At 36.2% G+C, this 72,089-nt stretch overlaps 1 pseudogene; it reads right to left on the reverse strand.

Moving 5' to 3' along the window:
• Positions 1-26,606: 26,606 nt before the first annotated feature.
• On the reverse strand, positions 26,607-47,393 carry LOC106847149 (high mobility group protein B1-like; annotated as a pseudogene).
• Positions 47,394-72,089: the final 24,696 nt, after the last annotated feature.

Here is a 72,089-nt window from a genome sequence, read left to right on the forward strand (position 1 = left end):
AAAGATCTAATTAAAAAGTACAGATTATAGGATGGATAAAAATGTCAATATCAAATATTATCTAAAAGAAATGCATTTTCAACACAATGATACATATAATTTAAAACTAAAAGGTTGTAAAATAATGTACCACACAAATACTAACAATAGGATAGCTGAAGTGCTATCTTAATATCAAACAAAAGAGACTTCATCAATGTGAATGTCATCAAAAGTAAAGAGGGTCACTTCATAAACGTAAAAATGTCAACTCATCAAGAAAACATAGCAATTATAAACAGGTATGTACCTAATAATAAAGCTTCAAAGTAAATGAAGCAAAAACTGGCAATACTAAAAGTAGAAGAGAGAAATCTACAATTATAATTTGATATTTTAAAATACTTTTCTTGTAAATGATAGAAAAAATAGACAGAAAATCAGTGCAGAAAATTTGAGAAACACTATCAAATAACGTGGCCTAACTGGCACTGATAGGACAATCTGCCCCCAAACAGCAGCATATGCCTTTTTTCAAGTGTACATGGAACATTTACTAATTTATGCCAAATAGTGAGCCACAAAACAAATCTAATAAATTTGAAAGCATTGAAATCAGAGTGTATTCTCTGATCCCAATGGAATTAACTTTGAAATAAAAAACAATAATTATCAGGAAAATCTTCAACCACTTGGAAATGAATAAACATTATTTTATAGATAACTCTGTGTCAAAGATGAAATCATATAAGAAATTAAACAAAATCCTGATCGGGGTTATAATATAAACAAAACAGTGTACCAGTGCTTTGAGGCTAGATCTGATTTAAAGCTGTACTTAGAGAGAAATTTATAGCTTCATGTGCATTTAGTAGAAAAGAAGAAACGTATAAGAGTAAATTAAACCCACTGTAAGTTGAAGATGGGAAATAAAATCAAGGCTTAGATAGTTTCACTATATTTGAAGAAAGAAATAATATATATTTAAAGAAGAATTTATACCAATTTTATGCAAACCTTTTTTTTCCAAAAATAGACCGGAATACTTCTTAATTCATTTCAAGAGGCCAATATTTCCCTGATGCTAAAACCAAAATATATAAGAAAAATTTCAGAGACTGATAGCTAACATGAGCATAGATGCAAAAAGTCCTAAAATGTTAGCAAATCAACTTTAATTATATATAATAAGGATAATACACCATTCCTAGTAGAGAATACTCCAGAAATGCAAGGTTGGTTTAAATTAAGAGGATCAAGAAAAAAAAATATGATCATCTCAATGGATGTAGAAAAAATATTTAACATAATTCAACATTCATCCATTATAAAAACTCTTAGTAAATTAGGAATAGAAAAATACTTCCTTAACTTTCTTAATGTAAAAGATTGAATCTTAATAGTGAAAGGCTGAATACTTTCTCTTAAGATTATGAACAAATCAAGGGTATCCACTCTCACCACATCTGTTAAAATTGCACTGGAGTTTCTTGCCAGTGCAATAAGGTAATTAGCAAATATATAAAAGTTATACAGATTGGAGGCAAATAACAAACTCTATTTATACATAACATGGTCAATGTATGATGAAAGTCTTAAGGAATCTACATGAAAAGTTACTAGAACAGATACGTGAATTTAGTAGGGTCACAGAATAAAGTGTCCATATGCAAAATCAATTGTAATTCCATATACTAGAAGAAAGCTACTGGAAATTTAAAATAAAAACATGAAAGCATTTACTATAGAATCAAAAGTTTGAAATAATTAGTAAAAAATATTTCCTAGTCAAGTTAAAGATCTAAATAAATACAGAGGTATATCTTGTTCATGTATTGAAAGACACACTATGGTTAAGATGTCATTCTTCTAAGTTGATATGTAGAGTCAATGTAGTTCCAGTGAAACCCCAACAATATTTTTTGTAGAAATTGACAAACTCTTTCTGAAATTTATATGGAAAGGCAAATGACCTAGATTAGCCAATATAATAAAAAATGGAGGATTGATATCTGATTGCAAGGCTTACCATAAAGCTACAGTAATCAAGATAGAATGGAGTTAATGTAAGTATCAACAAAGATCATGGAACAAAATAGAGAGTTCAGAAATAGCTGTACACATATATGGCAAATTATCTTTTGACAAAGCTGTCAAAATAATTGAATAGGAAAAATAGTCTTTTCAACAAATGGTTTTGGAATAATTGAATATTTGTGTGTGAAAAATAGTGATTTGCTATTCCTCAGAACACAAACAAAAGTTAACTCAAACTAGATCGTAGAACTAAATTTAAAAGCTGAAACAACATTTCTATAAGAAAAATGAGAGCACAACCTTGAGATAGGAAAAAAATGATTTTTAGACAATGTGCAAATGTAATAACCATTAAAAGTCAGAGCGAGAAATTGAACATCATCAGAATTTTAAAATTTTATCTATGCTTCAAGAGACACCTAGAATGCCATTATGATGCTAAGTACTCAGAGTTAGTTCAAATCTCGCAGGTTAAGGACACAGTCACCCACAAACCTGTCCTCACTTCAGACATCAGCTGCAAGCTTGGGTGTTCCCAGGCCAGAAAATTAGAAAATTCTGCCAAACTGGCTACAAATTCAGGATTTTCCCCTCTCCCCTTAGGTTCGCTCTTTCACCACAACCACTCACAGAGCTCAGGAAAGTGCTACATTTATAACTACAGTTTTATTATGATGGATACAAATCAGGATCAATCAAAAGAAGAGACCCGTAAAGCAAGGTCTGGAGGAGTCCCAAAAGCAAAGCTTCTGTGTTCTCAGGATTCATCACCCTTCTGGCACATAGCTGTGTATCACCAACTGTGGGAGCTCTCCCAAGCCTCGTGTCCAGAGTTTTTTTGGCATTTCATTAGGCTGGGTTGATTGACTCATTAGCCATGTGATTGAACTCAACCTCCAGCCCTCCTCTCCTCTCAGGAGGTCAGGTTGATATCCCCATTACATACTAAATAGTTGGTCTTTCTGGTATGACCAACCTCATCTTTTAGCATAAACTCTAGTGTGGTCACCAAGAATAACAAGGCATTGCTATCATTAAGGAAATTTCAAGGGTTTAGAGGCTCCCTCCCAGGAACTGGGGACAAAGGCTAGCTAAATTCTTTATTATATAACAATACTTCAAAAAACTAAAAAGATAAACCATCGACTGATGGTAATTATTTGCAACTTATATGACAAATAACTTGAATACAGAATATATAAATGACTTTTAACTTAAAAGATAAAATAAACTTCTCAACACAAATTACGCAAATGATTTGAACAGATCCTTCACAGAAAATATGTATGGTAAGTAAGTAAAGAAAGAACTTCAATATCATTAATCTATCATTAGTCATCAGGGAAATTTAAAAGTTATCATGAGATAAATGCTACTACACACCCAAATTCATTCTGATACCTTCAATTTCAATCCAATACCGCAAGCTACATTCCAACCATTCACATTGACTATTTACAACTACTGTCCCTACAGTGAGAAACCTAGCTCCTATTATCCTCAAATAGTTACTCATTTACTCAAGCCTACAATACACAGAAGGTGGCTCCAGAATTGCTAACTTGTACAACTAATTAAAGCAAATCTCCTAAATTGAGTTAATTACTTTTTACATTCTTTCTTCATTTTTTATGAGATAGAATTTATGTGATGTAAAATTCATGAATCTTAAGTGTATATTTGGACAGGTTTTGACAAAGGCATATGCCCATGTAATACAGACCTATATCCAGATATAGAACATTTTCATCACCCATGAAGTTCCCTTGTACTATACCTGCAAATTCCCATCAATGATATGATATGCTATGAACACACTACAATTTATCCTGCCATTTTGTTATTATAGACATCAACTCTTTTTTTCCCAGTTTTGCCACCACTAAGAGTGAAAGAAACTAAAAGATTCTTGTAAATATGTTTTTATATGCTGGTGCTGTTATTTCCAAAGGGTAGATTTCCAGAGTGGATTTTGGCATATTGAATTCCAAAAAGTATCTAATAATTCATATTTCCACCAGCATTGTTCTCTTTTCTGCTCATTACTATAAGCAATGGATGCTCTTTTTAATATTTGCCAAATGCATGTAAAGCAGCAGCTAACCACTAATTTATTTTACATTTTCTTGATGACCAGTGAGTATCATTATTTTGTATTTGCTCTACTCTTGCATTTATTGAATATCTACTTTTGTAGTTTACAAAGGGTATTTGTTTCCATCATCTCATTTGACTCACACAATAACACCACCTAATAGACATGGCAGACATGATTAGCCCTGTTTCACAAATGACGACAAAGAGACTTAAAGGTGAAATGACTTGTTTAAAACTCCCTGGAAATTATGCAGAAAAGCCAAGAAAGAACTTCAAGTTCAAAATTCTTTTCTCTATAATATTGTGCCTTTCAGTCATTATGATACTATATTAAGGAATAATACATCTGTACTTTACTGAAATCAGGGGATGTGCATGCCAAATTCAAACCAGGTAACAAATAGCCAAATTTGCTCATATATTCAAGTCCTTTTATGTCCTCTAGATCAGTTTTCCAGCCATTCTCAAAGTTGCTTTCTTCTTCCTAAGAAGACCCCAATTTGAGAAATTATCCCTTCTCCATCGTATGTTTTGGGAGATCATAACCAGGAGCCTCACCATTCCTAGCCGAGGGATATAATACAAATTAAGACAATTAGATGCTCTCTCCTAGAATTTGAATCTTGAACTGGGGGACAAAAAGAATGAAAATGAGTGTAGTTCAATTCCATCTCATTGACAGGGTCCTAAGGAGATTGTTCTTCTTCAGAAACCCCAACTTGCTACAGTTTCTGTTTCCTAGACCTTGGAATTACCTTTGTCTTGTTTCTTTTCTCTAGACTCTTATTGACCCGGTGCTATTTTATTTAACTGACAGCCAGTCAAAAGTGGAAGCCTGGAGTGCTTCTATAAATGCCTGTGGGCATTTTCGTTTGTCAAAAGAATTAGGGAGAGTTACTGGCAGTTAGTGAGTGGGGCATGACTGAGACTAGGGTTTAGGGGAGTGAAGCACTCACCTTGTATGCAAAATTTAAGGGGGCACAGACAAAATTCAGTAATCAAGATAAATACTATCTAAAGCAGCATTTTATTTTAAAAAAACATTAATGCCAAAAAAATCTGTGGAGAATAAAATATCAAATATTTGAATAAAGACAAGTGCTGACCCCGGACTTTTATGACTCATCTTGAAGGTTGACTCACCTCACTCTAACACTGGCCCTGTGATCACTTAATTTGTGCTCCCAATATGAGTGCCTCACACACCTCACTCTAGTCCTTATCCTCATGTGGAGGTTGACAGGACTTCTGAATGTTCTACAAAGCCTGAGAAAATCCTACATTGGGAAGTCCCCTCCTCCACAATGCCAGTATTATCCACAATGGAACACACTGGCTTAGAGCTATATTCTGTTCCATGGAAACAAAAAGCCATAACAGATATAAGTCCTTATTTCCTATAAAGTGAAATCCTGTGGGGGCTACCAGTTTAACTACATATATTTGATGAATAAAAAAGGGAAATATTCATAGTGAAATTAAAATTCCACTTCAAATAATTTTAAGTATCTTTTGCAATAATTCCAATTTTCTCATTTTATTAAAAAAGCAAATCATTCCAATAGCTATGATTTACAAAGAATCAACAACGATGAAATTGGTTATTTAAAAAGAAATCACTCTCTCCAATCACACTAAATATATATTACGTCATGCTCAAAGTTAGCAAATACTCACAATGTCTTTTGAATTTACCTACTACATTGTCCACTTATAGTCAATAGAATTATATTTTTAACTAATTGGATTAAATTATATAATCCCCTCAAAATATAAAGCCTATCTAAAGAATACCAGTATGGAGACATGTAATGTCTAGATTGATATTTTCTAAAAACTGCATTTGTACACATGACATACACACTGAGTAATGATTTTAACTCCTGTTTTGTCATCACCTCATGTTATTTTGAGAAGTTCCTTGTCTTTTATTGTACTGACTTGCGTTTTCAGAAGTATTATCAAGCATAGGAAATACATGAAAAGCACATCAGACTAAAAACAGAGACCTAAAATAGTACTTTGTTTCAATGATTCAAATTAAATTGCTACATTTACTTTTCTGGAGTACATACTAATTTGTATATAAGTTTCCAAAATGTCATGAATTGAGACTTTCCATGTATTTTAAGGCCAGGATAGTCATAACAATTCACATCCTAATATTAGAAGCACCACCTTGCTTCTTCAGCTTCTTTGAGGAAAAAAAGGAAAAGGAAGTGTTTGCTCCTGCCTTATATATATTTCTCAAGATTGTTTCTTTCAAAAAGAACATGGACCCACTAATACTGATTTTATGATTTGTAACCTTTTTATTAACAGTACCAGAATTTCATGATAAAAAAGATGACAGGGTGAATTTAAAGGTATCATTACATGTTGGCTTTTCAGTCATGATATTCCACTTAGAATATATTAATTTTCCTGTAGCAGCTCAAGTGTCACATATCTTTTTTCTCCTTACTAGGTGTTACCTTTTGCCAAATACATCACTCTGGGTCCATACGGAGAAATAGAAGCCACAATAATTTCAACAGAGAGAATTAGTAATATAACATAGGTAGTTGGTAAGTAGATTTTAAAGAACTAAAAGGACAAAAAGGGAACGCAAGTGTAGGAAGCAGCCATCACCTGTAGAGCTACAGGATAAAAAGAAGAGACTGGAGTTATGCAAATATAGAACATTAGAGGAGAGCTCAGAAAAAGAAGAACCTAAACCCTTGATGAGTGAGCACTGTCCAGATGGTGCTAGCATGTTAGGAATTTCACAGGGGCTCCATAGAGCTGAGACTCAGGCCTTTGAAGTGGGAGCTCTGTCTGGCTGACAAAACACAATGGGGTTGGAACTAACTACTGCTGCCAGGAGGAAGAATTATTGCTTGGAAATCATGAATCAGAACTTCACGCAGAGAGAACCAAGTCCTGTCTCTCTCCTCCTACATTACAGTATCCCTCTAATGTCTCCTATTGGTAGAATCTCATTGGAAGCCAGCTGGGAAAAGGAAAAATTCAGTTTGCAGAGTTTTAGCCCCTGCATCTCAGAACAGAATATGGAAGTTAGAGATTGAATCTGAGACACTATAGTTTAATAACAAGCTACTAAGCTATATGCTCCACTAATAGGAACTGTACAAAAAAGAAAATGACCATTCATCTAATGGTCTCTGTTCATTAAAAAAATAAATAAATAAAAAATCCTCTTAATCTGTACTATCACTGGCTTAGCTGTTATAATGAAGAAGTTATTTTCACATTTTTATGGATTAAAATGCTAAATAATCAAATTTATAGATTCAGTTTAGTGTACCTCTTACAGACCATTTCTTCCACTAGTGTCACATACATTGATGTCTAGACTGATTCTGTACTTCTCTTTGAATTAATCTGAAGTATGTTAATTTCTCACTTGTATGCAGGTTTCTTTCCATTTCCTATACTTTGGAATATTAATTTTTTTTTTCAGTTGCAATATTCTTCCTTTCGGTGAAGGTGTTTTTGTAATTTATAAGCCACTCAATAACATTCTCCTTGTAAATGAATTCACATAACATCTATAAATTAGAGAACTCTCTGATAATGTAGCAATTGTCAACAGGGATTCTTAGATTTTTCTCTGCCTTGATATTCAAGTAATGTTTTCTCAATTATTGCATGATAGCTGTATTTTGAATTCTTGCTGTAATTGAATTTATGTACCCTTATTTTTCTTAGCCTACATCAACCTATTTGCACCAAATGTCAAGGTGATATTTGAATGACCAAATGGAAGGGTTAAATAAAGGTATTTTCACCCTTGCAAATATTCCTAAAACATACTACCTACACACTCATTTATTTTCTCTAAATCAAGTACTCGAGGATGTAATCCAGCAGAAAAAAAACCCCACAAACAAACAAAAACAATTTCTAGAGAGAAAAGTTAAGATTTAAGAAGCAACTGGATAATAAAGAAGTCAATGCAACTTTTTTTTTAACTTTACATGAGGAATAGCTTTAGAAGTAATATTAAAAAATGAGAACTAGTGTTTAAAGTTTAGGTTACATTAACATGGCAGGTGCAGAAAGAGCTTTCTGAAGTAAATATGTACCAATGGTCTTTTCCTGGTCTAGGAGAGGATAAAGGTGTTGATAATCTCTATTCATTGTTAAAACAATATAAACGTAAATAAGTGTTGAAATTTAAGGAGTAGCATTGCTAGATTAAAATGACAGAGTGAAAGCTCCTAGTAGAATTTTTCTCCCAATACCTAAGAAAATGGAAAAAAAATAGTAAAAATAAGCAAAGTAATTCACCAACTGAAACAACACAAAGGAAGAGTATAATCTAGCACAATATTCTTTACAAACTGAGAAAGAGTGAAAACCAAACATTTCCGATAAGTGGTGGAGGATTGTAGCATCACTGCCCTCTATACTTCCCCCCAACTCCCAAAAGCCATAGAGGTGAGGGGATAAAATCCTGACAATTCTCATTAAGGCCCACAACTTGAAGGGTAACACATTGAATGTGTGTCTGTGTAGTAAAGAATTTGGTCTTGCCCACAGATAAGTCTTTGACCTCAGCTTGTGAGAGGTAATCTATTTTATACGAGGTAGAGCCATCCTTGTTTAGAGTGCGACTAGCTATGCTTGATACTCATAGTGTGTAGGCCGGCCACACCAGAAAGGCCAACCATTTGATTTAGGGTGGGAGCTTTGTGTCACGTGGTATCAGTTGACGTGGAGACTGAGTTCAACCACGTGGGTAATCAATCAATGAATCCTACCCACATAATGAAGCCCCAATAAAAAAAATTCTGGACACTGATCTCAAGTGAGCTTCCCTGATTGGCAATATTCCACACACATTGCACATATCAATATCAGGGGGGTAATGCATCCTGAGGACAATGAAAGCTTCACATTTGGAACCCTCCCTAACTCGGCCCTATGCTCTCTTCCTTTGGTTTATTTTAATCTGTATTCTTTCCTGTCATAAACCATAACCGTGAGTATAATAGCCTTTAGTGAGCTCTGTGGGACCTTCTAGTGAATTATTGAAACTGAGGGTGGTTTTGGGAACTCCCTGAACTTGTAGGTGAGGTTGTAAGTGAAGAGGTCTTGGGGAGGACTGTGCCCTCTGACTTTGCAGTTTGGCTAACTCTGGTTAGTGTTCTCATCCCTTGTTTCCATCTTCTGGTTGAGACATACTTGAAATCACACTTTCTTCTGAGGGAAGTGAAGAAAAATGAGCTAAAAACTGAATTAGAGGGAAAATATTCAAAGTCCAAGGGATCCCCTGATTGGAATTGTATATAACTTCAAAAGGGTGGCATGAACTCTGGTATAGAACAACTAACATCTGAGAAGAGAAAACAGAGTCCATGTATTCAATATGTTATCAACAACTTCACATATTTCAGCTGAGCACTTCACCACTCCCTTTTATTTTTTCAGGTTAGAGACAAGTAGATAGAAGAAAAAGTACTCAGCCATATAATTGTGGGTTAGAGGGGAAAATAAACCAGTCATTGTACAGTGGAAGAGAGTCACTCACTTTATAATAGATCCACTCTGGATAGAGCTCTCCAAGAATGAACAAAATGAAAAGAAATATTAACCCAATTAAAAAATGGGCAAATGATCTGAACAGACATTTTTCCAAAGATATACAGTTGGTAAACAGGTCCAAGATAAGATGTTCAGCATCACTAATGATTAGGGAAATGCAAGTCAAAACTGCAGTGAGATATCACCTCATGCCTGTCAGAATGGCTGTAATTAACAAGACAGGAAATAATAAGCATTGACAAGGATGTGGAGAAAATGGAACTCTCATACACCACTGGTGAGAATATAAACTGGAGCAGCCACCGTGGAAAACAGTAACACAATTCCTCAAAAAGTAAGAATAGTACTACCAGCCAGTCCACTTCTGGGTATTTATCCAAAGAACATGAAAACACAAATGCGTAAAGATATTTGCACCCCTATGTTCATTGCAGCATTATTCATAATAGCCAAGACTTGGAAACAACCCACCATTGGATGAATGGATAAAGAAGGTGTGCTATATATACACAATGGAAGACTGCTCAGCTATAAAAATAGATGAAATCTTGCCATTTGTGACAACATGGATGGACCTTGAGGGTATTATGCTAAGCAAAATAAGTCAGATGGAGAAAGTCAAATACCATATGATTTTACTTATAAGTAGAATATGAAAACAACCACTGCAACAAACAGATAGACATAGAGATTAGATTGGTGGTTATCAGAAGGGTGGAGGGAGGAGGGCGAAAGGGATGATAGAACACATGTGTACAACGATGGATGGCAATTTAGTCTTTGAGTGGTGAACATGATATAGTCTACACAGAAATCGAAATATAACAATGTACACATGAAATTTATATAATGTTATAAACCAATGCTACCTCACATAAAAAAAGAGAGACAGCAAAAAATAAGAAATAGTAAATCAGTTATACAAAGTTAATGGGAAAAACAAAATAAATCATACAGAAGTTAAAAAAAATTTCCAATAAAATTTCAAGGTCACATAATGTCCATTTTCTGTTATAAAACAGAAAATAATAGAAAATTTCCCAACTTACTTTAAAAGACTAGCATAACTGTGATATTAAACCAGACAATAATTTAATCAAAGAGATGAAAGACTAATACATTGAAAACTATAAAACATCACTTAAAGAAATTAAATTCCACTTAAATAAATGGAAAAGCATGCTATGTTCATTGATCGAAAGACTTAGTATTGTCAGGATGGCAATACCACCCTAAGCAATCTACAGATTCAGTGTAACCTCTATCAAAATCTCAATAGCCTTTTTTTGCAGAAATGGAAAAGCTGATACTCAAATTCATAAGGAATTGCAAGAGGCCCTGAGTAGGCAAAAAAATATGAAGTAAACAATGTTTGAGGAGTCACAATTGCCAATTTCAAAACTTACTACAAAGTTACAATGATGAAAGCAGTGTAGCGTTGGTATGAGGATAGATATACACAGCAATAGAGCAGAATTAAGAGGCTGGAAGTCCTCACAGTTGTGGTTACTTGAGTTTAACAAAGGTGCCAAGACTATTCAATGAGGGAAAGAATAGCCTTTGTAACAAATGGTGCTGAAACAAGTGGCTAGATAGCTACAGGCAAAAGACCAAAGTTAGACCCATAACTCACACTATATGCAAAAATCAACTTAAAATAGATATACAGCCTAAAAGAAAGAGATGGATAATATATATATATCAATATATATAAGTGTATATATATATATAGATATCCTATAGATATCTATATATATATAGGAAACTGACAAGTGTCAGGAAGGATGCGGAGAAATTAGAATCCTCGTGCGTTGCTGTTAGTAGTTTAAAATGGTGCAACCATTGTGGAAAATATTTTGGTGATTCTTCAAAAATTTAAACAGAATTACTTTATAACCCAGCAATTCTTCTACTGAGCATATATCCAAAAGGCTTGAAAAGAGGTACTCAAACAAATACTTGTACACAAATGTTCATAGCAGTACTATCACAGTAGCCAAAAGAAGTAAACAACCCAAAAGTCTATGAGCAAAATGTGGTATATGCATACAGGGAATATCATTCAGACATTCAAGGAATAAAGTACTGATAAATGCTACATTGTCAAACCTCAAAGGCATTATGCTAAGTGAAAGAAGCCAGGCACCAAAAGCAACATATTGTATGATTCCATTTTTATGAAATATCCAGAAAATGTAAATTCATAGAGTAGTAAAGCAGGTTAGAGGTTTCCAGGGACTAGGGGAAAGAGTAAATGGGGAGTGACTGTGTAACGGGTATAGGATTTTATTTTGGGTGATCAAAATGTTTTGAAACTTGCTATAGTTGGTTGCGCAACACTATGAATGTATTAAATGCCTCTGATTTGCACACTTTAAACTGGTTAATTTCATGTTATATGAATTTCACTTCAATTAAAAAAATGAAAAACAGTAAGGAAAAGAAGCTATTATCTTAGTAAATTATAAACTTGATTGCAAAAATTCAGTGATATATTGAGTCGAATCAAAAAAGTATTAAAAAATATATTATAACCAAATGAGATTTATCTGAAGAATATAAAGATGGCTTAAACTAAGAAAATGTTCCATGTGTTTGACTACAAAAAATTGTTTAATAAAAATCACAAATTCCTTTCAATAAATGGCTTCTTCCAAAGCGCATTTCATGAAATTCAACAGAAAATAATTCAAAATCACAAATTTAAAAAAAAACACTAAGAAAACTTGGAACAGGACTCTTTCTTAGCTTAGAAGGAGATCTAACAAAATTTTAGTTAGTAATAATATGCTAGAAAACTCCCATTAACGAGAGAAACAAGACCATGATACCTGCCATCACCACTATTATTTAACCTTTTGCCTGTGGCCCTGGCCAACTCAGTAAGACAAGGGAAAGAATGATAGATTTGAAAAATAAAAAGTATCTTTGTAAATGAAGAATCAACTGACAAACTTGAAAATAATAAAAAAGCAAGAAAATTTTATTCAAAAGCAACATAAAAAATGAGTAGCATTCATATATAAAATATAATAAAAATAGACATTAAACAACTAAAACAAAAATTTTAAATGATTAGGAAGCAAACTGACTAGAAACAAGCAAGAATTTTAGGTATGAAATTATAAAACTTTACTGATGAATGAAAACAAAATTCCCTGAAAAAGTGGATAAACACCATCAGCTTTGAATGAAATTTCCAGGATAGTAAAAATGTTGTCTACTTAAATTAATTAAGCAGAAAAGAGTGGTTATTCATGGTTATCTGTTTTGGAGACATGTTTGAGGGTCCTTTTTAAAGAGATTCATGACTAAGATATTTTCTTTTTTCAAATATAATGTATTAATCGTACAATTAAAATGTAATAGAAACTTTTTCCAGCATACACTCTTTTCTTCTGTGAAATTGCAATTATTTTTGCTTACAGTGTCACTTAGGGACTTTGATAATAAATCAGTTGGATGCATTTTGTTTTGTTAGGGTAAATTAAGGTTTAAATTAAGGGCATGGATGGTGGACCTCCAGAGACTGCTATGAGGTAGGGAACATTGAGCCAATCAAACTTCACCCACCCTTGCTCAGTTGCCTTTCTTCTTTGTGCTATTCCCCTTCTGTTAAACCTGAAGCGCAGTTAAGGATGAATTTTATAGAGCCTAAAATCAGAGACGATATGGGGGATGTTTTGAGTTGTGGGACTCATGAGCTTCAGAAATTCTTAGAACAATATTTGTCACTTCTTATTTCTGCCTGCATTTTGGAAACTAGCACAAGTAAATGTATTCTAGAACCCATACACTCTTACTTATTTTATTAGCTCAACTAATATGGAATAGAGAAAAATCTTGACTCGGTACTTTGGGAAGTGAACATGGATTGCCAATGACTGAAATTGTCTGCTCCCTCAGTTGTAATCCCTGACCCCTGCTAATGTCAATGAGAGTTCACCCTTGCTCAGGGGGAAAAGGATAGGGCATGAACATGATTTATAGATGCTATCTTACACTTATTATAAAAAAGGGTTTCTTACCCTCTGTCTTTTCTGCATACACTTTCCCAACAACTTCAAATTTTACTTCTTTGCTAGTTCTTTCCTCTCATCTCTGAGTGCCTCCCATCCTTACTCTTTTAAAAGAAACCTATCTTGACCACAAACTTTTCTATCTGAGAATACTCGTTTCCATTTTTCCCTTCTCATCTAAACTTCTTGAAAAAGTAACCTAACCCTGTATATATCTTCTTCCTCTCACTCACTCTTCTGCCCTCCCTCTGGCTCCAGTCATGAACCCTGCATGACAAGGTCTCTAGCTAAAGTCACCAGTCACCCCCAATATGCCAAAGATATTTATAAAGCCATTATATTAAAATGCTCACCCTGAAGCATTGGAAAATTTTGATCACTACCTCTTTCTTAAAATGAAATGATTTCTTAACTCCTACAGAACCACTCTGACTCTCCTTAGCCCCATTATCTTCCCCTTTCCTGTCATTTTATGTTCCATAGATTTCAGCCTCAAGTTCCCTTAGTGTTTCATTGTACAGATTCTACATAGCCAATATAGTTCCTATTTATGTTTTAACTAATACTTGTATGCTGAAAATAAACATCTATATCTCCATCTAACCAAACATTTAACTTCAAATATGTGTATGAAACTTATTGACAGATTACTAACACTGGATATCACACAGGTAACTGTAACACAAAACGTCAAAAACTAAGCTCTTCAACTTCATTATGGTTAATTCTGTCCCTCTTCTTCATTCTCTATGCCAGTTTTGATGCTATCACACACTAACTTGATCTAACGAGTTACCTGGGTGTAATATTTGATAAGTCAATGTTCAACATCCCCAAACCTATATTTTCTGTCATTGATTTATTCTGACTTTAATTCCTAAATATACTCAAATAATTTCCTTCACCTATTACTACAACTTATTCTGAAAACTGTCATCATCATTATTCTTTCCTTAAATATTAAAAAAATACTTCATGGGGTCAACCCCGTGGCCGAATGTTTAAGTTCGTGTACTCCGCTTCAGTGGCCCAGGGTTTCACCAGTTCGGATCCTGGGCACGGACCCATGGGCTCATTAGGCCATACTGAGGTGGCATCCCACATGCCACAACTAGAGGGACCCACAGCTAAAATGTACAACTGTGTACTTGGGGGATTTGTGGAGAAAAAGCAGAAAAAAAAAAAAAAAGAAGATTGGCATCAGTTGTTAGCTCAGGTGCTAATCCTAAAAAAAACATACTTCATTAATCTTCCTGATAATAGTTTTGAGGATCTACTCCCTCTCTCAAATTCATCCTCTATATTATTGCCTGATGAATCTATCTGAAACTTAGGATGGTCTTATCTCTATCTTGTTTATAACACTTTTGTGCCTCACCATGTCTGCATAATGTAATCCAAACTCTTCAGCATAATGTACCAAAAATACTATAGACAATATAAAGACTAGAAAATTGAGAAATTTAGAATTTTAGAAAAGTAGCACTTCTTTACTGAAAATGTTACCAACTCTGCCTAGAAACACTTATTTTTAGCTCTATCACTTTTTGATGGCATGCCATTTCAGATCCTCTGTGAACTGGGCCCTACCCAGCTTAATAGCTCCATTACTGTCATTCTCCATCTTCCATTTTATACTGAATAAGAAAAATAAAAATAAGGTCTCACTCAGTTCTTATAGGCTTTTAATCTGATGAGGGTCAACAAAAATTATGACTAATAAATGATAGTCTATGTGGAAAATCTAATGGAATATAAAAAATAGTTATTAAAAGTAGTAAATGAACATAACAAGTCTTCAGTATATAAGATAAATATAAAAATTGTATTTATATAAGCAACAAACAATTGGAATTTTAAATAAAAAATACCATTTTCAGTTTAAAAAATATATAGTATTTAGAGATAAATCTGACAATGGATGTGCAAGATCTATATACTGAAAACAAAAAGAATATTGATAAATTATATTAAAAGAGACCTGAGACCTAAATCAAAGGAGAGATTTACCATTTTCATGATTAAGGCATAATATTGTTAAGATGTCGATTCTCCCCAGTTTGCTCTATAGATTCAACACAATTCCAATCACAATGTCAGCAGAGTTCTTGCAGGAATTGTTGAGTTTATTTTAAAACCCATTTGGAAATGCAAAAGATCTATAATAGCCAAAACAACTTTGATGAAAGAAGAACAAATTTGGAGTCCTAGCATACCCTAATAAACAAACACATCAATGGATAAGAATAGAAAGTTCAGAAATAGACTCACATATATATTGACAACTGATTTTTGGTAATGTACAGAAACAATTCAGTGGGGAAAGGGGAAGGGATAGTCTTTACAACAAAGTGTGCTGGAGCAATTGAGTATCCGTATTAAAAAGCTACCTTCAACACATACTTGGCATCAGATACAAAAATTAATACAAAATGGATTATACATCTGAATTTAAAACCCAAAACTATAAAACTTGTAGAAGAAAAAATAGGAGAAAATATTTGTCACTTTGGTTTAGGCAAATGTTTCTTAGATAAAACACCAAAACATGGTCTACAAAAGAAAAAAAAGATAGTTGGTCTTCATTAAAATTAAAGCTTTATGCTTTTAATAAACATTAAGGCAATTAAAAGTCACTTTTCTAAAAAATACAGTGTATTTTTTCCTTGAGGAAGATTAACCCTGAGCTAACATCTGCCACCAATCCTCTTCTTTTTGCTGAGGAAGATTGGCCTTGAGGAAGAACATCTGTGCCCATCTTCTTTTATTTTATATGCGGGATGCCTGCTACAGCATGGCTTGATAATCGGTGCATATGTCTGCACCTCGGAGCTCATCTGGTGAACCCCAGGCCGTCGAAGAGGAGCATGCAAACTTAACTGCTATGCCACCAGGCCAGCCCAAAAATATAAAGTGTACTTTTAAAAAAAATTCAAGACATAGACTGGGGGAAAATATTTAGAAAGAACATATCTAATAAAAAACTTGAATTCAGAATAAATAAAAAATCTCACATCTAAGTAATAAGAAAACAAACAGTGCAACAACAACAACAATGGGTAAAATATTTGAACAGAAACTTCACCAAAGAAAATATACAGATGGCAAATAAGTACATAAGAAGATGCCCAACCTCATTAGAATTTAGGGAACTACAAATTGAAACCCACAACGAGATAACAACATATATCACGTAGGTGGATTAAATTATAAAGACTGATCATACCAAATGCTGTCAAAGACGTGAAGAAATTGGAACTTTTACCTACTGCTTATGGGAATGTAAAGTAGTATAATCACCTTGGAAAATAGGTTGACACTTTCTTAAAAAGTTAAACATATACCTACAATATTTATCTGTGTGAAAAAAAGCATGTCTGCACCATTATGATACCAGTTCTGTTGTGTGGGCTTTTTCCCTTCCCCCATAATTCTCCCTGCCCACTTCAGATGCTAACTGCAAGTCCCAGGTTGTTACCTATGCTTCTGACTAACCAGCTATAGATGGGAGATTCCAGCAGCCTCCTCGTTGGATTCAATTAATTTACTACAGCAGCTCACAGAAATCAGAGAAACATTTTACTTACTAGATTACTAGCTTCTTATAAAAGGATATTATTTGGGAACAGCCAGATGGAAGAGATGCATAGGGCAATGTATGGGGAAAGGGAACTGAGTTCCATGCTCTCTGAGTGCACACCTCTCCTCAAATCTCCACGTGCTCACCAACCCAGAAGCTCTCCAAACTCCATCCTCTTGGGTTTTTATTGAGGCTTCATTATGCAGGCATGATTGAGTAAATCATTGGCCATTGGTCATTGAAAGCAATTTTCAGCCCCTCTGCCCTACTCAGTGGTCTGGGGGTGGGACTGAAAATTCTAACCCTCTAATCACATGGTTGGCTCCACTGGCAACCAGCCCCCATCCTTAGGTTACCTAGGGGCTTACCAAAAGCCCCCATATGAATCTCTTATAGCAAAACAATCATAAAGGTCAAAAGACACCAGCACATTACAAGAATCCCATTTAGTCATTAATAACTATCATATCATATGAAAATGTCTTTCAGAGTAAGGCTGCTCAGGTTTGCAGGCTTCTGAGGGAGAGCAGAATATAGGATCTCAAAACATGCCACTTTGGCATGTGGATTATTTTGAGTTGAAGACACTCAAGGCCCAACAGACTCAGGAAGAGCTGTTTACCTTCCTCTTAACTGCCTAAAATAACTTAGATAGAGGGCCTCCACCAGGACAGAGCTAATACCAAAGATAAATTTTTATCAGAAAGGCTTATCTTCATGGCAAGACAAACATTTGTTTACCACACATTTGTTCCTCTCATATTTCTATGAATTGTCTTCCTCCTCTATGAGGCCCCAGACCCCTACCCTTTCTCCTTAGCTCAGTATGGCATATAAGCCTTAATTGCCTTACTGTCTTTGGGTCTCATGCCTTTGGGACTCCTGTATATACAAACTTTGTTTTTCTCCTGTTAGTCTGTCTTATGTCACCTTAATTATTAGACCAGCCACAGAACCTAGAAAGGAAGGAGGACAAAGTTTTCCACCCGTACACTTCTGAAACCAGTGGACAGTTAGCTATTAATGATTATATAGGTAGTAAGTGAAGCTTTTTTCAGACAGCTATTATTTGTAGCCTTTAGTCGTTCACCCACCCACTGTTAATCGTGTTGCTTGTTTTTAAAAGGCATGTAGACAGGCAATATATTATCTGACTCCCACTAGGTTCCTTATAGATAACATCTAAGACACTAGGGTCAACTTCATAGTGGGTACTTGAGTTGTTTTTCAGGAACTAAGGATCAAACCCTGTCCAGTTCAGCCTGGGTAAGACCACCAACCCACCAACTGGGCCTGTGTGAGTGTCTTATAGGTGACCTCCTGATGTCAGGGAGCCAAAAACTCCACGCTCAGATCATTCTAATGCCACCATTTTGTATACATGCATCTTATGAAGAGCCCTGAAGCTTGACTAAACTTGCAGAGATCATCAATTACCTCGTTTCTTCTTACCTCCAATCATCTATTCCCACACTTCGGATCACCCTACCTCTCTATCCCATAAGTATCTCTAATCCCCATTTTTGAGGAGGTGGATTTGAGATTTGTTCTCCCATCTCCTTGCTTGGCTGCCTTGTCAATAAACCCTTTCTCTTCTGCACACTTGCCATCTCAGTGATCGGCATATCGTGTGGTGGGCAAAACAAACCTATCTCAGTAACACTTCCTTCAGTTTTGTCAGTTTCCAAAGCAGGAGTGTCAGCAATATACATCTTCATCCTTTCAGGCATCTGATAAAATCAAGCTAAGAGACAATGTCATCCTTTGCTCTGAGCCTCTTTTGAGGTGTCCATGTAATATTGGATTTTCCTTATTACATAATGCATTTATTCATTCTTTTACCCACAGCTGCTATTTTTCTTTCTCTTCGTATATACCAAAACATTTCTACCTTTGGAAGGGACGTTACGTTTGGCCACTATGCTGGTCTAGATCGCAGGCAGAAATACTACTCTAGCAAGTCCACTTCTATTCAGATAAGGTAAAGGTATATGAGTATAAAACTATTAGACTATTTTTACCACTATGCAATATAGATCAATTCACTGTTAATACCAATTTTAAGAGATGGAGTGAAGGCACATCCTGCCCCATCAGGCCCCAAGAAATTCGGAGATAAAGGTTAAAGACATAGTTACAATTTCTTACTTATAAACCATCCCTGTTTCTAGCCTTGTAATTGCGTTTCTGGTCCTGTGATCACTGCATCAGGTGAGGAAAAATATTGAGATAATATGGGGGAGAAGGAAAGAAAATGTATAGTCATTATACCTCTATTCTCCCTTGGCTAAAATTGCAAAGTCATACCAGTATCCTTTCGCATTACCTCTTCCCAAGATCCACAAGAAAAACAGAAAAATCTATCCAGTGGGAACGTTCCTTTAGTTCCACTCATGTTAAGTGTGAGCACATACTGATGAGGGTGTGTAAGCCAGCCCTTCATGCGTTATGGCCCCCTATTTTAGACAACTAATGGTTCAATTGCCCATTTCAATTCTCTTTCAAACTAGTACTCTGAGGAGAATATTTCTCTGCCAATTGTTGGAGATTATGGGATGTAAAGTGCATTCTTTGATTTAAAGAAGTAACAATCAAAATTGATTCCTTGATTTAAAGAAGAAGCAATCAAAATTGGTACAATATCTTGTGCTCCAGTTCTTTTACAGTATTCTATTTGCATCTACATCTTTGTTTACAGGGTAAACAAAGCCCAGTCCAGAGTCAGTATCTATTTCTGTCAGGACCCATTTTCAGCTCCCCAGGGCTAGTAGCATCAGTCTTACTTGCCAGCTATGTTCAGGGTATTCCCCCCACAGAATCTGCCACAAAGCCTTCTTCAGTCTCTGTCTCTTTTGCAAACAGACAGAACAGCTCTTATTGACATATTGTGCCTCAGAGGGTGCAAGGGGAAAATGTTTAAATTCAGCCTATTTCTGCATTGCTACAGCATCCCCACATTCTATCATCTCATGGTCCCTGGTAGCCACCTTAAGTGACCACAGAGGGATATCTGCTTACTGATTTCAATCACCTTCTGAACCTGGGAGGAGGTTCTTCTTATGGGCGTCAACATGTCCTATTTTAATGCATCCCTCAAATTGTCCATAGTGATTTCCACAAGGCTGTGTCTCATATGGGTGTCCTTTTAACAGGACAGGTTTCCATTGTCCTTCTATATGAACATATGGCCAGGCCATTCACCACTGCCTATGAGTCAGTAAAAACCCAAACATAGGGGCTTTTTCCACTGTTCAATTCTTCCATCGCTGCTAGGAAAACAGCAGGCACTTCCGCCCACTGAGCTGTCTTGTTTTTATCTTCTTTGCTCAGAGTGGAGGCCTTCCAAGCAACATATTGTCCAGTCACCATGAAACTGCTGTCTACTGTAGGCGAGGAAGACATTTCCTCTATCCAATGTGAGTTCGTCTGGCCAGAGAATGAATTAAATTCACACGAGACAGAATAGCAGGAGAAAATTAAACAAAGCTTTATAACATGTATACATGGGAGATGTCAGGCAAGCTGAGCAACTCGCCAAAATGGCTGAAGCCCCCACCCTAAATATCTAAAGACAAAGGAAGATGTTGGGGTGGGGGGAGTCAGTTACAGGAGATTATCAGAAACAGGAATAAGATCATTATGCAGGTTTAAGTCCTTGCATTCTGTACTGATAGGAGTTTCTAGAGATAAGGCCATTCTAGTTCTTCCTGGCACAGAGAGGGAGATATCTTTACAGATGGAGATTTCCTTTACAATGTAAATGTCTCTTAACAAAAGGGTAAGCAAGTTCTACTTTTCAGTTGCTTTCCTGTCTGCAAAGAAACCAGCTTCAAATAATCCTCATGCCAAAGAGACATATCTTGGCGTGGCCAAGACCGGTTCCCCACACTACAAACCAAGCAGCAACTTGTTGGTCAGTTGAGAGCTGTTTATAGAGCATTGCCCATGTGACAATAGAATCCAGTAGATCCTCATGCAGCTCCAGAGTCAGTCCTAGGAGAAAAGAAGCTTGTGAGTAGCTCCTCCTCGCATTCTCCAAATAACAAGATCCCGTAAAAGTCATTTCATATTATTATGGAATTTTTCTGAGTACTGCCATCCCCATTAGAGCATTTCTCCAACAACCACTTAGACATTGTGGTTATTTCGGGTTTCAAGATCATTTTATGTCCTTCAGCCATAAGGATAGCTTCAATTAATGCCTGCTAGCAAGGTAGTAATTGGCCCTCACATGGATGTTCTCTAGTCTAAAGTCCCAGCAGTCATCACTGGGAGGTCCTCACAGGCTTTAACCATAAGCCCCAGTCTATGTTCCCCATAGGGCTTGCACACAGAGGATTTGTCCCTAACAGCACTCCAGCTTCTGTTCCACAGCGTGTGGGCTCAGGCAATTTTACTGATTCCCATTTAGCATTTCCAGTTAATATTGCTTGAAGGGTGGATTTACATGCCTTCTGTTTTATAATATTAGGTAGGGTAAATGTTCCCCTGTATGACATAATATCCATTTCCATAAAATATTAAGGTAAAAGATTCACAAGTTTTTTACATAAAGCCTGTTTAAACATTCCAATTTTCATAATCGTATTGGTTCTTACATTTTTATGTTTTCTCAATCTAATTGTAGCCTGAGTCAGGGCTTCACCATTGGGTTTGGGTACCACAGTGCGTGGGACTCCTCTATCAAAAGACCCTGGAAACTTCTCTTCTCCTCCTTCTGACTGTTTTACCCACTATTCTGCAAAAGGCTTTGGGTCTCCAGTGAGCTGTCAAGCCAAGGGACTGTGGCCCTTTGACAATATTTAGCTTAAAATGCTTTGGGTCTCCAGTGAGCAGTCAAGCCAAAGGACCGTGGACCTTTTGTCAATATTTAGCTTAATTGATCTGCTCAACCCCTGCCACAACTGATTGTTGGTCAGGTTTCTCACTGTAATTTCTGCCTCCTATCTTTTTACATTTCTCCAACCTGGGACAAGTAGAGCAGACTTGTTTGGGGCCCTTTAATGTTGGGGGACCAGCAGAGGGTCCCTTTGGCCTACTCAACCTTTGGTAGTGCTATAATAAAAGCTTTTTATTTAACCCCATCAATTTCCATTTTATTTATCCCATTTCTTAATAATCATCTGAAGATTTCTACCCTGCTGGAATGAGTCCCATGATGCTCCTCTGTTTTTTTATTCCATTCTTATCAATATTTTTTTATTTACCTTATTCCTTAATAACCATTTAAAAATATCCATCCTGCTAAGACCAGTCTTTTGATTCTCTTCTCAGTCTTTCTTCATTCTCTTGTTAATCAACCTAATACTTTTATTTGCATCTGTAAGACCCACAGACCAACGAGGGGAAGCTGAGGCAGCAAATTCAATAAGATTTCCCAAACTCTCCATTTATTTTGTAACAATAAAGTTATATGGGGCACCCATGTGAAAAGGGCCCCCCAGGTCACTAATGGGCATATTCATCAGGTGACTATCCCAGTCATCATAAAGCCAGTCCCACATGGCTTGCATATGAAGCATATCAGCTACTTCCTCTGGAGTGTTTCACTTGGCATATGTGGGGGGGAGTTGGACAGCCCCTCTTCTAACAGCAAACAGACCTTGCAGTAGCTGTTATCCAGTTCATCAAGCTGGCTGTTCTCTCCGGAGTAACCTCCCATGGGTCTGGATCCTATATATCCATTCATGATTATTCCAAAGTGAGCTGAGGGTCCTGTAGCAACCCAAACATGCTTTTTTACTCTGTAGCATTCAAAACCAAAGACACAACCCTCAAATTATTTACTCTCGTGACCCATATCAATAGGGGTCCTTCAGGAAGCTGATGACACTGATCTACAAAATGAAACTATTCTTTCATACTATGTCCCCTAGTTTCAATAGCTTTTTGGTTTTGCCCTCACCCAACACCAACTACCTTCTTGGTGACCAGAGGTCTTAGAGGTACTTCCTACTGTCCATGTATAATTTTTCCCTTGGGCATCAGCTTTAAGGCTAGTGACAGAAGCTCAGGCAGACCAAAATCTGAGCTTGGTCTAGCATCAAGGTCTGACTTAGCACTCTCTTTTAATTTAATTTTAGCTATTATAGATAACAATACACAAAGAATTGTATATTTTGCCTTTTTCTTATTAGTTTGTATTTTCTTATGCATGCGAGGAACCACCTTCCAGGGAGTTGGATCTGTCTCTAAATTCCTTTGCTAAATTTTATCTTTAGTAACTGGTAACAGCACTGCTGCTGCCCCACACCATGGGTGACCATAAGGCCACCCAGGAATCAAAGGTTTTTTATCCCCCACCTTTTCATTCTTTCTCTTCTCAAACCACATGTTTCCATGAGCCAGGGCCAGTCAGCAAATATCACTTCACTGACACCAACTGTAATGGAAAACCTCAGTCCTCCCACCTGTGTTTCTCCTGCATTTTTACACTACTACCACACTCACAACACTTCTGACAATTCTGGTCACCAGATGTATGGGATTTTTTCCCATACCAAGCAATTCTCTGTAATACCAACTGGGTATTCTACAATTTAACTCATTCATGACACTGTATACCTGGAGATAGTGTCAGGTCCCACAGGTTAGGGGCTCAGTCTCACGAGTCATTTACAAGCAAAGGAGAGAGGCCTCAGAAGAAAACAACCCTGCAGATACCTTGAGATCAGACTTTTAGCTTCAAAAATTGTGAGAAAATGAATTTCTCTTGTTTACACCAGCCAGTCTGTAGTAGCTTGTTACAGAAACCCTAGCAAACTAATACACCAGGTAAATTGATAAACTGTCATATATCCATGATAGATACTATTGTACAAAAGAATGACCTATTGATATATACCACAACATAAATGAACCTCGAAATAATCATGTTGAGTAAAAGAAGCCAATCATAAAAGTATACCCGCTCTATAATTCCATTTATATGAAGGTATAGAAAATGCAATTTTATCTATAATGACAGAAAGCATATTAGTGCCTGCCTAGGGATGAGGGGAATGGTCAAGGAGGGATGAGAAGGAAATATTACAAAAATGCAAGAAGAAATCTGTGGAAGTAATCAATATACTTACTATCTTGATTTTGGTGATAGTTGCGAGGATGTAAATCTAAGTCAAAACTTATCAAATTGTGCATTTGATACATATGTACAGCTTATAGTATGTCAACTGTATCTCAATAATGCCATTTGAAAATCACTTAATTATGAATGTTAACGCAATATTAAAACAAGATAATTGCATAAAGATTTTCTGCAGGAATACTTTGGGTTGGGTAATAAAAGAAGGCCTCACTGTGGCTTTTACTTTGAGACCTAAATGGTCAAAATAAGTCAGCTATAAGTAGATTGGGAGATGTCACTTTCCAGACAGAGGTATAGCTATTTTAAAGGTCTTAGACAGAACCACCTGTTGTGGTTGAAGAACACAAAAATGTGAGCATAGCTGGACCACATCAAGAAGGAGAGTGATAGTGTATGTTTAGAAAGGTACTGGTAAGATCTTATGAAGGGTATTGTAGGGGCCAGCCCTATGGCTGAGTGGTTAAGTTCGTGTGCTCTGCTTTGGCAGCCCAGGGTTTCTCCAGTTCAGATCCTGGGTGTGGACATGGCACCGCTCATCCAGCCATGCTGAGGTGGCATCCCACACAGCACAACCAGATACACTCACAACTGGAATTATACATTTATGTACTGGGGGACTTTGGGGAGAAGAAGAAGGAAAAAAAAAAGATTGGCAATAGCTGTTAGCTCAGGTGTCAATAAAAAAAAACAAAAAAAGGACATCGTAGGCCAAGGAAGGAGTTGTTTCACCCTTCCCCAAGTGCAATGGGAAGATGTTGGCTGGTTTAAAATAATTAATTGACATGTGATTCTTTTTTTATGAACCTCTATAATTATTGGTTTGTTAGTATCATCTAGGACTCCGATGTTCAGTATTTCTCCTGAAATTATACATAAACAATTCAAATGGATAGAAACCAGGTCAAAATTTATATAACAAAACAGCACTACATCACAAAAAACATGTACAATTACAAGAAGGCTATTTTAAAACACTGGTACTTAAAGAGAATGATAATCTTAAAACCCACAAAATTGACAAACCTTTTCCTAAACTGTTAAGCAGATAAACATATAATCTTAATAAATGGTAGTTGTAGTTTTGTAAAGAAAAATTGAATTTGAACAAATTAGATAATTGGCACTGAGATGCAAAGTTTAAGCTTCTGATTTCCTCATGTCTATTTAACTTATAAAGGGATAAATCACAATATAGGAAAATATGCCCTATTTTAAGTGTGGCATTATAATTGTAAAAGTCAGTCTAATTAATTAAAAAAACTTAATTGTAATGGAGAATCTCAAGTTTTCTCAGCAGTCCATATTTAGATAAATGAGAAAAGACATTTACAGCCAGCAGTTTTATAGAAACTTTCTAGGGATTGACGTCAACAAAAATTTTAATATGGCAGTCTTGTATTTATGCCCAAGCTTTCAAAGATACATTTTCAGGTCTTCTTTAATGTGGAAACTGCAAATATAACTGTCACTACATGTGGCATAGAACATACTTTTCTATTATTTCTTCAAAGTATACTTTTAAAATCTTTGATTCTAATAATCCAATGCTGTGAGTAGATTGGTTATTCTTTACTTTGTAAATGTAACTGGGGTATATGAAATTTGATACCAATTGATGAAGATTTTTGAGTTTCAGTTACGGATGAAAACTGTCACAAACCAATTTTTATTACTCTCATCCTGAGTATGTCGAGAATGTAGACAAAAGCTTTTTATCAGCTAGCTATATGAAAAGATAAACACTGTAATAGTTCATGTGATCTAACAGGTGCAAAAGCAGAAGACTACCCATCAATGAGAAAAGTTTCAGATCTATGAAATCGATAACACTAAAAGAAAGTATTTACTTTGAAGTTTTCAGAATGTTAAGAAAACGTTTGCTTTGTTTTTTTTCAATTACAGAGTGGTATTCAGTTAACAGAACAATAATTATTTCCTGTATGCTGCATCAGAGACAACTAAGGATGAAAAATTACCATCTCCATACGTAAGTAATTTGTGCTATGAGCCAACAAGAACCTGGATCCACGCCAAGTTATGGCCCTCCATATTTTAACAAGCAAGGTCAGTGGCTATTGAAAGTACCACCAGGACAGGGCTATCTAAAGACACATTTTGTAGCATGTTATATCAACTATACAAAAAAGACACTGTACAGTTTAAAGAGAAAACTTATACAGTCTCGCATATCAATATTTTTCTTTAAAAGAAATAAGTTCTGTATTTATAGACAAGAAAAAACTGTATTAGAACAAACTTATTCATCTTCTTCTTCCTCCTCTTCATCTTTTTTTTTTACTTTTTTCAGTCTTGATGACTCCTCTTTTTTTTTCTTTTGCCATATCAGGCTTTCCTTCAGCTTGGTATGCAGTAATATCCTTTTCCTATTTTTCTTTTACCTTAGCAACACTCCTTTCATAAGTCTGCTTGTCATCTGCATCAACATTATTCCACATCTCTCTCATTTTCTTTGTAACATTAGCAATGGACAAAATAGAATGTTCTTTTTTGATTTTTTGAGTGATACTCATAACAAAACAAGAAAAAGGCCAGAGGAAGCCTTTTGGCTATATTGAGATCCTTGAACTGGCTTTTTTGTTTGTTTGTTTCTTCTTTAACAGGAATACAAGTTTCCACTTCCCTTTTATAATGGGCCTTGTTCACCTTTGCTATGTCTTCAAATGTTCCTTTCTCTTTAGTAGAAATGGTCTTCCTCCTCTCTGAGCATTTCTTAGATGACTGAAGGATCTGGATGCCTCTTCTTGTGCTCCTCTAGGCAAGTTTGCACAAAGAATGCATATGATGATGTTTTTCCTCTCAGCTTCTTAGGATCTCCATTGCCCCTGCTTAGTTATTTTTCCTTAGCAAGGCACAGAGTCATCCAGTGTCTCCCCTACTCTCACTTGCCCTGGTGCCATCTCTATGGACCTCAGTGAACTGCAATGAATGTGAGAGCTCATTTATTTTTAAAGATGTTCACTTAGGGAGCTGTGAATATCTGGAGAATGAGATATCAGATATCACAAATGGAAACAGTGATGGGGCCGGTCCAGTGGTGCAGAAGTTAAGTTCACATGTTCCACTTCTTGGTGGCCCAGGGTTCACCAGTTCGGATCCTGGGTGGGGACATGACACTGCTTGGCAAAAGCCATGTGGTAGTAGGCATTCCATGTATAAAGTAGAGGCAGATGGGCACGGATGTTAACTCAGGGCCAGTCTTCCTTAGCAAAAAAGAAGAGGATTGGCAGTAGTTAGCTCAGAGCCAATCTTCCTCAAAAACAAAACAAAACAAACCCAAATGGAAACAGTGAGACCAGTTACGAATCCTAGTCTATGTGACAGATTATACTAGCTTAGATTAGAGTGTTAGGCATGGTAGTGGAGATGAGTGGACAGATCTGTGGGTATATCATGGAGGAAAGTCAATAATATTTCCTGGTTTATTGGATGTGAGGTTGTAAGAGAAAAGACATAATCAAGGATGTTTTATATTTTTCCTTTTCTTGGGAACCCAGTTGGATGGTGGTAACATTTATTGAGATGGTCAGACCTTGGATGGGGCGGGTTGGGCAAAGAAAGATCCTGCTATTTTTTTAACATGTTAAGATTTAGATTCCTATTAGATATCCACAGGAGATGTCAAATGCATGATTGGATATATAAGTCCAGAGATTAGAAGAGATGTCCGAGTTATAAATATAAAGATGGGAATCACAAGACTAAAAATGGTAATTAGAACCATGGGATGGGATGAGATTATGCAGGGGAAGGTGGAGGTACAAAAGAGAAGCCCTCGAACAAAGCCCTTGGAAACTCCAATATTTAAATTCAACCAGGAGAGAAGAATGCAGCAAAACAAACAAACACCTGATAAAGTATTGTGTGTAATGTATAAGTAAAACGAGGAGAGTCTGGTATCTGAGTAGCCAAAGGAAGAAAGTGTTTCCAAAATAAAAGTATAGTAACTCTCTCAAGTGCTGCTGAGTAATTAAGATGAGTATAAAAGTGTGAACATTGTATATGGTAATATGGATGTCATCAGTGAAACTAACGAGAAATTTGTTGAAAAGAGACAGTATGGAAGAACAATTGTAATGGGCTGAGGAGAGAACATAATGTGAGTAACTGGAGATTAGTACAATAAGCAGCTCTTTCAAGAAGTATTACTTTGAAGAACAACTTACAACTAAGACATACAACCATGTACTGGGGCTTTGGGGAGGAAAAAAAGAAAGCAGTGAAATCATGGTTTGTTATTAAAGAAGTGTGACTTTGAGAAGATAGAGAAATGGATAGCAGCTGAAAGTTGATGTGGGGTCAAGAGCAGTTTGTTTGTTTCATGGTGAAAACTACAACTTTACCCCTTACTCCAGATATTTCCATAGTCCACATTCTTTACTCTTTTATATATTTCCTCAAATATTTGCTTCTCAGTGAGGCCTGTATTAACAACACACTTGAAATCTGAACTCCTTTCCCAACATTTCCAAATTGTTACCGCCCAAGGGTGGTCCTCTGCTTGCCACAAGACATGACAATAGTCAGGAGGCAAGGTGGTAGGAGAGAAAGGGTTTCTTTATTACAGATTGCTAGCAAGAGGGAAGATGGCCAACCAATGACTGAAAGAACCATCTTACAGAAAAAAAGACTACAGGCCAGTTATATATAGGGCTGGGCTCCAGGTAGGGGAGGTGACTGGTCTCTTGGTGGGGCCTCCCTCTGATCTCTGGGTGGGAGCAGACATCTGGTCCCAGTTCCTGATAGCCCATTGTTTTGCTGGATATGCATCAGAGAATGGGGCAATGTCCTACACCCTGATCTTTCAGTTGTCATTCATGATGGCTATCAGCATAGGCTCTCTGCCCAGGGGTCAGCACATTCCTGGAGAACTCAAAAGAACAAAGTTAGCATCCTAAAGCAGCCTGGAGGGGCTACAAAATCTACAGAGCATATCTTGGCTAGTTAGTCAGAGGTCATTCAAAGTTACAGAATGATTTCTTTTCTACAGTATGGCTTGCCTTGTGTTGAGTTGATATCAAAATGTCTTACTATGCTCTATTTTTTTATTTAGCACTTATCTTCTAACTTATTGTATAAGCTATATCACACATACATACATTATATTTTACTCATAATATATATTTTGGATAGTATATATTTTGTTGTATATTATGTTCAGTTACATATTATGTCTATTATTTCCCCTGCTCCATTAAAGCAGAGATTTTTATTTTGTTTACTACTCTATCCTTGGCACCAGAAGAAAATCTGATACCCAGTAAATATTGTTGACCTAAAACAAATAAACAACCAGTTATTTTACCAGCAAAATGGGTATATTTGGTAATGGAAGGAACTGCAATTTGGGACATGCAGTCTATGGTGAACCTCATGCAAGTGTGGAGAACCAAAGGAAAGAAACATTCTTTTATGAAGTTGGGAGCAGCTGTTATAAATGAAGAGTCCATTGGAGGAGACGGGGAGCTTGAAGTGTAGTGGCTTTCCATTGGCTGAGTTACGATAGTCTCTCATTGACTGAGCCATTGCTCGGCAAGGAGAAATTTCTTCTTTCCTTCTGCTGGGGTAGTAAATGTGTCACTTCCTGTCAGAGATGCAAGAACATCTCTTGGTGTTGGGGTCAGTAATGTGCATTGAGCAGCATGTGCACCAGAGTTCTCACTTCTGGCCTCCCAACTCTATTTTAAATGAAGTTTCTGTTTATTAATTTTCACATTTTTCCCCCTTTGATAAAGATCTCTCTTTGAAAGCATGGCTGATCAAAAGTCAGTTTTTTTCTGAATTCAGTAGCCTTTTGTTCCTCAATGCCAGGAAGAACCTTTCCTGAGTGTTATGTCCCACATCAGAAGGAAAGTGCAGAGATTGAAAACCTATTCAGTTTACATTTGAGTAGCAAGGAGAGGTAGAAGGGAGATCTCAGGCATTTTCCATGTAAGTCTGAATCCTTCTAATAGACCTGTTTTTGACATCTTGGGAAAACTGTCTCATCAGATGTCATCTGCTTCAATTCCAGAAGATCTTTGCCTTCAGGTTACCAAATGGTGTGGAAGACCCATCAGGATTCGCTGCTTTCTTTAGATATGTTACATGAATACAAGAGTCTGCTCATTGGAATTTGGTGTCACAAATGTTGGATAGCAGTTTCAGATAGGGGTCTTTCTGGCAAGGTTGGAGAGAATCTTTCGTAAGGTGTCTTTTCCAATAGATGAAATCTCCAGGTTGCAAGGTGTGATGCTTAAGGTCTTCATCTCCCTGGAACACACTATGAAAGATTGCTCTACCAGAACATGGTTACCTTTGATACAAGCAATAAGGCCTTTACAATATTGAAGTACATCTCTGTTTACCAGCTGCAGGGCAAAAGAGGCAGGGGCCAGGTGCACTGGGCTTCCTGTGACTATCTCAAAGGGTGAGAGTTTATGAGTTCCAAAGAGAGTGAATTCAAGATTTAGAAGGACCAGCAATAATGTTTCTGGCCAAGATACTTGGAGGGTCTCTATAAATTTTGTCAATTGAGTCTTAATAATGCTGTTAGGGTGTTGGAGTAAATCAGAGGATTGAGGGTGATAAGCATAGTGAAGTGTTATAAAACTGGCCAAACAGCACAGACTTGTCAGAGCACCTGACCAGCAAAATTATCTCCTCAATCACCATGAAGTTTGAGAGGGGTTCCCCAGGGAGGAATTATTTTTTCCAAAAGGACTTTAGCCACAGAAGAGGCAGTAGCCTGTCTACAAAGGAAGGCTTCAGTCCAGTGAGAAAACATACAGACCATGACTAAAACATAGTTATATCCATGATATGGGAACAACCATATAAAATCAATTTGCCAAGCCTCAAATGTTCCACTAGGCAATTCAAAATGTCTTGGAGTAATGCAAACTGACTTCCCTGGATTGTATGTTTGCTACTGGACACAAACACAGGTTCTTTTAGCCACCACACCAGAGGGGCCAAAATAAAAACTGGAATGCTAGGCTTATGGCAAGAAAAGGGGTTTATTTCAGGTCACATCAGCCAGGAGAGGAGAGTAAACCCTCAAATTTGTCTTCTTGAAACATAGGAGGTGAGAGTTTTTAAGCGTTGTGAGGAATGTGGCTGCTTGTAGGGAAGGGAAGCATGTGGCCTTGCTCGTTGGTGGGGCAGCTTTCATGTGGCCTTGTGAGGTTGCTTGCAGGATGGGGGATGGCAAGATAAGAGAATTTGCAGATGAATGTCCTTGACTGTCTGCCTCCATGATGGATGGTAGATTCTGGCACCTGGAACCTGAGGAGTTGGGGTCTGGGAAGCTTCATTTTCTTACAAAGAACTATAATTAAGCAAAACTTCAGTATGAGGCCACTTGGGCTCTAATCTTAGCCCTAGTTTTCTGGAAGGGTGAAGTTTAGGGATACAAAGGTTAAAGAAACTGATATTTACATATGAATGTAACTAAAGAATCAGGGATAGGGGAGGGGGCTCAGGAGTGCCAGATTTTGGATGACCTCAGACCACTGGCCATCTCACTATAGAAAAAAGTTTCAGATCTGTTGAATATGACATTCTTGAGGAATCTAAGAAAACATTAGTTATTTTCTTATGGGGGGAGAAGGAACAGTTTGGGCAGAGGACTTAAATCTTCTGCTAACAAGTCATGATCTCTAGTCTAAGCATTTGTCCAAAGCACACTGTGAGAATAAGGCAGGGGAGGGGGACCTAATGAGTCAGGGTCATTTATACTTCCAGTGTGGCTTCCTTCTATAAGATGGCTTCCCCTATGCTAACTTTCGACTATGTCTATCTCAACTAGTTCAGCAGTGCTAAGATTTTGGGCAGTTGAGACAAGTGAGGTGGTACTTTTTGTGGCCTTATTAATATTTCCACTCCAACACTGATTCATAAATGCTGTCATTTTGTCAGTACACCAATGGTTTCATATATGCACAGTGGTTAGAAGTGGGAATTGTTGAGTCTCTGGTAGGACTGGGCTGCTATCTGGCTTGAACTAGAGCTTTCTCCTTTCATTCGACCAAAAATTGTTGAATTTCCAACCTTGCTTTTCCTTTTCTTAAGCTGATTTTTGGGTTTCTCCAGCCAATTTTTTAAAGTTATCATTTGGAGAAATATCCCTCTGGACCATGACAGAGGTTTGACTGCTGTTGGTTTCTTTCAGAGCAGCATTCCATACAGCAGTGTCAGCAAGGTGATTTCCTTTAGCTTCTAGAGAGTCAATTTTAGAATGCTCTGGGATCTTAGTAATAGCTAAAGCAGGAGGTAAAAGCATAGCATCCAATAATTCCTGAACATAGGGCTGGTTTTATTTCCACTTAAATTAAGGACGTGACATTTCTTCCACAACATTTCAAAATCATGAGCCACTATAAAAGTGTATCTACTATCTCTATAAATGTTGGCAGTTTTGCCTTTGGCTATGGAGCAGACCCATGTGAGTGTGTATAATTTGGCTTATTGGGCTGTAGCAGCCAAAGGCAAAGGTGCCACTTCAATTACCTCAGAGGGTGTTAATATTGCATATCCAGCACAATATTTGCCATTGTCACCTCTTAAATAAGCACTGTCAGTGAACCACGAGAAGTCAGCATTACTCACAGGAGTTTCCTGCAGATTATCATAAGGGGTCGAAGGTGATCCATCAGTGTTAAGCTGTCAAGAGGGGCTTCATAAGTAACAGAGGTGGAGAAGATTAGCATGTTTAAAGTGATTACAGTGTGAAAGAGTTATGTGAGGAGAAACTGACAAAAGGATTTTATAGGAGGTGAGGTGGCTGAAAAATGTTGAGTGTGATGAGAATTCAGGAGAGTTTCTACTGCATGAGGTACAAAGATGTTACAGGGGATCTCATAATTCCCTCAGTGGCCTTAATCAAAAGGGCAGTTGCAGTAATGGCTCTAAGGCAAGGAGGATAGTCCCATGCCTCAGGATCCAGTTGCTGGCTATAATATCCTATGGGTCAGTGGTGGTCCCCACATTTTGGGATGAGTACCATAAGGGCATTCCTTTCCTTTTCATATGCAAAAAGAAAACGAAATCTGATAATTGGGATTCCAAAGGGCAGGTGGGTTCATTAAACTCTCCTTTAAGATTTGAAAGACTATGTCATCCATTCTTCCCATAAAACTGGGTCAGAGTTGTTGTTCTTTAGTAAAACATACAAAGCTTTGGCCAAAGGAGAGAAATTTGGAATCTAACTTCAACAATAACTAGCTAGCCCAAGAAAATCTCACAGTTGATGCTTAGTTTTGAGTTTTGGAAAACTTAAGACAACATGAAGCCTAACTGGATCTAGATGTAGCCCAGATGCCCTAAATATTGAACCTGAGTTTAGACAAACTGCACTTTTTTCTTGGCAACCTTGTGTCCCTCTAAGACTAAAAGCTTTGGCAAATGGATTCTATCTTCCTGTGAGGAAACTTGAGAGGGAGAGCAAAAGATCAAATTGTCCATGTATTGCTAGAAAATAGAGCCCCTAGTAAAGTTTATATCGTCCATGTTAGCCTTCAAGATTTGTGAGAAATAAGAAGGACTCAGTAAAATCTTGAGGCATTACTATCCAGGTGAATTGTTTTCCTTTCCAAGTGAAGGCAAAAAAATATTGGCTAGCCTCTTCGACTGGAATACTAAAGAATGCACCACATAAATAAATTATTGTAAAGAATTTGCTTTCAGTTGGGACAAATATTCGTAGCTATGAGGAAGAACAGAGTGCTGAGAGAGGACAGTGTTGTTTACTGCTAGAAAGTCTTGAACAAACCTCCACCCTTGGCCCTTGGCTATTCTTATAGGTAAAATAGGAGTATTACAGGGACTATGGCAAGAGATAATGAGGCCATGAGACTTGTAATCTTCTATTATGGACTCTATAACTTGAAGGGCTTCTTTACTTATACAATATTGATTAATTCTGGGGAGAGGTTTTGAGGGATCTATTTGAGTCTTGATGGAAGGTGTACTGTAAATTTTGCTCATATCAGTTGGAGACTGCCTATCAGGAGAGTGGTAGCTGACTCAATAGGGACAAATGATCAGTGTCTTCAGAGTCAGCTGTAGTACCATCAGAGACAGAGCAAGTGAAAGACCTTGAAGTGTCATTTAATTCACTTGGTTGACTATTTTGATTGTTACTGTCAAATTCTAGAATTTGCATTATTCTAGAAATTAACTTAATTCTAGAACTAGAATTATTATTTAATTCTAATTATTTAATAATTAATTACTTCCCCCTTTTGGTGAAAGAGACCTTTCTTTCACCAAAATAATTTGATCTTTGAAAATAATCTTTCTTTCACCACGATAATTTTCTAAGACATTTTGAACTAATTAATAAATAGCGGTAGAGGAGCTAGGGAGAAAAGGGTAGGTATCTCTCAAAGCACCTAAACAAAAGGGAATAGGTTCAGAGAGAGGAACCTTTTGAGATTTATTAGAGATCCTCACTATTTCAACTGTTTTAGTACTCTGAGGCTGGGGCTACTTTATAGTAGTGGGGTTGAGTACCATGATTGTGTCTCTGGTGTCAATAAGGACAGAGAGAGACTCATTCCCATTCTGGAGAGTTGTTTCTCTAAGCTGATTAAGAGGAAGAATTGGGAAAAGCCTCTGTAGTTTCTTGAAGCCTCATCATTGGGAATTAGGAAAACATTGGAAAGGCTGGTTAGAAGGCTGAAGGCACTCAAAGTACTTAAATTTCTAACAATCTCTTTTCCAATGTCTTGGCTCTTTGCAATAATAGAAATTATGAGGTTTTTGGTTTCTTTAAGGACTTTCATTTACTAGAATTGAAATTTAAGAATTTTGACTATCTTTCTTTTACATGACTCATTTGGGTGTGAATGAGCTTCGTTGCCAAACTAACTAAATCTTGAGTGTACATACTTTTGCATTCCATCCTGATCTTTTTAATTAAAAGAAAAAGGTCCCAGTTCAGCCTGTTAATAAACAGAATTAAAAGTTACTTGAGTGGACTTAACATCTGAAGGGAGATGAGAATTTTCTTTGAAAACAAAGTGACGTTGATTATAAAGTCATGAACAGATTCATCAGATTTTTATGTGCAAGCCAAAATTTTGTTTCAATCAATAGGCTTAATAAAACTACTGAAATTGCTTGTTAGAGTTTTCCAGCAAGTACTGTAGCCTCTTGTGAAAAGTTAGGAGTTTATTTTTCTAAATCCTTTCCAGAATTTTCCCATTGGGCAAGTTTCATCCAACATTTGGCTTGGCCTTCACCAACAAGCATTTGGATTAATTGATATAGGTCTAAAAAACCAGGTTGGTAAGTTTGAGTAACTATGTTAAATTCTTCAACAAACCTATGGTGGTCCTCAGTTACTTTAGAAAACCTCTTCAACTATGGCTCATAATTTGTCCTTAGTCCAGGAAAGATAAGAGATTTGAAGTTTGTTTTGATCCTCAGAAGATTTAATTCTAAAAGGATAGGTTCTGATAGGTTCAGAGGTGGAGGGAGCAGAGAGAGGCTTAGGGGAAAATGGAAGTTCGGTGAGAGAATTAGTATGGGGAAATTGAGGGTATAGAGGAAGTGTAGGTGGGATAGAAGGGAAGGAGAAAGATGATGGAGTGGCAGTGCCTGAGCACAAGGTGGCTGCCACTGATCCAGAGACAACAGATATAGAGGGGAAAGAGAGACTTCTGTCGGTGTCACAATCCAATGTACACATCAGGATAGATGCGGAGAGGGCTGATGGCCACTCTGAGTTTATTATAACCAGCATTTCAATAGATACATAGCTTACATCTGTTAAACATACACAGGTGTTCTGGATGAAGTAATTAGCAAATGCCAAGAATTCTTAGTGATTTCTCAAGGAGCCCTCCCTTGGCCTCTGTTTTGATATTATCATGTTATTGCTGTGCTCGTATACTTTCTCTCAGAGCATGCAAGGCCTCCTAGGCAATGGCCCCTCCTGTTCCTGATATCGTGTCTCCATCTGTGCCCCTGGGCAGCCGATGCCTGTCTTAGGTTGCCTCCCCCTGGAGGTCTTACCCGTCATTGGCTAACCGGCCTTCTCACCTCCGGGTCACAGTTTGTTGGCAAGCTTTTTCCAGTGGTTATTAACCCTTCCTGTGTCAGGGGCAGCTACAACTTCAAAAACCTTTTGTCTTTCTTTAATTGTTTGTTCACCTCAGTTAATCTTAAAATTTTATTTTGTGAAAGAGACAATTGTAGACTCCTAGTAATGTCTGGAAGCCTCAAAATACCAATCAAAATAAATGTTCCATTCTGTTTCAGCAATTTCAGAGCTATGGATGTCCAACTCAGTTTTAAGAAAAGTAAGTTTGGAGAGTTCAAACGTTCCCCAAAATAACTGTTGGTGTTCTAAATTATTTTTGTTTAAGTTGGTCCATTTAGTTAGAAATGCACATGAGAAGAGACCATGGATTTTAAACATAAAACCAGCTGGAGTCTCTGAAGGGGGAATCCCTTAAAACATTTAGATGACTGAGATCCCATTTCTTAGAGGTTTTTTCTCTAAAGCAAAAGAAAAATTCCTAAACAGGCTACAGGCCACATACCAGCATAATTTCATTAGAAACATCCCAGATCCAAAAGGAATCAAACCAAAGGACAGCACAGCTTCATTAAGACCAGCTCAGTTCCAAAGGAATCAGACCAAAGGCTAGCTCCTTTCCAAAAGGAACAGCCAGGATCAGAAGTCAAGCCAAAGGCTGAATGGCACACCTCCTGTAGGAGCAGACCTATTCCAAAATGAATCCGACCAAAGGCCAAATGAGTACTCACAGAAAGGGCAAAAGCCTTTAACAGAAAAGACAGTTCTTGAAGAAGGCCTTAAAGGCTTCAAAATATGAGGAAAGCAGACCCTGAGATCCAAAAGAAAACTTACCCTTACACATCCAGAGATGGCAAGAAATCAGTGAACTCAATGGGCTTTGTGGGTGTTGCTTCTGTTTGTCCACCAGCCCCAGAGTTGTTTGGGGTCTTCTCCATATACCGGTACAACACACCAAATAATGTTAACATAAAACAAATAAACAACCAGTTATTTTACCAGCAGAATGGGTTTATTTGGGAGTGGCAAAGAATTTCAATTTGGGACATGTAGTCTATGGTTGACCACATGCAAGTGCAGAGGAACAAAGGAGAGGAATGTTCTTCTGAGTTGGGAGGGGCTGTTGTAAATGAAGAGTCCATTGGAGAACACTATGAGTTTGAAGTGTAGTGGCTATAATATCTTTTCCTATTTGTATTAAATTGCTTTTTCTATTTAAAATACCTGATTATTTTTTATTTCCTGCATTGAGACCTGACTGATATGCTTGCCATTGCATTCACCAAGTTCTATTTCTCCTGCCTTCTAAGTATTTCTTCTATCCATATCCATCACTAATATCAATGCCATAACTCACATCCTCACATTTTACCTGAATTCTTAGAATAGTCTATTTAGTAATCTCTCTGCTTGTTGTCTTGCATTCTTCATGCCTCAACAGGGTAACTTTTTTAAAACTGTTTTATTATAAAATATTTCTTGACTAGAAAAAATTTAAAAATGCATAAAATGTAAGAGTAATAAAACACATACACAGGAATTCATCAGTCAGGTTAAGAAACAGAATATTACCACTGCTTTTGAAGTTCTCTATAATCCCTCTTCCCATAGGTATCTCTTTTCGTTATACCAAAAGACAAACTTTTTGAATTTTTGGCTTGTAATTTCTTCTTTAAAAAATAAAATAGGTTTTTCTTTTTAGTTTACTACACATGTATATATTTCTAAAATCTCTTTCCATATATGAACTTTATATAAATACCATATATTTCTTGTATAATTGTTTGAAGTTCTTGTACATTATGAATAAAGCTATAGCTTGTTTATTTTCACAGCTACATATGGATACACCTTTCTAAAAATGTATCACAAATTATTTCACCATTCCCTTGTCATTGGATATTTTTATACATGTTTTCTAGATATGTCAAATAACATCGCTGGGGATATAATTTTTGTCCCTGTTATTATGTTTTGTGTATGGTATGAGATATAGAGAAAATTTTATTTGTTTCCTCCACTTGTATAACCAATTGTCCCAGTGCAATTTAGTGAATACTTGATTCTTTGTTATTGAGCTGTGGTGCCACTTCTGTCACATAGCAAGTTTTTATATATGCATGTGTCTGTTTCTGAGCTTTCTATTAAATTCTATTGGATTATTTATCAATCCCTGAGACAATACCACACTGGCTTAATCACTGCAAATTTATAATATGATTGATGGCTCATAAAGAATTAACCTCAACATTGTCATTCTTATGCAGTAGTGTCTTAAAAATTCTTGGCTTTTGCTTACCATATACATTATAACTTTTATTTTCCTGGGAAAGACTAGCCCTGAGCTAACATCTGATGCCAATCCTCCTCTTTTTTGCTGAGGAAGATTGGCCCTGAGCTAACATCTGCACCCATCTTCCTCTATTTTATATGTGGGATGCATACCACATCATGGCTTGATAAGTGGTGCTAGGTCCACGCCTGGGATCCAAACCAGCAAACCCCAGGATGCCAAAGCAGAGCACACAGACTTAACTCCTATGCCACCAGGAGGGCATTAACATTTTTATTTTATTATTTTTTTATTTTTTTGAGTAAGATTGGCCCTGAGCTAACATCTGTGCCCATTTCCTCTATTTTATATGTGGGATGCCTGCCACAGCCTACCCAATAAGTGGTGCATAGGTCCACGCCTGGGATCTGAAACAGCAAACTCCAGGCCACTGAAGCAGAACATGAGAACTTAACTCCTGTGCCAGCGGGCCAACCCCCATTTTAACATTTTTTAAAATCAGAATCCATGAAGTACTCTACTACAATTTAGACTTAATTTGTGCCCAATCTTTAGATTAATTTCAGAAAAACTGAAGCCTCTTTGATATTAAATATTTCTATTCATAAATATGGCTTTTCTGTCCACTTGTTTAAATGTTTATTTTAATAATTTTCAAAATTGTTTTATGATTTTCTGTAGAGAGTCTCTACATCTTTTAATGGACATATTTCCAGGCAACTTATTTTTTGTTGCTCTGAGAAAATATATCTTTTGATTTGCATTGTATATTGTTTAATGTTTTGTCCTAGTTTTAAATATTTTAATGCAATTTTATTTTATTTATTATGTTATTTTATTATTCTATTTTTATTTTATTTGTCTTTTATTATTTTATTTTAATATCTTTCATCCAGCTGTTTTGTTAAACTATATGATTACAATTTCCTCCTCTATCAGACTTTCTTCTAAGGCTTTTTTACTTCTTCATGAATGTTAAAAAACAAAATTCAACTGAGTATTTAAAATTTTTTAAAAACATAAAAAGAATTTAAAATTTTTAATTTAAAAATTTAATTGGCTTTATCCAACAATTCATGAATTGGGGAGCATCCCATCTACAAATAGAAGAGAGCTCCAAGGAGCTGTAGAAAATGGAAGGCTTTTATAGGCAGAAGGGAGAGGAGAAAAGGAAGTTGCTAGCACACAGTGGATTATTTCAGGCAAGGTCACCTACCTTTGGGGAAGGGTGGGGCTCTGTCAGGCAGATTACCTCACTAGTGCTGATCCGGTAATTCCAGATTGACTGGTTAAACGTCACATTCCTGGGAGAAGCTGAAACTGCAATTAGGTCTTGGTTTGCTAATTTGGGGTTTAGCACAAATGACTCCATTTTGAGCCCAATTTCTCTTTTTTAACATGAAGAACAGACTCTTTAGTATTTCCTTCAATGAGAGATTTTGATAGGTTTTTTTTTTTTTTGGTGAGGAATATCGGGCCAGAGCTAGCATCTGTGCCAATCTTCCTCTATTTTGTGTGTGGGTCACCATCAAAGCATGGCTGATGAGTGGTATAGGTCCGCACCTGGGATCCAAACCCATGAACTTAACCACTACACTATGGGGCCAGCCTGCAGTAAATGATTTTTTTTTGTTGTTTATATGATAAGGTCTTTATTTTGCCCTCATTTTTGAAATATAATTTTTCTGGGCATGAGATTCAAGTTGGAAAATTATTTGCCCTGGGGCTTTAAACATATCATTTTAATATCTCCTGGGTTCCCATATTTCTGTTGAAAATTCCACATTAAGCCTAATTGTTGTCTATTTGTAGACTTTCTTTTCTTTCTGATTTTTATTATTGTTAAAAAATCTGCTGTCAATATAATTCTCTTCTTTATGTAGGTGATTGGTTTTTATCTTGGACACTTTTAAAATATCTTTGTGTGGAATTCTACAATTTCACTACAATGTATCTAGACATGAATTTATTTTTAAATTATATTACGTATATATCGCCCCAAAATTCTTATGTTGAAATCTAATCCTGTTTGCAATGATATTTAGAGATGAGGCTTTTGGTAGATGATAAGCTTACGAAGGCAGAGCCTTCATGAATGGGATTAGTGCCCTTATTAAAGAGAACTCACAGAGCTCTCTTTCCCCTTCCACTGAAGGGGAGCATAACACACCACTGCAGAATATGCTTCTTTGGAGTAAGGATTATTTTGAGCTGAAGGCAATCAAGACTGAGCAGACTCAGGGAAAGCTTTTTACCTACTCCTTAATTACCCAAAGATTTTGTGAAGGGGGACTGTACCAGAAGAGAGCTGTTATCAGAGATAAATTTTTCATCTGAGAGACTTATCTACATGGCAAGGCAAACATCTGCTCTTCTCGTCTTCATGTGAATTGTCATCCTCCCCTTTGAAGTCCTAGACCCCTATCTCCTTTCTTAGTTCAGGATGGTATATAACCATCAAGTGCCTGACTGCCTTTGAATCTCATGTATGGGTGGGCTCCTGTATATACAAAATTAAATTTGTTTTTCTCCTATTAATCGGTCTTTTTATTATGACGGGGGTCTCAGCCAAGAACCTAGAAGGGTAGAGGGAAAATTATTTTTCCTCCCCTACACCACCATGTTGGGGCACAATGATAAGATGGATGTCTACGAGCTAGGAAGTGGGCTCTCATCAGACAGCAAATCTTCTTACACCTTGATCTTGAACTTCCCAGCCTCCAGAACTGTGAGAAATAAATTTCTGTTGTGTATAAGCTACCTAGTCTATGGTATTCTTATATAGCAACACAAATGGACTAAGAAATTGGTACCAAGAAGTTGGGATGCTATTGTAACAAATATCTAAAAATGGGGAAGTAGCTTTGTAATTGACTTGTGGTTAGAGTCTTTAAGAGTGTTGAGATGCATGCTAGAAAAAGCCTACATTGCACTTGTGAAGGTGGTGAAAATCTCCTTTCTTCCCTTCCTTTCTTGTGTTCTTACGCCTGGACTAATAATAAAATTGGCACAAGGCTAGATTAACAGAAGAAAGCTCCAGTTTAATACATACATATTTGAGATCATAAACAAATGATGCTCAGAGAGTGAACAAAGCAGGCAGCATATATATGTGTGTGTTTTTACACAAGGAAACAATAAATTTGTGAAGAATTGACAGGACAAAGAAACTTAGGTTTGGGGTACGTAATTAGTGAAGAATTTAAGCAGAGTTTAGGCTTGAGGTAGTACATTAGCAAGGTTTGTTTATTCAGGCTTCTCGGCCCTGAATCCCTGGCTCTGGTGATGAGGAGAACACCTTTCACACTGGAGATTTATTTCCTGCTTTCAGGGGAACAGAGACAGGAGGGTCAAAATGCCCTTTTTGCTTCTCAAGTAATTTTATTTTAAAATAATCAATATGCTATGGTGGGATATTGTGTGATGGCCTGCCCTGGGCCCCCAAACCATGAATGGACAATTCTGGTGAGAGCTCAGAAAGAGTTGAGCTGTAGAAAAAGCTCCAATCTTCTTAGATAATACCTAAATAATCCTGAACAGGATGTTTGTAGAAATATGGATGGTAAAGACCATTCTGATGTGGTCTCAGTTAGTAAGAAGAAACAAGTTATTAGAAACTGGAGGAAAGACAATCCTTTTTATGAAGTGGCAAATGCCTTGGCTGAATTGTGTTCATGTTATGGTGTTTTCTGAACAATAAAACTAGTGAGTGATAAAATTAGATATTTAGCTGAAGCTCATCTAAGCAAAGTGTTAAAGGAGTGGACTGGTTCCTCCTGACTACTTGTAAAATTCGAGAAGAGAGAAATGACTTAAAGATGGATTTCTTAAGCAAGTAGGAAACAGAATTTAAAGATGTGGAAAACTCTCAGCCTATTCATATTGCAACAAATAAGAAGACTAAGGTTTGGCCAAGGGATCACTTGATAAGGAGATTAGTATGGATTAGTCACCTCAAAAGAAGCCAGGAGCTATTCTCCAAAACAGTGGAAGAATGAGTCTCCTTCCTACCAAGGTGATTCAGAGATCATGAGGGCTACCAATCCCATCACAGACCCGTAGTACAAGTTGGGGAGATAGAGCAGTTTCAAAGGAAGAGCCACTGTCTGTGGGACTTCAGTGTATGCTGTCCCATATTGCCTGCTCTGTTCCCCACACTTCAGCTCTGTGCTCCTTGGCTGCAACCCAATGCATGTCTGGCAGGCCCAGGTGTGATGTATGCCACAGTGGTCATCCATCCAGGGAGCACAGGTAGCAAACTTTGGTGGCATTTGCACGACATCATCTCTGCTGGCACGCAGAGTGCATGAGCTCTGGAGGCACGGCTTCCTCCACCTAGATTTCAAAGAACGAGATCAATGTTTCACAGAGCTGTGGAGGTATGGCCCCAGGCAGAGGGAAACCTTGAGGGTAGGGCTGCCACAAGCCTCAAGGGCAGAGCCATCAGGAGCCTTAGGGTCCTGTGGGCAGGAGTCCTCTCCAGTGGGTCCAGAATGCAAGGCCACCACCCTGGTAGGTTCAGAAGGCAGGACCTCTGCTTCAGCGTGACTTGAAGGTGGGACTTCTACTCCAGTAGGCCTGGAGAGCAAAGTATCAAGCCAAAGAGAATTATTCTTTAGACTTAAGAACTAATGGAATTTTCCCCTAATGGAATTTTCATAAGAATACGAAAAGATGCTCTACATCATATAACATCAGGAAAAAGCAAATTAAAATAATAAGAGACCACTATGCACTGTCCACCCAAATAGCCAATAATCATTCTATGGATAAGGGAAATAAGGTGAGTTTTACTTGAGCCACAGTGAGGATTATGACCCAGGAAGGTCCTAGAAAGCCTTCTGGAGAAGCATGGTTTTCAGTACAGTCTTATATCTTTTTAGCACAAAGGATATACATTAAACACATCCAGGATACATTTTCATAAAATTTTCAAAGAGATATTTAGTGGCAAATTATCAAGTCAACATGACCCTAATGTCAGGAAAGGGACTAATACAGGCATTACCAACAGGGCATAGAAGGGAAAGCATGCATTCTTATCTAAGAGAATGCATTTTTTAACAGTAAATGCAGATGTACAGTGCATATTTGATAGGCCATAAGTCAGGCTCTTTAGTTCAAGCTGAATCAGGTTTTTTTTGGTCTTTTTTAAAAAATTTGAGTTCATAATAGTTTACATCATTGTGAAATTTCAGTTGTATGTTATTTCTTGTCTGTCACCACATGAGTGCTCCCCTTCACCCCCTGTGCCCACCTTCCACTCCCCTTCCCCCAGTAACCACTGAACGTTTCCTTTGTCCATATGTTTGTTAATATTCCACATATGAGTGAAATCACCTGGTGTTTGTCTTTCTCATTCTGGCTTATTTCACTTAGCATAATTCCTTCCAGGTCCATCCATGTTGTTGCAAATGGGATGATTTTGTCTTTCCTTATGGTTGAGTAGTAATCCTTTGTATATATATATACCACATCATCTTTATCCAATCATCAGTCGATGGACACTTGGATTGTTTCCATGTCTTGGCTATTGTGAATAGTGCTGCAATGAGCATAGGGGTGCATATGTTACTTTGGATTGTTGATTTCAAGTTGTTTGGGTAGATACCCAGTAATGGGATAGCTGGGTCATATGGTAGTTCTATTTTTTAGTTTTCTGTGGACTTTCCATACTGTTTTCCATAGTGGCTGCACCAGTTTGCATTCCTACCAGTAGTGTATGAGGGTTCCCTTTTCTCCAAATACCCTCTCCAACATTTGTTATTTTTAGTCTTAGTGATTATAGCCATTTTAACAGGTGTAAGGTGGTATCTTAGGGTAGTTTTGATTTGCATTTCCCTAATGATTAGTGATGTTTAACATCTTTTCATGTGTTCATTGGCCATCCATATATCTTCTTTGGAAAAATGTCTGTTCATATCCTCTGCCCATTGTTAGATCGGGCCGTTTGTTTCTTTGTTGTTCAGTTGTGTGAGTTCCTTATATATTATGGAGATTAACCCCTTATTGGATATATGATTTGCCAATATTTTCCCCCAATTAGTGGGTTGTCTTTTTGTTTAGATCCTAGTTTCTTCTGCCTAGCAGAAGCTCTTTAGTATGACAAACTCCCAGTTTATTCTTTCTTTTGTTTCCCTTATCTGACCATGGTATTCGAAAAGATCCCTTTAAGTTCAACGTCAACGTGTATACTACCTATATTATCTTCTAGGAGTTTTATGGTTTCAGGACTCATCTTCAAGTCTTTGGTCCACTTTGAGTTCATTTTTGTTTATGGCATGAGATAATGGTCTACTTTCATTCTTTTGCTAGTGGTTGTCCAGATTTCCCAACACCATTTACTGAATAGACTATCTTTTCTCCATTGTATGTTCTTGGCACCTTTGTTGAAGATTAGCTGTCCGTATATGTGCAGTTTTATTTCTGGGCTTTCAGTTCTGTTCCATTGATCTGTGTGTCTGTTTTTGTACCAGTACAATGTGGTTTTGATCACTATGGCTTTGTAGTACATTTTGAAGTCAGGCATTGTGATGCCTCCAGCTTTGCTCTTTTTTCTCAGTATTGCTTTAGCAATTAGGGGTCTTTCATTGCCCCATATGAATTTTAGGATACTTTGCTCTATTTCCATGAAGAATGTCTTTGGAATTCTGATTGGGATTGGATTGAATCTGTAGATTGCTTTGGATAGTATGTACATTTTAACTATGTTTATTCTTCCAATCCATGTGCATGGAATCTCTTTCCATCTCTTTATGTCATTATCTATTGCTTTCAATAATGTCTTATAGTTTTCATTGTATAAGTCCTTCACCTCCTTAGTTAAATTTATTCCTAGGTACTGTGTTCTTTTTGTTGCAATTGTAAATGGAATTGTATTCTTGAGTTCTCTTTCTGTAAGTTCATTATTAGAATACAGAAATGCAACTGATTTTTGTAAGTTGATTTTGTACGCCCCAATGTTGCTGTAGTTCTTATTTCTAATAGTTTTCCGATGGATTCTTTAGGGTGTTCTATATGTAAGATCATGTCATCTGCAAGCAGTGAGAGTTTTACTTCTTCACTCCCTATTTGGATTCATTTTATTCCTGTTTCTTGCCTAATTGCTCTGGCCAAAACCTCCAGTACTATGTTGAATAAGAGTGGTGAGAGTGGGCACCTTTGTCTCGTTCCTCTTCTCAGAAGGATGGCATTCAGTTTTTCCCCATTGACTATGATGTTGGCTGTGGGGTTGTCATATATGACCTTTACTATGTTGAGGTAATTTCCTTCTATCTTCATTTTGTTAAGAGTTTTTATCATAAATGGCTGTTGGATCCTGTCAAATGCTTTCTCTTCATTTATTGAGATGATCATGTGGTTTTTATTCCTCATTTTTTTTAATGTGCTGTGTCACATTGATTGATTTGTGGATGTTGAACCATCCCTGTGTCCCTGATATAAATCGCACTTGATCATGATGTATGATCTTTCTGATGTTTTGCTGTATTTGGATTGCCAATATTTTGTTTAGGATTTTTGCATCTATGTTCATCAACGGTATTGGACTATAGTTTTCCTTTTTTGTGTTGTCCTTGTGATATTTTGGTATCAGAGTGATATTGGCCTCATAGACTGAGTTAGGAAGTGTTCCATCTTCCCTAATTTTTTTAAATAGCTTGAGAAGGATAAGTATTAAATCCTCTTTGAAAGTTTGGTAGAATTCCCCAGGCAAGCCATCTGGTCCTGGGCTTTTATTCTTTGGGATGCTTTTGATTACTGTTTCAATCTCTTTACTTGTGTTTGATCTAGTCAGATTATCTGTTTCTTCTTGATTCAGCATTGAGAGGTAGTAAGAGTCTAAGAATTTATCCATTTCCTCTAGATTGTCCATTCTGTTGCAATATAGGTTTTCATACTATGCTCTTAAAATCCATAGTATTTCTGTGGTATCTGTTTTTATTTATCTTTCATTTCTAGTTTTATTTATCTCAGCTTTCTCTCTTTTTTCTTTGTAAGTCTGGCTAGAGGTTTGTTAATTTTATTTATCTACTCAAAGAACCAGCTCTTTCTTTCATTGATCATTTCTACTGCCTTTTTGTTTCAATTGCATTTATTTCTGCTCTAATTTTTATTATCTCTCTCCTTCTGCTGACTTTGGGCTTTGTTTGGTCTTTTTCTAATTCAGTAAGGTGTGGTCTGGGGTTGCTTATTTTGAATTTTTCTTGTTTGTTAAGGTGAGCCTGTATTGCAATGAATTTCCCTCTTAATACAGCTTTTGGTGCATCCCATATGAGTTGGTATGGTATGTTGCCATTTTCATTTGTCTTCAGATATTTTTTGATTTCTCCTTTAATTTCTTCAGTGATCCATTGGTTGTTCAAAAGCCTGTTGTTTAGTCTCCACATCTTTGTCCCTTTCTCAGCTTTTTTCTTGTAATTAATTTCTAGCTTTATAGCATTGTAATCAGAAAAGGTGATTGTTATTATTTGAATGTTCTTAAATTTATAGAGCCTTGCCTTGTTTCCCAACATATGGTCTATCCTTGAGAATGTTCCATGCGCACTTGAGAAGAATGTGTATTCTGCTGTTTTTGGATGGAGTGTTCTATGTATGTCTGTTAAGTCCTACTGGTCTAGCTTTTCATTTAATTCCACTGTTTCCTTGTCGATTTTCTGTCTGGATGATCTATCCGTTGATGTGAGTGGAGAGTTGAGATCTCCAACCATTGTTGTGTTATTATTAATATCTTCTTTTAGTTTTGTTAATGGTTGATTTGTGTACTTTTCTGCTTCTCTGTTGGGTGAATAGATAGTTATGTGTTATTTCTCCTTGAAGGAGTGTCCCTTTCATCATTATATACTACCCTTCTTTGTCTTTCATTACCTGTTTTATCTTGAAGTCTACTTTGTCTGATATAAGTATTGCAACACCTACTTTCTTTGGTTTGCCATTAGCTTGGAATATCGTCGTCTATCCATTCACCCTGAGCCTGTGTTTGTCATTGGAGCTGAGATGTGTTTCCTGGAAGGATCATATTGTTGGGTCTTGTTCTTTAATCCATCTGGCTACTCTTTGTATTTTTATTGGAGAATTCAATCTATTTACATTTGGGGTGATTATCAATATATGAGGGCTTAATGCTGCCATTTTATCACTCATTTTCCGATTCTCCTGCGTTTCCTTTGTTTCTCGTCCTGTGTATTTTGGTCTACCAATTGAGTTATGTAGTTTTTTATGTTGTGTTTCTTTGTTTTCTCTTTATTTATTGTTCATGTCTCTGTTCTGCCTTTTTGTTTAGCTGTTACCATGAAGTTTGCATTCAAGCTCTCGTGTATCTGATAGTCCCTTTTCTGATGTCCTCTTATTTCATTAGACTCAACCAAGTCAGTTCCTTTCCTTTTCCCCTCCTAAATTGTCTTTCTCACATCTTATTCCATCTTGTGTTATGAGTTTGTGGTTAAAATGACAAGATTATCTTTGTTTTTGGTGTTTTCCTTTCCTTTGTCTTTAATGCTGTACTTGAGTATTTGCTATCCTGCTCTGATTCTGTCTATCTATCTGTCTCCTTACTTTGTGCTTTGTAGCACCTTTCTCCTTTTTTTTCATGTATGAGGGCCTTCTTGAGGATTTCTTGTGGGAGGGGGGGTCTCGTGGCCACAAACTCCCTTACCTTATGTTTGTCTTGGAAAGTTTTTATTTCTCCATCATATCTGAAGGATATTTTCACTAGAGTATTCTTGGCTGAAAGTTATTGTCCTTCAAAGACTTTAGTATGTAGTTCCAGTCTCTCCAAGCCTGTAAGGTTTCTGCAGATAAATCTGCTAAAAACCTGATAGGAGTTCCTTTGTAGGTTGTTTTCTTCTGCCTTTCTGCCCTTAGTATTCTTTCTTTGTCATTCACTTTTGCCAGTTTCAGTACTATATGCCTTGCAGTAGGTCTTTTTACATTGACATATTTAGGAGATCTGATAGTTGCTTCCACATTGATTTCCATCTTCTTCCCTGGGTTTGGGAAGTTCTCTGCTATTATTTCTTTGAACAAGCTTTCTGCTCCATTCTCCTCTTCTCCTTCTTGAATACCTATAATTCTTATGTTGCATTTCCTAATTGAGTCAGATAGCTCTCAGAGACTTTCTTCATTTATTTGTAGTCTTACTTCTCTCTCCTCCTCTATTTGGAGCATTTCAACATGTCTATCTTTGATTATGTTGATGAGCTCCTCTACAATGTTTGCTTGAGCATTCAGGGAATCCATATTTTGTTTTATTTCTTCATTGTGCCTTTCAACTCTAATATTTCTGATTGATTCTTCTTATATTTTCAATTTCTGTTGTGAAGTAGCTCCTGAACTCATTGAATTGTTTCTCTACATTCTCTTTTAACTCATCGAGTTTTTTGATGATAGCTATTTTGAATTCTTTGTCATTTAGATTACATATTTCTGTGTTCTCAGGACTGATTTCTGGGTACTTGCCATTTTCTTTGTGGTCTGGAGAGCTCATATAATGTTTGATATTGCCAGAGGAAATGGCTCTGTTTTTTTGCATGCTGGTGTTATTTGGTCACAGTTACTGCCTATTGCCACTCGGTGGGGGGGGGGGGGGGTCAAGAGCTTTTTATTCTGATCCCTTTGCCTTCTGCCAAGATCGCAGGTGCTGGAGCCAGTGCTGGGTGGGTGGGGGCAGGAATGCTTTCTCCTGTGTGCTTTTGGAATTTTTCTCCCTGTGCTCTTGCTATCTGCTCTCCTGGGGTGTTGGCTTGATAAGGTCACTCCCTGTGAAAGCTTTTGCCCCAGTAGAGGGCTTTCCTCTAGGCTGCAAGGGCCCTCAGAGATTCTCGCTGTTCCTGTGAATGAATATCCCCTCCCCCATTCCTTCCCTCTAGGAGGCCTCCCGTATCCCAGTTTTCAGTCTTTAGGTGAGGGAGCAGTGTTTTCTCTTACCCCATTCCACCTCTTCTGAGTGGGGCTCCAGCCTCTCCATCTTCTGTTGTATGGCTGTGTGGGTCTCTCTGACATTTTTCGTGATGTGTTTGGAGGTCCTCTGTTGGAGTATGAATGTCTTTTTCATTTTATATTGGAAGAGATAGATTACTGGGAAAGCCCACTCTGCCATGATGCTCCAAGCTGGATCAGTTTTTTCACCGCATATACCTCAATATGTGAAAATCTCTTGACAGCACCTATTAAAATGGCCAAAACATTGACAACAGCAAATGTAGACAAGGATGTGGACCAACAGGAACTCTTACATTGCTTATGGGAATGCAAAATGGTACAGCCACTTTGGAAGGGAGCTTAGTGGTTTCCTAAAAACTAAACTTACACTTACCATATGATCCAACAAGAGCACAATTTGATATTTACTCAAATCAGTGGAAAACTTATGTCCACACAAAAACTGCACACTAATGTTTATAATAACTTTATTCACAATTGCAAACTTGGAAGCAAGCAGGATGTCCTTCAGTAGGGGAATGGATATGTAACCTGTGGCACTTCTGGACAAAGTGGAATATTATTCAATCCTAAATAGAAATGAGCTATCAATCTATGAAGATGTAAAGGAAACTTAAATGCACATCTCTTAATAAAATAAGTCAATTTGAAAAGTCTATATTCTGTGTGATTTTAACTACATGACATTCTGAAAAAGGCAAAACTCTGGAGATGTTGAAAAGATCAATGATTGCCAGGGCTTTTGGGGAGGGGGGGAAATAAGGAGAACACAGGGGGGTTTTTTATGGTTTTATTGAGAAATAATTGACATATATTACTGTATAAGTGTAAGGTGTACAGCATGATGGTTTGATTTACATATATTGTGAAAAGAACAAAAGTTCTCCCTGTGATGAGAACTCTTAGGATCTACTCTTAACAATTTTCCTATATATCATGCAGCAATGTTATCTATAATCATCATGTTGTACAATACAGAGGATTTTTAGGGCAGTGAAAATACTATGTCTAATACCATAATGTGGATACATCTCACTTTACACTTGTCCAAACCCATAGAATGTCCAACATGAAGAGTGAACTGTAATGTAAACTATGGACTTTGGATGAAGTTAATGTGTCAATGTAGGTTCATCAATTGTGACAAATGTATCTATCTGGTGGGAGATGTTAATAATAGGCGAGGCTATGCATGTATGGGGGCAGAGTGTACGTGGAAAATCTCTGTACCTTCTGAATTTTGCTTGAACCTAAAACTCTCTAAAAAATAAAGCATTTAAAAAACTAGTGACATTTGCCCTTCTAGGTTTCAGAATTGCTTGGGACCTGACCAGTGATACCCTTTTTGTTTTTTCTAATGTCTCCCTTTCAGAATAGAAATGTTCATGCAGTACCTGTCCTGCTACTGTATTTTAGAAGCAAATAACTTGTTTTCTGATTTCACAGGTTTATACCTGTAGAGGAATTTTGCTTGCAGATGAATTATAACTTGAGTCTCATTCATACCTGATATAGGTGACATTTTGATGAGATTTTGGACTTTGAGTTGACTCTGGAGTGGGTTAAATCTTTTGGGGATGTTTGATAGGGTGAATATATTTTACATATCAGAAGGACATGAATTTTGGGGGACAAGTTGGTGCACTGTTATAGGTTGAATTTTCCTCAAAAATTATATATATTGAAGGCCTAACACCCAATATCTTATAATATGACCTTATTTTTGGATATAAGGTCATTACAGAGGTAATCAAGCTAAAATGAGGTCATTTTAAAATGAGGCACTAATCAAATCTGACTTTTTTTTTAATAAAAAGGAGAAATTTGAATACAAAGGCATATACAGAGGAAAGACAATGTGAAGACATAGGGAGAAGACAGCTATCTATAATCTCAAGAGAGAGGCCTGGAATAGATCCTTTCCTTATGACTCTCAGAAGGAACCAACTCTTGATTTTAGGCTTCTGGCCTCCAGAACAGTGACACAATATATTTCTGTTTTTTAAGCCACTGAGTTTGTAGCTCTTTATTGTGGCAGCCCTAGCAAACTGATGGACCATGCAATACTACTCAGAAATCGAAAGGAAAAAACTATTGTTACATCTAACAACTTAGATGAATCTCCAAGGAATTTTGTTAAGTTAAAAAGCCAACCACAAAGGTTACATATTGCTTGATTCCACTTATGTAAGAATTTTGAAATGCCAAATTTTTAGAAATGTAGGACAGATTAGTGGTTGCCAGAGTTTTACAATGAAGGCTGGACAGTTGGGAGGTGTGTGTGCTTATAAATGGAATCATGAAGGAGACTTGTGTTGATGGAACTCTTCCATATCTTGACTTGTGGTGGATACATGAACCTACTCATGTGATAATTGTTTAGAACTAAATTCACACCACACACACATGAATACAAGTAAAACTCAAAAAATCCGCAGACAAGTATATTGTATCAATGTCAATATCCTAGTCATGATATCGTTGCTATGGCTTTGCAAGATACTACTACCACTGCAAACTGGGTAAAGCAAAGGATCTCTCCGTGTTGTTTCTTACAATCAAATGTGAATCTATAATTATCTAAATAAAATGTTCAATTGAAAAAAAGAAAAGATTATTGATAATACAACCTTATAGAGTTATCTCAGAAGCATTATGTTAAGTGCAAAAACCCTGAGAAAAGAGTATATATATGATTACATTATATGAAGTTCTAGAAAAGGCTAAACAATAATGGTAGAAATATTAGTCATTGCCTTGTATCAGAGATGTAGGGAAGAGGAGATTCTATATCTTGATTTTAGTAATTGTAAATTCTGCATTTTTCAAAACTCATTAATTATATGTTTAAAATAGATAATGTTTATTGCACATAAATTATAATTCTTTAATAATTAATAATTTAGAATGTTATTTAAAGACTAATTAAAAATAAACTCCATATTGAAATCATACTCTTTTCAATTTGGAAAGGATAATTTTACATTTAAATATATGTATACTCCCATAAAAATTACCACCCACTCTATTTAAAATCCTTTTGTTTGATATCACATTAATGAACATAACTACTAAAGTTTTCTCTCATTTTATATTAACCAAACGTCTATAAAAGCAAGTACGTAAGTGGTTTCCTTTTAAGAATGTACTACTTGCAAAAATTTATTTCCAACTTGGATAATAATCTTTTGCATCGGTTTTATGAGTAAGTTTGAGTGTGTGTACCTTATAATCTAATTTTCTTTAATCACTAGGATGTTTTCCTGATTCCATAATCTCCTTCATCTTCATTTTCAAGGATATATTAATTTTCTTATCATGCATTTGAAAAGATTTTATATTGACTAATGCAAGTTGTGCAGCATTAAGAAATCATGGTATATGGGCCAGGCCCTGTTGCTGAGTGGTTAAGCTTCTGTGTGCTCCATTTCAGTAGCCCAGGTTTGTGGGCTCGGATTCCAGGCACAGACCTACTCCACTCACCAGCCATGCTGTGGTGGTGTCCCACACACAAAAAAATAGAGGAAGATTGGCACAGATGCTAGCTCAGGGTTAATCTTCCTCAAGCAAAAAAGAGGATGATGATTGGCAATGAATGTTAGCTCATGGCAGATCTTCCTCAGGAAAAAAAAGAGAAGAAATCATGGTATAACTTTTTGAAGAATTATACAGCAGTCACACTGCATTTAGCAAATTCCCTTTGCTTATGTTAGTGTTCAAAAAAAGGGCATGCAAAAACTAATACTGTTTCCTGGAATGCTGCAGTGTAAGCTATTCAGCATGGGGAGCAAAAGCTCAGAGGAAATTAGAAATTCATACAATTTCTAAGAGAGGCCAAGTCATAGTTTGAATTGATGTATATACTATTGATTAAAGAGAGATAATTTTCTCATTTGAGAGAATAGAATTAAAGAATGAATATTGAAGTTGTTTGAACAATAAAACCTCATTGAACCTTTCAGTACATGTGTCAATCTATGTCTTTAAAATTGTCTTGTGACAAAGAAATAATCAGATTTTCTGAACTTGCTTCTTACTACATTAAAAATAATTTAGAACTCTTGCCCTTTAATAGTTATATTTTAATCTTTGGTCTGTCATTTAATAATGCATTTGTTCTAATCTATAGCTTATAAGAGTAAAAGTATGAAAACCTAAATTAAAATATGTTTACCATGCTAAAACTGGTAGTTACATTCATCACTATATGTACACAGGCTTACATTTCAAATTATGTAGACATTTTAACCAATACTTTTTGAACTTTTTTCTCCCAGATTGTCCAAGCCAAAGTTCTATTCAAAAACATTTCATTGATAGTTTTAGAGATATAGAGATTCATTAATCACAAAATACGCACTGACAATAAAATTTCCATGTAATGCTTTGCTTTGCTTTGTTATTGTCATTATATGAGAGAACAAAAAGGTGTTCTTGGAAATTTATACACAAATGCCACAGAGCATTTCAGGTGGCTTTGATCTTGTAGCTGTTTCATCTAAATATGAAGTTTCCTATGATCACGATAGCCGGCATAAATAACTCAAACACTCTTTTCTATGCCTCAGTCTGTGACTGACAGTTGATTTATGTTTACACTCTCTTGGCCAGAACCTGTTATTAGCTTCCGCTTACTCCAGGCGGGCTGTGAATAGAGGTGAGCAAATAACATATTTGCAAAATATTACCATCTCCTGCTTTCTGGGAGACTTTTATATTATCTTCCACTCTATCTAAATGTTTTACAAATTTTTTTATTAAAAAACATGTTTTAGTTTCTTAGAGCCTCCTTTTTAATTCTCTGATTGTTCCTCTTTAAAGTGATTTATTCTTGTCATATAGAGACTTATTGGATGAGTGGATGGGGAACTTAAAAACTTATAAATATCAGAACAGTTAACTTTTTGTTTTCTGCTTTCATGGAAGGCTATTTCCTAAAATACCAGTCCTGGACTTTCTAACAGAATAATTCCGTTTATTTAAGAATAAAAAGAACAAAATATGTACAAATTCTATATAAGGTAAAGCATAAAACTTTTCTGTATATAAAAGGACACTTAGCGGCCAGCTCGGTCATGCAGTGGTTAAGTTTGCATGTTTCACTTCAGTGGCCTGGGGTTCACCATTCTGGATCCCAGGTGTGGACCTACACACAGCTTGGCAAGCCATGCTGTGGCAGGCGTCCCACATATAAAGTAGAGGAGGATGGGCACAGATATTAAAACTCAGGGCCAGTCTTGCTCAGCAAAAAGAGGAGGATTGATGGTGGGTGTTAGCTCAGGGATAATCTTCCTCAAAAAAAAAAAAGAAAAGGACACAACTAAATGGTAAGACCATTTTTCTGGACTGGCAGATTTGATATAGCCAATGTGTCAATTCTCTCAAAATGAAAATAAATGACTCAATACAATTCAAATCTAAATTCTGCCCTGTTTCTGAATAAAACCTGAAAGCACAATTTTAATATATATTTCAAAGAGGAAATCACAATATGAGCCAAGAAAATTAAGAAGCAAAACAATTGGAGTGATTTCTGTGTGAAATAGTATCTCATTTTGGTTTTGATTTGCAATTCTCTAATAAGTGAAGTTAATTCTATTTCATATATTCACTGAATATTGGATTTTCCTCTACTTTGATTTTCATTATTCATTTGCCTTTAGTGATTTCCTGCATTGTATATTTATTTACTTAATTTTATTATATCCTGCTCTCACTTTTTTTTAAAATCTGTTTTCTTTCAATGTAATTACTACTCTTTTGGCAAGGTCGTTTGTTTGTTTGTTTGTTTATTTAATTTCTTATTGAGGTAACATTGATTTATAACATTATATAAATTTATGGTGTACATCATATTGCTATTTCTATGTAGGCTACATCGTGTTCACTGCCCAAAGTGTAATTGCCATCCATCACCCTATACATGTGCCCTTCTTCACATTTTACCCTCCCTCCTCCTCCCTTCCCCTCTGGTAATCACCAATCTATTCTCTGTTGTCTATGTGTTTATTTGTTGTTGCTGTTGTTTTTATCTTCCACATATAAGTGAAATCATATGGTATTTGGCTTTCTCTGTGTGACTTATTTTGCTTAGCATAATACTTCAAGGTCCATCCATGTTGTTGCAAATAGCAAGATTTCATCTTTTTTATGGCTGAGTAGTATTCCATTGTGTATATATACCATATCTTCTTTACCCATTCATCCACTGAAGGGTACTTAGCTTGCCTCCAAGTCTTGGCTATTGTTAATAACGCTGCGATGAACATAGGAGTGCATATGTCTTTTTGAATTAGTGTTTCTATGGTCTTTGGATTAATCCCCAGAAATGGAATAGCTGAATCATATGGTAGTCCTGTTCTTAATTTTTTCAGGAATCTCCATTCTGTGTTTCATACAGACTGCACCAGTTTACATTCCCACCAGCAGTGTATGAGGGTTCCCTTTTATCCATATCCTCTTCAACATTTGTTATTTTTTGTCTTGGTAATTATAGCCACAGTGACAGGTGTAAGTTGATATCTCATTATAGTTTTGATTTGCATTTCCCTAATAATTAGTGATGTTGAACACCTTTTCACGTGCCTGCAGGTCATCTGTATATCTTTTTTTGAAAAATGTTCAAATATTCTGATCATTTTTTGATCGAGTAGCTTGTTTGTTGTTGAGTTATATGAGTTCTTTATATATGTTGGAAATTAACCCCTTGTTGGATATATGGTTCACAAATATTTTCTCCCAGTTGTTGTATTGTCTTTTCATTTTGTCATGATTTCCTTTGCCTCGCAGAAGCTTTTTTAGTCTGATGTAGTCCCATATGTTTATTTTTCCTTTTGTTTCCCGTGCCTGAGTAGATATGGTATTTGAAAAGATACTGCTAAGACTGATGACAAAGAGGGTACTGTCTACATTTTCTTCTGGGAGTTTTATGGTTTCAGGTCTTACATTCAAGCCTTTGTTCCACTTTGAGTTAATTCTTCTTTATGATGCAAGATAATGGTCTACTTTCATTCTTTTGCATGTGCCTGTCCAGTTTTTCCAACATCATTTATTGAAGAGACTTTATTTTCTCCATTTTATGTTCTTGACTACTTTGTTGAAGATTGTGCATAAGTGTGTGGTTTTATTTCTGGGCTTTCAATTCTGTTCCATCAATCTGTGTGTCTATTTTTGTGCCAGAACCATCCTGTTTTGATTACTATCATGTTGTAATACATTTTAAAGTCAGAGATTGTGATGCCTCCAAAGTTGTCCTTTTTTTCTCAGGATTTTTTTTTTTGACTATTTGAGGTCTTTTCTTGTTCCATATAAATTTTAGGATTCTTTGTTCTATTTCTGTGAAGAATGTCATTGGGATTCTGACTGGGATTGTATTGAATCTGTAGATTGCCTTAGGTAATATGGACATTTTAACTATGTTTATTCTTCCAATCCATGAGCATGGAATATATTTCCACTTCTTTATATCTTCTTCAGTTTCTTTCCATAATGTCTTATAGTTTTCAGTGTATAGGTCTTTCACTTCTTTGGTCAAATTAGTTGCTAGAAATTTTATTCCTTCGCAATTGCATTGTGATTGTAAATGGAATTGTATGCTTGACTTCTCTTTCTGCTAGTTCATCATTAGTATATAGAAATGCAACTGACTTTTGTAAGTTGATTTTGTACCCTCAACTTTGCTGTAGTTGTTGCTTATTTCTATTAGTTTTCTGAGGGATTCTTTAGGCTTTTCTATATATAGAATCATGTCACTGGCAAACAGCAAGAGTTTCGTATCTTGTTTTCCAATTTGGATTCCTTTTATTCCTTTTTCTTGCTACAAAACCTCCAGTCCTGTGTTGAATAGGAGTCATAAGAGTGGACACCCTCATCTTATTACTCTTCTCAGAGGGATAGCTTTTAGTTTTTCCCCATTGAATATGATGTTGGCTGTGGGTTTGTCATATATGGCCTTTATTATATTGAGATACTTTCCTTCTATATCCATTTTATTGAGAGTTTTTATAAATGGATGTTAGATCTTGTCAAATGCTTTCTCAGCATCTATTGAGATGATCATGTGGTTTTTATTCCTCATTTTGTTAATGTGCTGTACTACATTGATTGACTTGTGGATGTTGAATCATCCCCGCATCCTTGATATAAATTCTATTTCATCATGGTGTATGATCCTTTTAATATATTGCTGTATATGGTTTTGCAATATTATGTTGTGGATTTTTGCATCTATGTTCACTAGCAATATTGGCTTGTAATTTTTATTCTTTGTGCTACACTTTTCTGTTTTTTGTTTCAGGATGATGTTAGTCTCACAGAATGACTTAGGAAGCATTCTATCTTCTTCAACTTTTTGGAATAATTTGAGAAGGATAGGTATTAGGTCTTCTTTGAAAGTTTGGTCAAATTCTCCACAGAAGCATCTGTCCTGTACTTTTGTTTATTGGGAGGGTTTTGATTTTCTTTTTTTGATCTCTTTACTTGTGATTGGTCTACTTAGATTCTCCATTTCTTCTTGATTCAATTTTTAGAGGTTGCACGAGTCTAAGAATTTATCCATTTCTTCCAGGTTATCCAATTTGTGGGTATATAATTTTTCATAGTATTCTCTATAATCTTTTGTATTTCTAGTATTTGTTGTAATTACTCCTCTTTCGTTTCTAATTTTATTTGTTTGAGCCTTCTCTCTTTTTTTCTCAGTGAGTCTGGCTAAGGGTCTGTCAATTTTCTTTATCTTCTCAAAGAACAAGCTCTTACTATCATTGATGCTTTCTACTGTTTTTTTAAGTCTCTATTTCATTTCTTTCTGCTCTAATTTTTATTATTTCCCTCCTTCTGCTGACTTTGGTCTTTGTTCTTCTTTGTGCAATTCTGTTAGGTGTAGTTTTAGATTTTTCATTTTTGTTGAGGTGGGCATTTTTTGCTATGAATTTCCCTCTTATAACCAGTTTTGCTGCATTCCATAAGAGTTGGTATGTTGCATTTTCATTTTCATCTGTCTCCAGTTATTTTTTAATTTCTCCTTTGATTTCTTCATTGATTCAATGGTCATTCAGTAGCATGTTGTTTAGTCTCCATATATTTGTTACTTTCCAAGTTTTTTTCTTGTGCTTGATTTCTATTTTCATAGCATTGTGGGCAGAAAAGGTGCTTGAAATGATTCAATTTATTGAGGCTTGCTTTGTTTCCCAATAAATGGTCTATCATTGAGAATGTTCCATGTGCACTCAAGAAGAATGTGTATCCTGCTATTTTTAGATGGAATGCTATATATAAATCTATTAAATCCATCTCATCAAGTGTTTCATTTAAATCCACTGTTTCTGTGTTGACTTTCTATCTGGATGATCTATCCACTGATGTAATTGGGGTGTTGAAGTCCCCTATTATTATTGTATTGCTGTTAATTTCTCCTTTTAGGTCTGTTAATAGTTGCTCTATATACTTTGGTGCTCCTGTGTTAACTGCATATATGCTTATAAGTGTTATGTTCTCTTGGTGGAAAGTCCTTTTTATTATTATAAACTGCCCCTCTTTGTCTCTCATTGTCTTTTTTAGCTTGATGTCTTCTTTGTCTCATATAAGTATGGAAATACCTGCTTTCTTTTGTTTGCCATTTGCTTGCAGTATTGTCTTTCCTCCCTTCACTCTGAGCACATGTTTCTCTTTAGAGCTGAGATGTGTTTCCTAGATGCAGCATATTGTTGGATCTTGTTTTTCAATCCATCCTGTGACTCTGTCTTTTGATTGGAGAATTCAATCCATTTACATTTAGAGTGATTATTGATATATAAGGGCTTAATACTGCCATTTTATCTCTTCTTTTCTAATTCTATATTTCCGTTGTTTCTCTTCCTTTGTTTTTCTGACTGCCATTTCATTTTGGTGATTTTCTGTGGTGGTTTTCTCAGTTTTCTCTTTTTTTATGAATTGTGTCTCTGTTCTGATTTTTTGTTTAGTGGATACTGTGAAATTTCTAAAATATCTCATAGATGAGATAGTCAATTTTCTGATAGCCTCTTGTCTCCATTAGTCTAAGCAGTTTCCGTGCCTTTCTTCTTCCTCTTCTGAGTTATTGTTACCACAAATTATTTTGTTTTGTGTTGTGAGTTTGTGATTAAGTTGAAGTGTTTATACTAACTTTTGGTGCTTTCCTTCCCTTTATCTTATGTTAGAATTATTTGCTACTCTGTTTTGAAAGAGAGCTGCAGTTTTCTGTTTTCTGTCTATGTTCTTACTCATAGCTTTGTAGTCCTTTGTCTTTTTGTTTCCAGTATGAGGGTATCCTCGATCATTTCTTGTAGGGGAGATTCTAGTGGCAATGAACTCCCACTAGCTTTTGCTTATCTGGGAAAGCTTTTATTTCTCCTATTTCTCTATCATATCTGAAGGGTAATTGCACTGGATAGAGTATTCTTGGCTGAAAGTTTTTGTCTTTTAACATTTTGAATATATCATTCCATTGTCTCCTAGTCTGTAAGTTTTCTGACAAGAAATTTGTTGTAGGGGTTCCTTTATAGGTTATTTTCTTCTGCCTTGCATGCCCTTAATATTTTTTCTGTGTTGTTGACTATGGCCAATTTTACTATTATATGCCTTGTAGAAGGTCTTTTAGCATTGATCTAATTGGACTTCTATTGGCTTCATGTATTTGTAAGTCCCGTTTCTTCCCCAGGGTTGGGAAATTCTTAGCTATAATTTCTTTAAACAAGCTCTCTGCTCCTTTCTCCCTCTCCTCTCTCTCTCTCTGGAATACCTGTAATCCTTATGTTGCTTTTCCCAATTGAGTCAGATATTTCTCTAACAATTCCTTCTTTTTTTAAATTCTTAGTTCTATCTCCTCCTCCACCTGAAGGATTTCTGTAGTTTATATCCTCTGAATCACTAATTCTTTCATCCATAACATTAGCCCTGTTTTTTAAGGATTCTAGATTATTTATCTCATTAATTTTTTTCTTCATATCTGGAATTTCTGCTTGTTTTATTTAGTTTCAGTCTCTTTGGTGAAGTATTCCTTCTTCTCATTAATTTTATTCCTGAGCTCACTGAACTGTCTTTCTTAGTTTTCTTGTAACTCACTGAGTTTCTTTATGACAGCTGTTTTGAATTCTCTGTCATTTGGATTGTACATTTCTGTGACTTCACTGTAGGTTTCTGGAGACATCATTTTCCTTCTAGTCTGAATTGTTGCTGTAGTTTCTCATTGTGTTTGATGACCTAATCCTTTGCTGGCACATTTGTGGCAGTATCAGGTCCCAGATTCCACCTGCTACCACTTGGGGAAGCAGGAGCTGTGTTGCTGATCACATCTCATCTGCTGGAAGTTGTTGGGGCATGGTGGGAGCTCCCACTGGCTGGGAAAAGCATTCATGCACAGGCTCAAGGTTGCTGCTACTTCTCATTATAGTCACAGTGAGGTGCATTCCCACTTGTGGGGTTGCAGCAGTACTACGGGCACTCTGGCCAGCCAGGATGGTGTTCACACACATGCGTAGATCTGCCATGACCTCTTCTTATGGTCATGCCGGCTGCTGTGCTTGGTGGACAGGGATTCTTTGTGGGGTCTGAGCCTAGGCCACTCATTTGGACTGCAGCAGCATGTTGATCTCTCCTGCCAGCCAGGAAAGCATTCACACATGGGCTTGGGCCTGCCACCAACTCTTCTTACAGTCATACCGAGGTGAGTTTCCACTTGTGTAGCCACAGTGGTACTATTGTCACTCCTACGGGCCATAAAAGTGCTTGCTTGCATGTGTAGATCCACCACCACCTCTTCTTATGGTGACGCTGGCTGCTGTGCTTGGGGGAGAGGCTTCTTTACAAGGTTTGAGCCTAGGTCACTTGTTGGGACCACAGTGGCACAGTGGACTCTCCTGCCAGCCAGAAAAGCATTCATGCACAGCCTCTGCATTACCACCACCTCTTTTTATGGTTGCAACAGGACCATTCCTACTCGTACGACGGCAGCAGCACTATGGGCACTCCTGCTGGCTGAGAAAGCATTTGTGCTTGTGTACAGGGCTGCTGGGGATGGGTAGGGATTGTTCACTTATCTCCACTACTTCCTTCAGCCCAGTCCATCCACCTTCAGGTGTATAGCTGTGTGAGTCAACCAGGGCCTGTGTGAGTATCCTCCATTGGCCAATGAATGTCCATTTAGTTGTAGTTCAAAGGGGGAGAGATAAAGGGAATAGCTCAGCCTGCCATATTGCTGATGTCCCTCTGCCTGGGAGGTTTTTGATTACTGTTTTGATCTCTTTACTAGTGATCAGTCTATTCATATTCTCTATTTAGTCTTGATTCAGTTTTAGAAGATTGTATAATTCTAAGAATTTATCCTTTTCTTCTAGATTATCTAATGCTTTAGTATATAGCTTTTCATAGTATTCTTTTATAATCCTTTGTATTTCTGTGGTATCTGTTGTAATTTCTCTTTGTTTTCTGATTTTATTTACTGGAGGCTTCTCTCTTTTTTTCTTAGTGAGTCTAACTAAAGGTTTTTCAGTTTTATTTATCTTTTCAGAGAACCATCTCTCAGTCATTGATCTTTTTGATTGTCGTTTTAGTCTCTATTTCATTTATTTCTGCCCTGATTTTTATTATTTCCTTCCTTTTACTGATTTTGGGCTTCATTTCTTCTTATTTTTTTGGCAAATTTTTGAGATGGATGCTGGATCATTAAATTTGCATGCTCTCTTCTTTTCCAATATATGATTTAAAGCTATAAGATTTCCCTCTAAGTTGACTTTAACCACATCCCAGAAGTTTAATTAACATTCAGTTGAAAATATATTCTTGTTTATGTTGTGACTTTCTTTTATTTATGACTTATTTAGGAGCTTATTGCTTAATTAGGGTTATTCGGAATTTCTGGGGGCTTTTTGTCTTATTGATTTTTAGCTTAATTATATTGTGGTTAAAGAATATACGCAGTAAGAGCTCAGGTTTTTGAAATGTTTTGAGTTTGGCTGTAAGGTCTGGCATGTGGCCAATTTTGGTAAATAATATGTGTGCACTTGAAAAGAATATGTGTTCTTTCTCTGTTGACTACTGTGTTCCTCTATACCAGTTAAATTAATTTTTGTTAGTTGTGTTATTTAAATCTTGTCTCTTTCTTCCTCATTTTCTTCCATCTTCCCTCTCACTCTTTCTTTCTTCTTCCTTCCTTTCTTTCATTCTCTTTCTTTCTTTCCTTGTTCTATCAGTTATTAAAAGAGGTTTCACAAAATGTTCCACTATGATTTACTTCAGCTGCACTTAAGATTTTGAAAATATATATTAGCTGCATACATATTTAGATGTGTTATATTTCCTGGTAAATGAATACTTTCATCATAATGAAATGTCACTCTTCCTAGTGAAATGCATTCTTGCTTTATCTACTTTGTCTGATATTACTACAACTGTACCAACTTTCTTTGGTTGTTATTTGTAAAATATATCTTTTCCATTATGTTACTTTCATTCTGTCTGTGTCCTTAATTTAATTTTATGTCTTATAAGCAACATATTTTTCATTGATTCTGTCAGTCTTTACTTTGTAACTAGCATATTTAGTCTAATTTGTTTAGGAACAGTATATTGGTAAATATAAGCTCAAATGCATCAGTAGTATGACTATTTGCTTCTAACTCTCCTCTTTTTTTCTCCGTTTATTTACTGTCTTTAAATAATTATGTGTATAAGTCCATTTACCTATCTAATAGTTTGTTATTTACACAAGAATTTACTATTTGGTGGATACCCTAGAGAATACTATATCTTTTTTTATGTGGTTAAGATACAAATTACTATTTTTAACACATTCTTGACAAATTAAGGACATCAAAACACTCAGTTCAATTTATCCTCTTTTGCCATTTGTGTTACTCTTGACATGTATTTTGATTCTACGTAAATTTTAAATTGCACAAGATACTATAATTATTGTCTTGTTCAGCCAATATTCAGTTAGACTTATTCACAAATTTGTCCTATCTGTTGCTTTTTATTCTTTTCTGAATTTATTTGCTTATTTTCTGGCACCATTTTCCTTTTGCCTACAGAAAATCCATTAGTATTCTCTTAAAATCCTTAGTATGACTCTCCTCAGTTTTTATTTATTAATCTGAAAATATATTCACATCTCTTAATCTTTTAAGAATATTTGTACTGACTATATAGGTTTCTCCCACTGTCCAAGTTTCTTCTATGCCACTGTGCTTTTATGAAAGACATACATTAGTACCTGTTTTTGCTAACCAAAAGAAATTTGAAGAGGATTTTTGCTTTTATGAAAAAAGGCAAAAAGTAAAAATAGTTTTGAGGGATTATTTTGCAGCAAGCCATTATAGAGGCTAAGCAGCCAAGCATAGTCATATTTTAAGCCTTCCACATCAGCCACAAAAACAATGAACCTTGGCCTTCAACATCAAGGCAGGCATATATAGAAGAAGATGTAGATATTAGTGACCTCCCTGCCCTGATGGATTCAGAAAATGACGAGATGGCCCTCTTCCTGTCTCTCCTACACCCCAGTCTCCTGCACCTCCCATACCCCAAGCTTCAATGACTCAGTCTAACACACCATCATTAGATCTGTCGTTTGATGTTTTATGCCACTTTAGGAATATTATCTCTTCAAATATTCCTTATGTTTCTTCTCTCTTTATAGAGCTGTTTTTCTGGGATTATAATAGTACTCCTGGTAGTTCTTTCCACCATGGTACTCGTATACTTTTCTCTAGTTTTCATCCTCTCTCTGCTTTAGTCTGTATATTTTCTACTGATCTGTTTTCAATTCAGTAACCTTCACTTCAGCTCTGCCTAATCTACTCTTAAAATTAAAATATTGAGGTTTTAATTCTAGTTATTGTATTTTTCCCTCTTCTACACGTTCCACTTGATTTCTTTTTTCTCTCTTCAGACCCATGGGACAGACAAAATTTCTCAATTGCTTCCTTCTGCTTTGCTTTATGCTTTCAGCTTGTTGCTTGGTGCCATGTACCAGTTAGAAAGGTGGAAAACTTCACTCAGTTTCTGTTGTCCCTAGTCTTTCAAATTCTGACTATTTTTATACCACTCTGGTGACCTCAGCGATTTTTTTCTCTGTATTCTTACTATTTTTTCTTATGATTTTTTAATTCTTGAAAGAATTATGTGAAAGATTCCTACAATAATCTTTAATTAGTCTATTTATCCATGTAGATTAGTTGATTTTTTCTTATGTATTTTGATATCATTAACATGCACTGGAATGATCTGAGAGTCTATGATATTGGATTCTGAGGGCACTGAATCAATATGTTGGAAAAATGAAAGTTTATTTATGAGAGCAGCACACTTCTGTAACACAGGATTTAACACCCAAACAATGACCCAAGCAGACAGTACTAACATGCTGGTAGAATGTTTACTGAGAGCTTGGGAAAAGTGATGACTCATACTATATGAACTAGAAATAACCAGAACTGTTGTGATAATTCAAAAGTTTCAAAGGCTCAGAAAAGTAGGTATGCTTGTATGGATATACTATGAAAGATTGTTTTCTTGATTTTATGTCTGGACAATCCATCCATTGCTGACAGTGAGGTGTTCATTTTTACTTTTGTCTGTTCTTATTTTTATTTTATTTTTTTGATGAGGAAGATTGGCCCTGAGCTAACACCTGTGCCAATCTTCATCTATTTTGTATGTGGGACGCTGCTACATCACGGCTTGATGAGTGGTGTGTAAGTCCATTCCTGGGATTGAACCGGTGAGCCCTGGGCCACTGAAGCAGAGCACATGAACTTAACCACCACACCACTGGGCCAGCCCCTGGCAGTGAGGTACTCATGTCCCCTACTTTTATTGTATTGTTATCTATTTCTTCCTTGAGATCTGCTGGTATTTGCTTAATATAATTATTTGCTCCAATGTTGAGTGCATATATATTCACAATTATTATATCTTCTTGATGAATTGAGCCCTTTATCATTATATAATATCTTTCTTTGTCTGTTGTTACCATTTTGGCTTACAGTTTATTTTATCTGATATAAACATAGCTACCCATACTCTCTCAAGTGGTTTCCACTTGCATGGGATATTTTTTCCAACGCTTCACTTTCAGCATCTATGTGTACTTAAAGCTAAAGTGGGTCTCTTGTAGGCAGCATATAGTTTGGACTGTTTTTAATTATCCATCCTGTCACTCCATGACTTTTTATTGGAAAATTTAATCCATTTACACTTAGCATAATTATTGATAGGTAAGGGCCTACTAATGCCACCTTATTAGTTGTTTTCTAGTTGTTTTATATTTCTGTTCTTTCTTTTTCCCTCTTTTTCTGCCTACCTTTGTAAATTGGTGATTTTCCATGGTGGTATGCATTGTTTTCCCTTTCTTTACCTTTTGTGCATCTACTCTAGTTTTCTGCATTGTGGTTACCAAGTTGCTTATATAAGACATTTCATAGATTAAACCAGTCTATTTTTAAGCTGTTAGAAACTTAACTTCAATCACCTAGAAAAGCTTCACTGTTTTCCTCCCCCCTTTATTTTTGATGTCATTATTTACCTCTTTTTATATTTTGTATTTATTAACAAATTATAGCAACTATAATTATTTCTAATACTTTTCTTTTGACTTCTATATTTAAGTGGTTAACCCACCAGGCTGGTATAGCATTAGAGTTTTCTACCTCTGACTATATATTTACCTTTATGTGTGTGTTGTATACTTTTGTATGTTTTCATGTCATTGATTAATGTCTAGTTCATTTTACCTTGAAGAACTCCTTTCAGCATTTCTTGCAAAGCAAGTCTAGCAGTGATGAACTCCATTTCTTTTGCTTGAGAAAGTCTTTATGTCCCTATATCAGAAGGATAACCATGTCAGATAGAGTATTTTTGGTTGGCTTTTTTTTTTTTTTTCAATACTTTGAATATGTAGTTCCACTCTTACTTGGTCTATTTTGTTTCTGCTGAGGAATTTGCTGATAACCTGATGGGGATTGTTTTGTAGATTACAATATTTTTTTTCCCCTTGCTTCTTTTAGGATTCTCTATCTTTGATTTTTGACAGTTTCATTATAATGTGTCTTGGAGAAGGTCTTCTTGCATTGAGATAATAGGGTGATCTGTTTGCTTTGTGAACTTTGTTATCCAAGTCTCTTCCCAGGTTTGGCAAGTGTTTTCTTTAAATAAACTTTTGGACCCTCTCTTTTCCTCTGGAACCCTAATTATTCTAATGTTTGTGCTTTAGAAGGAACTCATAGATCATAGGCTTTCTTTGCCTTTTTGCATTCTTTTTACTCTGGTCTCCTCTAACTGGGTTATTTCAAAGTTCCTATCCTCTACCTCATTTATTTTGTCCTCATTTGTTCTATTCTGCTGCAAATACTCTCTACTGATTTTTTATTTTATTCATTGACTTGTTCCGCTCTGGAATTTCTATTTGATTTTTTTTAATGATTTCTATCTCTTTGGTAAACATCTCACTTTGATCGTGTTTTTTTTAAATTATTTCTTTGAATTGTCTTTCTGAATTTTCTTGTAACTTATCAAGTCTCTTCAAAACAGCTAGTTTGAATTCCTTATTAGCTAGATTGCAAAATTTAGTTCCTTTGAGCTCAGTTATTAGAGAATTATTATTATCTTTTGGTGATGATATGTTTTCTTGTTTTTTTTTATGTTCCTTGCAGTTTTGCATTGCTGATTTCACATTTGGAGTAGCTGACACCTCATAAAATCTTTGCTAGCTGCCTTCAGATGGGGTATTCTCTTTGTTCAATTATTATCTGAGGCTTTCTCTACCTTTGTGTGGGTATCCCTCCTCCTCTCTTATTTCTCCCCCTTGTGGCAGAATTCTTAAGCTTTTATGTCTCTGGTTCTTACATCTCACCAGGCTGGTGACTGGAAACCTCTCTTGTTTTTCAGAAGGTGGTGCTATAGCTCAAATTTGTGGCTTCTCCCTTGCTCACAGACTCTGGCCTGTCTTTTGAGCACACTCTGTCTACCAGAGCTTGCTTTTGTCACTGCACTTGGGAGCACACACAAAGAGCCAGCCACAGAGTGGAGGAAGGTGTGGGTTTAACACTTGGTGTGTTGGGAGTGCCTGCGGGCCCAGGAGGGAGATCCCTAGGTGTGATACTCTCAGAGACACATGGGTGGGCTCCTCTTGAAATTCTGAGCACAGTCAGAGGGAACCATGTCCCTTTAACACCTTTTGAGATTCTTAATCTTTCCTTTTCTGGTTTCCTCTCTCCTTCCTGTCATGGAGGCCCAGCCTCAGTACTCTAGATGCTGCTGGCTTGAAATGGGATTCTGCAGCTGCCTCCTGGACCACTGGAGCAGCCAGGTACTCATGCACTGCTCTCCTTTTCCCCTCTGAGATGGGTTACCACTGCCTAATTGTTCAGCTCCGTACAATGTGTTTTTCGGGAGGCTGGTACTGGTAAAGCTCTTCTTACTATCTCTGCTGTATCCAAACTTATATTTTCCACCAATGGCATGCTGAAATCTTCCGAGAGGAAGGCTGGACTTAAGCAATCTCTCTCTCATCCCTGAGTATCTGCTCAGGTGAGTACTCTCTAGGTTTTTTCCCCGACTATGATGAGATGGGTTAGAGAAGGTTTGCTGCTTCACTGATTTCACAGCCCATCCCAAGGTCTGCCTGCCTATTTTTGGATGCAGAGATTGGCGAAATTCCTCCCAGGTCCCTTGGCATATGGTGCTGGATCCCACAACTCACATAAAAATTCTTTTGTTCATTGCTGGATGTTTAATTCTTTGTTGAAAAAGGAGGACCAAAAAGAAGAATGTCTTATGCCACTGTAATGCTAATGTTACTCCCTCATAATGCTTTTTTAAAGATTTAATTTTCCTCATAACTTTATTGTACTTTGAAATTTTATGACTAGTATAAATAAAATTAATTCGTTTTCTCTGTAGTCAGAGTAATTATAATCTACATATGTTAATATGCCACGATTGCCTCACAGTTTTTTTAAACACAAATTTTAATGGTAGTATAATTATCCCATTATCATTTGAAATTTGATGTTTAGTAATTTCATAGAATTTAGATATTTTATTTGGTTTGGAGAATTCATTCATTTATTGAAGATTGCTTCCTGAGAAATAAGAACTTCTCAAGGGCTAAAGAGCAGAAAGAAAACAATTTATTTTTGTATCCATAAAAGAGGTGTTAACTGAAAATAAGTTATCATCCTAACTCACAAATATCACTTGCAAGTTATACACGAGGGCTACACATCATTTACCTTGCTTATTGCTCCTTGTCACAGTAGATTGATATTTATCATGGCTTATATCTTCAGTGTGATTGTCATTAATGTCGTCAATACTCCTCCATGTTATTCACACTCTTTTGGCCAAAACAAAGAACAGAACAACTTATAGTAATCATCATCTTTTATTTGACAATCTTATTGTATATTACAAACAGGATTTAAACATCGTCTTTCTCTTAATTCACAAATAGCCCAATCGATTTCAATGGAAAATTATATTTCAGATTCATATCATGAAATGAGAATTTGACCGATTAGCATTTAACAGTAGATAATGAAGGAAAATGACTGGTCCAAGGTCATCTAGCAAAACAGGTGTAGACTCTATTCTAAAATGGCTGATTTCCTAGCTTAATTTCATATTCTACTGGGTTAAAATCATACTTAATATGTTTTTTATAGCTATCCAGATTGTAAAACTTGGAGAAATGTGAATAAAACTGGACATCACAAGAATAATCAGAATTTTATTGACTTATAAGAAGTATTTAATAACTTCAGACTGTTTTTCCAGGTAAAAAAAAGATGTGAAATTAGGAAGTATAATGACAGCAAATATTGATATTGATATTAGATTTTTGTTTACTTATTTGTTTTCTTATGCTAGATTTCTGGAGACCTGAAAAGGAACAAACTATCTTGAATCATACCATGAAAAATTAAGGTAGACATTAGAAAAAACTACATGCCAGAAAAATTTTTAAATACCAGAGAGTAAAACAAAAGATTGGCATTTGTTAGTGAATTTGAACATTAGAGACTATCAAACAATGCCCTAGAAATGTAGTGAAAATAAGTATAGTTTAAGCCTGAAGCTATAAGCCTTAGAATAGTTAAAGGCATCCAAAGAAGGCTATAAAATAATATCTCCTGCAAACTTGTGATAGCTACCTGCCTGTAGTAGTTAGAAAACAACCCACGTGAATGCAGAAGAGAGAGCTTGATAACCTTGGAAGATGTGATATTCTGAGATCCTAGAAAAATTCTAGGCATCATCTATGAATGAGAATGCATTGTATTAAAGGCTCTAGTTTGGCAATTGCTTTATGAATTTTGTTTGTGAGATAATCCATCTAGATAAACATTGAATTCAAATCAAATATTGCTGAAATGTGTATATAGTTCTGAGCAAATTTTGCCTTAGAATTCTATGTTGATTATTACAGTAAACGTATAGTGAATTACATAATTTTAATATTTTTCCCAAGAACAAGAAAAAACTACTCCTATATATTTAGTTCCTCTGTATAAGTAGCTTAATTTCATTAACTAATTATCTGATTTGTTGATTAATTCTATTAAATCACATACCAGAAATAATATTAAATGTATTTCCATGGTCACACAGCTCAGGGAATGGTACATGTATGCTTTTGCAATGCATCTTAAGATTTAAAAACAGTGGTTGTTTTCATTTTTCATGTGACTTATGTTCTCTGAAAACATTTCTTTTCCAATAGAAAGACTCCTGTACCTTAGTAAACATTTTTAAAACTTGACACTTGCCATATAAAGCTTTTAAACTGTGAGCAAAAGTGATGCTTTTTATTTTGATCAATTCCATGGCTTCTAGCATCTGGACATCACACAAAATTAATCCATTAGGAAGATATCAAAGAATTCACATGTATTTGTAATTATTAGAATTAAATAAATTCTTATCTTTCTAGTATAGCCGTATCATAGCAAGATCAGAGCTGTTGCTTTTAGTAATGTATTTTTTTTCTCCACTCCAAATACATTTCTCCTACTGGAGGATTCACCTTTGAGATTTTTGTTTTCAATGGCATTGTCTTCTATGACTAGTTCAGGGATCTCCCTTTTTGTACTACAACATGTGTCACAAACGGCAGGAGTGTCTAGAGATAGCAACACATCTATGTCTCTTTTGATGATATCTTGGGGACTTTTGCACAGTGACTTTGATTTCCATTGCTTGACGGACCTTAAATTATCAAGAGCTTAAAAAGTTTACAAATGCAATTACAATCATAGCAGCTACACTTTAGGTAGCAAATTCTTCTGTAAGCCATTGATCTTTGTTTGAGGTTTGTGGGGCATTACTAAATACACTAATAATTATATATCTGGGATGTCTTAATAGCCACTCTTAGCAATTTCCTTTTCCACTGTCATATTTACTGGAGAACTGTAAAAGAAATATACCACTAGTTTATTAAGCCATTTTAATAATTTTTATTTCATCTACCAAAATTCTAGAAAAGTGTTATTACGTTTCTTGAAATTGTGCAAGAAAATTTTCATTAAAATACATTTGAAAGGTATTGGTTCTTGATTTTGTTTGAGTAGTACCTTAATTGTACACACTAAATAGCTCAATTTGTTTTAAATGTAGATTAAATTAGCATTTAACTAGATATTCTTTGTTCTTAAGTATAGTAATCTATACATTAAAATGCATAAATAATAATCAGCCCTTTAAAAATTATTCATTTTTTTTATCTAGGCACACATTTCTCTCATTTTCTTTCATTCCTTATAGTTGCAGATGGAACATTTACTTCCATATATTATCTAGGGTCAGAATTTCTCCTTGGACCAAGTGGGCCAAATTTCCATGATACCAAGTCATGGAGAGGAACATAGAAAGGAATCAAACAATTTAATTGTAATTACAATTATTATTTTTTTCCATTATCTATTTGATTATGCTACCTATTAAACATTAGAGTAATTTATTTTATTAACTTATCTACTCTTTCTTTTCCTCGCTACCCTTTCCCAGCTGACCACAGATAGATGCCCATACACACACATATATTGTCCTCTCTCACCCACAGCTTAAGTGTCAGACAAGTCATCAGTATTCCCTGCCGGAACAAAATTAGTGTCTACCCTAGCCACAGGTCAACGTGATACTTGCCTTCTTTCATATTGCCCCCTTAAGTTATTTCCATTTCCCCAGATGCCAACTGTTTTCGAGCCGTGAATGTGCTCACAGTAGAGAGCAGATAGATTATCCAAATGATTTAAACTTTTACATACACCACATTAATATATAGTATTTAAAGTTCTTGAGTGCTTGCTATGTGCCAGGCTCAATGTTAATGTAATACTTCATTTATCCTCATAACACCCTTAAAATGGATCTATTATTGTTTTCCAAAATTTATGGAAGAGGCAGCTTTGGCTAAGTAATTTTCCCAATGATAAGGAATCATTAAGTGGAAG

The sequence above is a fragment of the Equus asinus genome, chromosome X (genome assembly GCF_041296235.1).
Source record: "Equus asinus isolate D_3611 breed Donkey chromosome X, EquAss-T2T_v2, whole genome shotgun sequence".
NCBI lineage: Eukaryota > Metazoa > Chordata > Mammalia > Perissodactyla > Equidae > Equus > Equus asinus.